Source organism: Betta splendens, chromosome 11 (genome assembly GCF_900634795.4).
Source record: "Betta splendens chromosome 11, fBetSpl5.4, whole genome shotgun sequence".
In the NCBI taxonomy this organism is placed as follows: domain Eukaryota; kingdom Metazoa; phylum Chordata; class Actinopteri; order Anabantiformes; family Osphronemidae; genus Betta; species Betta splendens.
The window spans coordinates 2337099-2399396 of record NC_040891.2 but is presented as its reverse complement, the minus strand read 5'-3'; the positions used below and the strand labels follow the sequence as shown (position 1 = coordinate 2399396).

Here is a 62298-nt window from a genome sequence, read left to right as displayed (position 1 = left end):
ACTGTTTAACAGTTACCTGTACACACTTTCTTTGAAGCTTCACCTTTTCTCGATTTGAAATTCTTCTGCAGCAAATTTCAGCTGTACTAAATCTTTCCTTCAACTTGAAACTTGAAATTCAACTCCTGCAAATATTCAGCTCTGTTAAAACAATTTCCACTTCTCTTCAGATAAATTTGATAAATTTTAAATAATGTTTTATATGCTTCGGCTGTTTTCACCTATGTTTTAAATGTTTCAGTTAGTTTCAACAATTCTTCATCAATACATTCAGCATGGAAGCATTCACTGTGCATTTTGCTCTGGAAATGCTTTATCTATTTTTTCATTTCAGTCATTGTTGAATGTCTGAATGAATTTGCACTCTGTTTAATATTTTTGGTTGAAGATTTTGCAAGAAGGCAGGGTTTGCCATCTAATTCACTGACAGGTTAAAGGCCAGTTTTAATTTATTATGACATATTGTTAAGTCACTCTTGTAGTATATTGCATATTGCAATTCTTTATAAATAGTTTATAATAGTTTTATGCATGTTTAAGAGTTGCATTTTCCAGTTATTATTTTTGTACTTTATTACTGTATTACTATATTTTTCTATAACATTTACATTTGCAAAATAAATCATCTGCAAGCTACAGCTATGTTTGTTCTCTGACTGAACACTGTGGTCAAAACAAATGATAAAAGGCAGAAGTCAGTACTATGGTTAAACTGCAAATGATTTTAGATATTATGGTTTGAATGTTTAGTGGAGAATAGGGGAGGTAGAGTGCCCAACTTTTTTCATAGGGCCCAGAACTGCCAGTGGTGCCCCTGGTGATGCCAATAGCAAGAAGTCTATCTAAGAGGATGGAGTGCGAAATCGTATTGAAGGTAATTTTGAGTAGAGCTGTTGCAGTACAATGATGATCACGGAAACCAGATTGGAATTTAGTATTGTGTATTAAATGGTCAACTGCTTTTTTAGAATTTGAGAGAAACAGGAGATGGAAGATGGGCCGTAGATTATCAAGGTCATTGGGATCTGCACCAGGCTTTTTGAGTATTAGTGAAACAGCAGCTGTTTTCAGATGGGAGGGGACAATTCCAGTTGAAAGAGAACCGTAAGTTATGTTGTGATTGATGAGAGGTGCAGGGGAGGAAGTAGTTGCTTTAACAACAGAAGTACAACTGAGTACAGAAGTTGCTCACACTAGTTGTGACATCATACATTTAAATGCATAATGTGATGTTGATCAGAGGAAATTAACCTGAATCAGTTTGGTGTCTCTCATGACTGTGAGTCGGTTGGTCTCCTCCTTTGTGTGTCTGTTCATTGGCTGTGAACAAGTTGAGTCAAGAGACTGAACAGAAATGACTTGACGATGTCAGTCTGTGTCTTATCGATTATTCCAGCTCCCAATGTTTCTGTCAGGACCTCAAGCTCACAGTGCTTAAGGCCACAGCATGACTGGAGTCCCCACGAGACAGCGAGCACCAATATTTGAACCACACGTGATCTCATCAACATTTATTATCCGGATCAGTTTGAAAAACAGGAGTTTTTCAACAACTACAGAGGATTATTTTTAACTAAAATCACAGTTGGCACGGGTCTTTAAAGGAAAAACACTAATTTTCAATGGGGGTTGATCAAAGCGACCTTGGGTAGTGTGTAAGAATGAATGGACATTCAGATTCCTCTTTTCTATGCAGAGAAATTATCATTTATTCCTCTCCAAGACACGATGGCGGATCGTTTGCTATGGGCTCACAGACTTGGAAGGGACAACCATCTTGTTTTGCCAGTCACTAACAGCAGATGAAGAAAAGAAGAGGATTTTGGCTAAATGAAGAATCTGTGGCTTTCTAAAAACTGTCTGCTTTGATTCAAAATAAGTTATAAATGTAAAGTAATTTGTGAATGTTTGTCTGTTAGATCCAACTGTGCTTGTTTCGGCGCACAGACATAATGCATCTGGCTCTAGGCAGTCTATTGCAGGGCAGCCTCGTACTCCTCTATACTATACTTTGCTGTACTCTTGCTCATGCAACTAACCATGAATACTTCAGACTGTGCATGCTGAAGTACTCGCTGTCTTCTTAATAATCTACAGTGGGACATTCAGCCATTGAATATTAGTGCTGTAAGCATATGCGAGATAAAACAATGGCGGACAGAGCAGTTGCGCTCCAGCAGGCTGGCTCCGCCCCTCTCAGTCTGACCATTGCTGGGGCAGGTACAGGGAGAACCAGGAAAAACTCGTTGTAGTCTGTGAGCCCATGGCAAATAATCCCCCAGGCTGTGTTTGAGGAGGAATGAATGATCATTTCTCTGCATAGAAAATATCTATCTCTATCTGATTCTCAAATATTGCCGGAGGTCACTTTGGTCAACCCCATTAAAAATCTGTGAAGTTTTCTTCTAACTCTCGAACAGTAAAGTGAACAAATCATTTTTCATTTTGTTAATTTTACAGATGTAGCCCTCATGTGGGAATTGTAAAAATGGCCGTGGTTCTTAAACACTATATACTGAAGACAACATTGTTTGCTTCAGCGCACAAATTATAATCACTAAAAGCCACCAGACATTCAAGCCATGTGAAAACCTAAACCTAAATACTGTATGCACCACATTAACGTGACTTGTATGTCCTGAATCTTCCCTGCCATTGTTGTTTAACAGTGTGACAGTCGCTTGGTAGCTGACAAATGAACAACATTTGACAGTGGAAGTAAAACCTATTCTGACAATTAGTGAGCCTTTTAAAGCAAGAAGTAACAATAGGTTCCCTAAAATTTTTATTATTATTATTATTATTATTATTATTAGTAGTAGTAGTAGTAGTAGTAGTAGTAGTGGTAGTAGTAGTAGTAGTAATAGTAGTATTTTTATAATATTTTATGATTGTGACAGAGAATACCACAAAATCAAAATGTTAATATAATGATATTATACACAGTAACAGTACACACATTTACAAAAATCAAAGACTACTAATTAATTCTGATTCTATGAATAAATAATGTATGTTGGGTGTAATGTATGTCCTGCCTTTTTCCTGCGATTGATGTTCAACAGCGTGACAGTCACTGGTAGCTGACAAATGAACAAAAGAATGATCCGTAAGGATCCGTATGAAGAAAACGGAAACGAACTGGAGTGCTTGCTGCTCGCCATAGAGCCTGAGGGGTCTGGCTGTCACGTGACAAAATAACAAATCCCTGAGGACGGAATAGTCAGATAGTCTAGTGAACTGCCTGAATGGAGTGAACTCATTTGACATCATTTACCATCATGGTTGCCATCATAATGAGCCGTTATGTTAAAAAAACCAACTGAGCATGGACAGTAATTTCTGTTGTTAGGCGATAAACATTTATGGGTAATAAAGTCTTTATTATAAGTCAGTACTCATATAATTTAGCACGTTCTACACTGGAGCAGCTTTATTGGGTTAGTAGAGCTGTCAGGCCTCTAAACCTACTATCCAAGCAGGAAATTAACTGTTTATATCCACCCCGCAAGCCAACAGAAGCTTAGACAGCTTGTCTGGAGCCAGTTTACCTTCAAACTCATTTCCTGCTAGTCTCGTTAATTGTTAAGATTATCTTACACAAATGGTTGAAACATCTCTCTAGACATGGCTGAGACTAGGTAAGAAACTATATCAGGGATAAAACTCATAGGTTACTGCATATGGGAGTAACAGAAGTGATTTCCATGTGTGACAGCAGCAGAACATAAATGTCACTGCCTCATCCATAGCTGTCTCTGGTTGAGTCCTAGTCCGTTCTAGATTACCACATCTACTAGGGTGGAGATGCACTGAAGGTTCAACCTCCCTGTACACCTAAGGATCCCAGCAGCTTCGTGACTTCCTACCTTTCTGCACATCCGCCACAAAGCATCACAACTCACTTCTCTCTGAGCATCACACTTATAATACACATGCAAATATTTGTGATTGCTATAAACCACTGCGTTGCTGACTGTAACATCACTTTAAGATTTAAGATTTACTTTAGTGTGAGAGATTCCACAGATCCTTTCTCCCTGCTGCCACCAGTGTCTACATCAAGCAATGTTAACTACCACTCACTTACTGATATTAGTGGTTATTTTGTAAATCTGTGCAATATTTATAAATAATCATGCCCATGACTCCAAACCCACACTACACACCCGTGTCACTTATATATTACTTGTTTATTACATGCATCCTGGTGCTCAAGTATCTTTATCTGTTTGTAATTTGCCAGCTTAGCTCTTTCTTTTGTCTTTGTTCATTTCTAATGTTCTCAGGTGATCATCAGGCAGGACCTCAAGTGGGAGCAGAACATCAGCTCCATCACCAAAAAGACTTAGCAGAGGATATACTTCCTGAGACAGCTAAAGAATTTCACCTTCCTGTAAAGATGTTGGTAAAATTCTACACTACCATCATTAAATCCATTCTCACATCCTCCATCACAGTCTGGTTTGCTGTGGCCACAACCAGAGACAAGGCTAAGCTGCAGCGTGTCATCCACTCAGTGGAGAAGGTGATCGGCTGCCAGCTCCAGTCTCTCCAGGAGCTGCACATCTCCAGGACCCAGAGACGGGCAGCCAGGATTGTAGCCGACCCCTCTCACCCAGGACATGAACACTTTCAGCCCCTCCCCTCTGGCAAGAGGCTCTGGTCCATCAGGACTAGGACCCCATACCACAAGAACCGCTTCTTCCCCACTGCAGTCAGTCTATTAAACTGTGCCCCAACCCAAGGACAGTTATTGCCATTTTACAGGTCACACCACCTCAGACCACATTCACACTCACTTTATCTCATTGTACATAGTCTGTATATATCTATATTTTACTTTAATCTGTCCTTCATTTGCAATATGTCATGTTTGTACGTATGTATGTTGTGATGCACCACCTGCCAACATCAAGACAAATTCCTAGCTCCATAAAGTGCTCTCTACAGGACCTGGCAATAAAGCAGATTTTAAATTCTGGGTCAATACCAGAAGGCTCAGATTTCAGTGTTTGAATCAGCAGGCTTAGACAGGTCCGGTAACAGGCAGGGTTCAGCAACAGAAACAAGGAATTTACAATAACAGTCGGGATCAGACGAGAATCGGTGGTCAGAAATACAGAACTGGGTCGGAGACGGGATAAGCTGAACAAGATACTGCTGGAACGTGAAGACATTGATTCAACGATCTGGCGGATTACTGTGGTAACAGGTGGTGGTTAAATATCCTGGTAAGTAATGGTAAATGCAAGACAGGTGCGTGTAATGATAACCGGAAGTAATGCTAGCGTTAACAGGATGAGACTGGAAACCGGGACTATGACAATAAAACAGGAAGTAAACACAAAAACCTGACAGTAACCCCCCCCCCCCAGGGCGTCTTCCACGGCGCCCATGGAAACCCCCAAACCAGGGCGGGCGGAGGGTGGCTTCAGGAGGAGGGACCGGATCCCGACCCCCCAGCCGTGGCCTGGATGAGCTGTGGCACTCCCACCGGAGAAGGAGCCTCGGGATGCACCGGGTGAAAGTCCCGGATGAGGGACTTGTCCAGGATGTCTCTGTAAGGGCACCCAGGAGCATTCATTGGGACCGTACCCCTCCCAGTCCATGAGATACTGGAACCCCCTGCCTCGGCGTCTGCAGTCCAAGAGCTCCTGGACTGTGTATGCCGGAGCACCGTCCACGACCCGGGGCGGTGGAGGTGGTTGATGGTGAGGAACCAAAGGACATGACCGAAACGGCTTGAGGCGACTTATGTGGAACGTCGGAGGAATTCTCAGGGTCCTGGGCAAAGACAGCCTCACCGACACAGGGTTAATAACCTTGGCTATGGTGTACGGGCCAATGAATTTTGGTGCCAACTTACGTGGCTGACCCTGCAACCGAATGTCCCTGGTTAAGAGCCAGACCTGGTCTCGGACTTCGTACCTTGGCCTCGGAGTTCTCTTACGGTCTGCCGACGCCTTGTAACGGGCCTGAGCCTGTAACATGGTCCTCCTGGCTCACAGCCACGTCTGCTGACATCTGCGGACCAAGGCGTGGGCTGAAGGGAGGTGGACCTTCTCCTCCAAAGCAGGGAACAGGGCAGGCTGAAAACCATACGCACAGAACTCTACTCAGACCAGTTTCTGAACCCAGGAGCCTGGGTTCTTGGAAGCCAGAAGGCGCAACCCCACTTCCAGCTGCTGATTGGCTCGCTCCGTCTGTCCGTTAGACTCCGGATGGTATCCAGACGAGAGACTGACCTCTGCTCCCACCAGTGAGCAGAGCTCCCTCCAAAATCGGGAGACGAATTGGGGACTCCGGTCGGACACAATGTCCTTGGGGAAACCATAAAGGCGGAAAACCTGCTCCAACAAAACTTGTGCCGTCTGCTTTGCGGTAGGTAATTTGGGCAGGGGAATGAAATGCACCCACTTAGAGAACGGGTCTACCACCATCATCACCACCGTCTTCCCCTGTGACAGGGGCAGACCGGTTACAAAGTCCAGCGCGATGTGTGACCATGGTCGACCCGGGACTGGAAGGGGATGTAGCAACTGTCGTGTCCGACAGCCTTTAAATTTTGTATTCCAATCTGACTGAGCTTTTTATAAATCCAATAGGTGTAAATTATCCTTTATTGAGATAATAAAATTTTAAATATATAAATTCCAGAGATTAAATGGTAAATTCCAAAATGAAGAAAAATGAACTAAATGCACAGTAGTAAGTTTCCAGAAAATTAGTAACTTCCCAAAGAGGTGAAGAGATAAAACTCCCAAAGTGTGGAAAATAAACTAAGTCCAAAGCAAGATCCTAAAATTATTCTAAGTCCCAGTAGCCAAGTCCCAACCGCAGGGTCCAGAGCAATAAGATCCAGGGTCGACAAAGCGTTTATTCCACAGAAAAGTGACAGAAGACAAGACAGACTGAGGATTTTTGGTCACAACATCACCCCATATACCTGTTGCTCACGGGGTGGGATTCAGCTCCCCGGACGTTAGATCATCATCTTGACCTTTTAGGGTGTTTTTGACCATTACTTTATTATATTTTTACCCAATCATAATCCCAAACAAAGTGAAGACACTTGTTGCTCTGCCCTTTTCTCCCCAGGCGGGGCAGCTCCCCTCCAAACCTTCATTTTCCCAAGGTCAGGTTACTCTAGGTAAGCCAGGTTACCTGCCTTATCTAGGTCAGTATAACACACTGTAGTTTTAATGGTCTTGGTGCTACTACACTTCTGTTGCATAACAGGGTCTCCTCCTTACACACGTGACCCAGTGAGTGCTATTATCCACACCTGCCACAGTGGGTACTGTTGGGTCCTGTTGAAGTACAGCAGGTGCCATATTATTTTGTAACATTGTCTCCTGGAATCTCAACAGTAATTACTTTATAAACTATATGAATTTTTACACAACATTTCCCCCCTTTGGTCCTAAAAGGACCATCCATCAGTAACATACATGCAATTCAACAACAAAACATAGGATTATATGTCGGTATGTTGATACGTGAGTTCTACAGTGAGGGCCTCCCTAAAGAATGTGTCACAACTATCAATAAAACAGTTATGAGGCACTTCTAAAAGTGATCCCAGGCACTTACCTGTACAAAATGGATCACCCAGGTGCCATCACTGACAGAACACCTATGGACAGGACAACATGACTCGGGAAACGTCCCCTCACTTTCAAAGTCACTCATGAGAGGTAAATTGCCACGTCATGTGGTCCGGATCCCTAAACACATTTCAATCTAGTCTAGTGAATAAATGTCTCACACACATGTTCAATGAAAATGAAATAAGCATGCATAATATATATATTTGTGTGGAGAAGTGTATCTATGAGCACAGATTATAAGTAAACATGCATAATATGTATATGTGCACAGGTTACTACCATCTAGTCTTCAACTATGCTATTTAATATAAGTGAAAAAAACAAAAAACAAAACAAGAATACTCATCTTTGGTTCATAAAGCTACACAGAACTTTAGGTTTAACTTTCTAAGGAGTTTTCCTTCAGTACCAGTTACCTTATTTTTTTTTTATAGAGAAGTTTCCGACATTGTTCCCTCTCAGAGCAGCTTTACACCTTATGTCTCAAGCCTACATGCTCAACACTTTAAGTGTAGTACTGGGTTCTAAATGCCCAGTACTTTTAAAATAATCAAAGAAACCTTCCTGACTTTTCAGTCTTTACAGACCTACTTAGTCTTTTCTCCTAATCATTCTGGTCAGAATGCTACTACATTTTGACAACATCACACAGGTAGTGTACACTTCCTGTCTCTACTAGTTGTGTTAATTTATAATAGTATGTTTATTATGTTTGTTTATGTTTATATATGTTATTCAGCATTATTGAATAATATTTGAATAATTTTAATTTGCACCTATTGGATTTGTCCAATTACTTATTTCAGAATTATTTTTATATGATCTCTTAGGCTCTACTGTTAACCATTTGTACCTTCCTTCTAAACAGCCTTATCATACAGAGTTTATTTTTAATACATCACACATTGGTTTGTGACCATCAATAGCAGTCCTTCTTAATATGCAGGTTATGGAGTTACTGTGTCCATAGTCCCCCGGAAGTCCATTATACAGGTGTTTTCTCCTTCTTGTAGCATCCTGTTATCTTCTAGGGTCTCTGTCACATATAATACAATAATACACATGATTATGTGGTTATACAAGTTCCAATATGATGTAGATACTAAGTGGTTACATATGTTCAAATATGAAGCAAACACTGATGGTAGTGTCAGTTTTCATGGATAAGGTTCTGATAACCTTGGGAGCAATCGTGCCCTCTCCATTTCCACATGTTCATCTCTGTCAGACTTGGGCAGGCGTCGGACCCACATGCACAGCATGTGATCCTAAATACGGCCGCAGTACATACAAAGTGTCTGGGAGCGTCGACGCCGCTTCTCCTCCTCCGTGAGCCGTGCGCGCCCGATCTGCATCGGCTCCTCTGGCGTCTGTCCGACTTCCGGGTTCCGTGGACTGGTCTGGCCGCCGAGCTCCTGATATCCCCTCCTGGGACTCGAAGCACGGTGTCGGCGGTCCTCCCTCAGTCTCTCCTCCCGTTGATGCTCCCGCTCGGTGCTCCCCAGCCTGCGGTCAATCTGAATAGCCAGGGCAATCAGCGCATTCAATTCGCTGGGTAGATCCCTCGCCGCTAAACAATCCTTGACCCGCCGGGAGAGTCCGCGGATGAATACGTCACCCAGCGCTGTGGCGTCCCAGCCGGCTTCCGCCGCCAGCGTTCGGAATTCGATTGCGTACTTCGCAGTCGATCTCCTGCCCTGACGGATGTTCACCAGGCGTTGAGCCGCCTCGCGTCCCGGGGTTACTTCCTGGAAAATCTGCTTAAGCGCTACGGCGAAAGCAGCGAATGTGCACACGCAGGGAGAGCCGTTCTGCCACTCCGCTGTTGCCCATGCTTCCGCGTCCCCCGTCAGATGCGAGATGGCGTATGCCACTCGAGACCGTTCCGATGGGAAAGCGGGTGAATTTAGTTCAAAATGAATCTCACATTGAGTGAGGAATGCATGACAGTCCCCTGACTCACTCGAAAACCGTGTCGGGGCGCCCAGTCTGGTCTCTGGGGCGACGGCCAAGGGAACCACTGCGGCTGAGGTTGCTGTCGCGGCAGCGGCGCTCTTAGACGGCCTCGCTTCTCCCGTTGGGACCTGAGTCAAGCGGTTCACCGCCTCTGTCAGTCCTGCTACCGCGGTCTCCTGCCGAATAGCCCACTCGGCTAGTCTCTGGAGTGCTGCGTTTGTCTTCTCCTCCTGTTCAGCAGATCGCTGCTCCTGAGCCATGAGCTGTGCTCGGAGATTCTCTGCGCTGGCGGAGTCCATTTCTGGCCAGATTGTTCTGTCAGACTTGGGCAGGCGTCGGACCCACATGCACAGCACAGAGGCAAGGTGATGATTAATACAGGTTTTATTTCGTAATGCAGAGTCAGACGTTCCAGGTCATACACAGGGCTTGGTAACGAGGTACAGAATGGAGCAGGCAATCTCGAGTCCAGTAAGCAGGCAAGGTTCGGTACACAGGATATCTCGGTGACGGTACAGGCAAGGGCTAAGCAAACTCACGGTCAGTTGCTCAGTCAAGGTTCTTTCTCTGGCGACGGTAACAGACAAGGTTCAGGCAGGATTCGGCGGTCAAGGTAAGCAGGATCAATACACGAGAGACTAGACATGAAACACTGGAAAGAAGTATGGAACTAAACAATCTGGCGGCTTGAGTCTGTGCGAGGTGGAGGGTATATACTGGTGGGTGATTACTAATTACGGACAGGTGTGGATAATGAGAACCGGTAAGTGAACAACTGACTGAAAACAGGAAGTTAACCAAAATAGAACAGGACATGACGTGAACTGTGACAATCACAAAGTATGTTGGGCCCATGGAAGTTTCCCTCTTGCATGTCACTTATTCCAGAAAGGAGCACGATTGTGTAATTGCAGCAGTGGTTGTATATACAGTTAATAGCTTGCCTGTATCGTTCCGCATCCATCCTGGCCCGGTTCCTTTCGTTCTCCATAGTGGCCAGTGATCTTTCGGCACGTTGAGCCCGCGCTCTAAGCTCCATGTTCTTATTCCGCTGTCGCGGCTCTGCTCCGTATTGCCATAAGAGCCCTTCTTCCCTCCTGCGATAGATTCCGAGTAGTAAGAAAAAAGGTGTGGCGTGACATTGAGGCAATCTCCTCCTCAAAGTCACGTGCCGTGGTATAGGTATTTCATGGGCGTGACAGGTATCTGCCCATTAGGTTACCATCTCCCTCAGAAATGTGATGACGTCGTAAGGGAAACAGCCATGTGTTGAGGTCCTGGTTGGCCAGCTCAGAAGATTCTGCTGGAGATGTTGGATTGGATGATGGCTCCTACTCATCATCATTTTCTGGATGATTCACTGCTGGGTCTGGAGGCAAGTTGATCTGCTGCCATGGGTCGTTGTTCTCCTCTGGATGCTGGGGTTCCTCTAATGTTGATGGATGCTGGTGGCAGTGGTGATGGTGGAGTCAGTGCTGGGGGTGGTGGAGGTATGGTCCTGCGGTGTGGTCGAAGGAGTAAGGTTCCAGAAAATCCCCGGACGTTAGATCATCATCTTGACCTTTTAGGGTGTTTTTCACTATTATTTTATTATATTTTTACCCAACCATAATCCCAAACAAAGTGAAGACACTTGTTGCTGTGCCCTTTTCTCCCCGGGCGGGGCAGCTCCCCTCCAAACCTTCCCAAACTGACCTTGGGAAAGTGATATCTATCACTTCTGTTGCATAACAAGGGTCTCCTCCTTACACACGTGACCCAGTGAGTGCTATTATCCACACCTGCCACAGTGGGTGCTGTTGGGTGCTGTTGTAGTACAGCAGGTGCCATATTATTTTGTAACATTGTCTCCTGGAATCTCAACAGTAATTACTTTGTAAACTTTATGAATTTTTACACAACACAACCCCGCTGGATGCTGGTAAGAGGCTTTACCCATGGCGCAGGTTGGACAGGCGGCCACGTACTCCCGCACGTCCCGTTTCATGGACTGCCACCAGAATCTCTCTCCTACCCCGAACGTTGTCCGTGGAGCACGTGGATGACCGCCAACTGGGGAGGCGTGGGCCCACTGAATAACTTCTCCCCGGAGGTCAGGCAGGACGAACAGATGATTAGGGGGACACGCCGGCGGAATCGGAAGTTCCCGTGCGGCCTCCCTGACGCGTCGTTTCACCGGCCAGGAAACCGCCCCCACCAGAAACTCCGCCGGCAAAATGGTCTCAGGTTCCGTGAATTCCTCCGGTGCCTCGTGGAGTCGGGACAGTGCATCGGGCTTGGTATTTTTGGAGCCTGGTCTATAGGATAAGTGAAAATTAAATTGACTGAAAAACAGAGCCCACGTGGCCTGGCGAGAATTCAGTCATCTGGCAGTTCTCAGGTACTCCAGGTTTTTATGGTCCGTATACACCAGAAACAGTTGCTCCGCTCCCTCCAACCAGTGTCTCCACTCCTCAAGCGCCATCTTGATGGCCAGCAGTTCCCAGTCCCCGATATTGCAATTCCTTTCCGCTGGCGACAATTTCCTAGAAATAAAGGCACAGGGGTGGAGCCTACCTCCGGTTGGGTCCCTCTTAGATAGGACTGCTCCTACTCCCGTGTTGGAGGCGTCCACCTCCACGACGAACTGTCCTCCTGGGTCCGGCAGGCTTAGAACGGGCGCTGGGGTGAAGCTCTCAATTGCTGGAAGACTGCGTCTGCATCAGCTGTCCACTGAAAGGGAGCCTTTACAGAAGTCAATGCGTGCAGTGGAGCCGCGATGTGTCAGGACTCGGGCAGGCGGCGGACCCACATGCACAGCACCGAGGCAGGATAGTGATTAAACACGGGTTTATTGCAATAAGCAGAGTAAGGTCCAGGTCCAGGTCATACACAAAAAATCTCGGATTTAAACACAGACGGGGAGCAAGCGATCTCAGGTCCAGTAGACAGGCAGGGTTCGTACACAGGTGATCACGGCAAAAGTACAGGCAGGGATAAGGCAAAACTCACGGTAGGTAGTTAGTCCAGGTTCGCTTACAGATGGCGGTACAACCGAGGGTCACGGACACGAAACACTAGAACGCGGAAACTCAGGAACTCAGGGAACTCGGGATATTCAGGACACACAAACGACGATCTGGCGGGGAATTGAGGACACAGGTGGTGGTTAAATACAACGGGACTCGATTACTGATGATGTGCAGGTGTGAATAATGACCGGGTGAAACAAGAACAGCTGTGACGTGACATAACCCGGAAGTGAAGCTAGAACACAAAACAGAGACCGGGAGATTACCAAAATAAAACCGGAAATGGAAACTAGAAAACCCAAGACATGATAATGTGGCCAAATGAACAGAGTCCTTTCAAAATAAAACCAAGAACGAAAACCTGACAGTACCCCTCCCTCTAGGGCGTCTTCCACGGCGCCCACGGAAGCCCCCCCCCCGAACCAGGGCGGGCGGAGGGTGGTCACAGGAGGAGGGACCGAATCCCTCCCCTTCCAGGCCGACAAGCAGGGTGGGTGGAGGGAGGACCGGAGGAGGGTCAGAACCAAAAACAACCCGCACAGAACACAGACAGGGCGGGCGGAGGGCGGACCGGGGTAGGGCAAAACGGGAACCCCCGTCACACTAAATTCACGCCCGAACACAGACTGACCAGAAAAACAAAGAACAAGTCTCATAATCAAAGAAAACCAACGTTAATGTCCACGAAACAAGAACAAAGTCCATGAGAGAAGTCCAGGGTGCATGGATAACAGAAACGACGTCTCGCTGCTCCCTCTTAAGGCGGGTGGAGACGCGGCGAGATCCTGCCCAGCCGCCGCTAAGGTAGGGAGGCACACCCAGTGCCCTTGGGCTGGGCCAGCGTCCACGGGGACCCCCCCGAACGGCGATGTCCTCCTGGCGGACGCTGATCCAGGAGGTTGAGGAGTCGGGGCGGACGACGCCGCAGGAGGCAGCGCCATCCAAGCAGCAGGCTGCGCCGAGGGCGAGGCCACCAGTCCGGCAGCAGAGCCAGAGACGAGGCAGGAACCAGAGGCGAAGACAGACGTGGAGACGTACTCCTTGGACCTCCGCGACGAGACACAGGAACCAGCGGCGTCCTCCTTGGACCACCGCAACGAGAGACAGGAACCAGCGGCGTCCTCCTTGGACCACCGCGACGAGAGACAGGAACCAGCGGCGTCCTCCTTGGACCACCGCGACGAGAGGAACTGGAACGGCCGCAACATGGCCGACAGGGACTGGGACAGGAACTGGAACGGCCGCAACATGGCCGACAGGGACTGGGACAGGAACTGGAACGGCCGCAACATGGCCGACAGGGACTGGGACAGGAACTGGAACGGCCGCAACATGGCCGACAGGGACTGGGACAGGAACTGGAACGGCCGCAACATGGCCGACAGGGACTGGGACAGGAACTGGAACGGCCGCAACATGGCCGACAGGGACTGGGACAGGAACTGGAACGACCTCTACTTGGCCGACAGGAACAGGAACGACCTCTACTTGGCCGACAGGAACAGGAACGACCCCTACTTGGCCGACAGGAACAGGAACGACCTCTACTTGGCCGACAGGAACAGGAACGACCTCTACTTGGCCGACAGGAACAGGAACGACCTCTACTTGGCCGACAGGAACAGGAACGACCTCTACTTGGAACAGGAACAGGAGTGGCGTCCTTACTAGAGCCGGCGGCGCTGCTCTCAGGCTCCCCACTGGAGCCGGCGGCGCTGCTCTCAGGCTCCCCACTGGAGCGGCGGCGCTGCTCTCAGGCTCCCCACTGGAGCCGGCGGCGCTGCTCTCAGGCTCCTCACTGGAGCCGGCGGCGCTGCTCTCAGGCTCCCCACTGGAGCCGGCAGCGACTGAGACGGCGTCTACTCCGGAGCCGGCTTGGCTGCTTGCCACCGCCGAGCTCGACGGAGCAGACGTCGGGCCTGATCGGGTGTGCCTAGCACCCGTTCGACAGGTGGTGTCCTCCGACTGGGACAAGACCTGCGCCTGACTGGACTGTACTGGGACAGGGCTCGACTGTACTGGGACAGGGCTCGACTGTACTGGGACAGGGCTCGACTGGACGGGAACCTGGACTGGGCTCGACTGGACGGGAACCTGGACTGGGCTCGACTGGACGGGAACCTGGACTGGGCTCGACTGGGCTGAAACCTGGACTGGGCTCGACTGGGCTGAAACTTGGACTGGGCTCGACTGGAGCAGGGCTAGAGCCCGGACTGGGCTCGACTGGACTGGGCTCGACTGGACTGGGATCTGGGCTGGGCTCGACTGGGCTGAAACCTGAGCTGGGCTCGACTGGGCTGAAACCTGGACTGGGCTCGACTGGGCTGAAACCTGGACTGGGCTCGACTGGGCTGAAACCTGGACTGGGCTCGACTGGACGGGGCTCGACTGGACTGGGCTCGACTGGACTGGGCTCGACTGGACTGGGGCTGGAACCTGAGCGTGGCGAGGCTGAACGGCGACTGGAGCCTGAGCGGAGCACGGCTGAACTGGGGACTGGGTAAAACACGGCTGAACTGGGGACTGGGCAAAACACGGCTGAACTGGGGACTGGGCAAAACACGGCTGAACTGGGGACTGGGCAAAACACGGCTGAACTGGGGACTGGGCAAAACACGGCTGAACTGGGGACTGGGCAAAACACGACTGAGCTGGGGGCTGGGCAAAACACGACTGAGCTGGAGACTGGGCAAAACACGACTGAACTGGAGACTGGGCAAAACACGACTGAACTGGAGACTGAACAGCGCGCGGCTGAACTGGAGACTGAACAGCGCGCGGCTGAACTGGAGACTGAACAGCGCGCGGCTGAACTGGAGACTGAACAGCGCGCGGCTGAACTGGAGACTGAACAGCGCGCGGCTGGGCTGGAGACTGAACAGCGCGCGGCTGGGCTGGAGACGGGGGACCGCATGAGTGCAGGAAATCCTCCCAGCGGAACAAACATGGAGCTGGGCAGGTCGGTGCAGACACGGCGGTGCGACGGGGCTGGGAGGAGGAAACCGAAACCATCGGCGGTGCGACCGGCGCTGGCGTGGTGCGGAGCGCGTCGCTTAGCTCATCGAACCTCGCGCACAGTCGCTCATAGAGGCGACGAACACTGGGGCGCTCTAACACGCTGTCATCGTCCTCCAGAGTCAATATCGCCACCTCCACGGCGCTGCGCTGGTTCTCCGGGTTAATCGCCCGTCGGTAATCATCCGCGAGGATCTTAAAATAAACACGTAGGTCGCTGGGTAGCTCGGCGCAGGTGAACTCCATACTCCCTCGGGTGAATAATACGCCGTAAAAAAAGGCAAGAAAAACAGTCACTGACCTGACCGGAGGCTGAGTGCTGGCTGGGTCCAAGTGTGGCCAGATCGTTCTGTCAGGACTCGGGCAGGCGGCGGACCCACATGCACAGCACCGAGGCAGGATAGTGATTAAACACGGGTTTATTGCAATAAGCAGAGTAAGGTCCAGGTCCAGGTCATACACAAAAAATCTCGGATTTAAACACAGACGGGGAGCAAGCGATCTCAGGTCCAGTAGACAGGCAGGGTTCGTACACAGGTGATCACGGCAAAAGTACAGGCAGGGATAAGGCAAAACTCACGGTAGGTAGTTAGTCCAGGTTCGCTTACAGATGGCGGTACAACCGAGGGTCACGGACACGAAACACTAGAACGCGGAAACTCAGGAACTCAGGGAACTCGGGATATTCAGGACACACAAACGACGATCTGGCGGGGGGGAATTGAGGACACAGGTGGTGGTTAAATACAACGGGACTCGATTACTGATGACGTGCAGGTGTGAATAATGACCGGGTGAAACAAGAACAGCTGTGACGTGACATAACCCGGAAGTGAAGCTAGAACACAAAACAGAGACCGGGAGATTACCAAAATAAAACCGGAAATGGAAACTAGAAAACCCAAGACATGATAATGTGGCCAAATGAACAGAGTCCTTTCAAAATAAAACCAAGAACGAAAACCTGACACGATGCTGCTGAACCGTCTTATGAATTTATGATAGAAGTTAGCAAACCCTAGAAACCGTTGGACATCCCTACGGCACTGGGGAACTGGCCATTCTTCTACCGCCCAGTCTTGGCTGGATCCATCTGGATCTGGAAATGCCACGGTCTTCACGTGGAACTCACATTTCTCGGCTTTTTACAAACAGTCTGTGTTCAAGCAATCGCTTGAGCACCTGATGGACATGTGAGATGTGCTTCTCCTTGGAGTGGGAAAAAATTAGTATATCGTCCAGACACACAAAAACGAAGCTGTTGATCATAGGACCTAATATCTCATTCACAAAAGATTGGAAGACGGCTGGTACATTAGTGAGGCCGAATGGCATAACCAAGTACTCGTAGTGTCCATTGGGTGTGTTGAAGGCCGTCTTTCACTCGTCGCTCTTGCGAATACGCACCAGGTGGTATGCATTGCAGAGATCTAACTTGGTGAAGCAGGTGGCTCCTGACAGCAACTCAAAAGCAGATGACAATAGTGGTAGTGGGTAAGAATCCCTAATGGTTATGTTATTCAGCCCACGATAATCTATGCATGGCCTTAGTGATCCATCTTTTTTACTCACAAAAAAGAACCCCGCTTCGGCGGGTGACGAGGAAGGCCGTATGATCCCTGATGCGAGTGCTGAATCCAGATATTCTTTCATGGCTGTTTGTTCTTTTGGTGAAAGATGGAAAAGCCTGCCCTTGGGTGGCGCCGTACCTGGCCTCAGGTTAATGGCGCAGTCATGTTTCCTGTGCGGTGGGAGAGATGTGGCTCTAACCTTGCTAAAAACCATACGGAGGTCGTGGTAGCAATCAGGGACGCCGGTAAGGTCCTCTCCTCCTTCCATACACGTCACGCTCTGTGGATCTTCTGCCTCGATGGTGGACTGGAAGCAGGTGTTCCGACACTCCGGGTCCCATTCATGCACCTCTCCGCTCCTCTAGTCCAACGTGGGATTGTGTCTCCTTAACCAGGTGTGTCCTAAAACAATGGGGTGATAACAAGACTCCACAATTAAAACTGTAATTTTCTCTGAGTGCCCATCGGCAAATGTCATAGGAACAGGTGCAGTGTTGTGCCTGACTCTCCACAATCTGCGGCCGTCCAGTGCCGCCGTCTCCACCAGTGATGCTAAAGGTGCAGTGTGGATGCCCATGCGCTCAGTCAGCCCCGCGTCCATCAGGCTGGTGTCCGCACCCGAGTCTATTAGCACCACCTGCTGGACCGAGCGGGTATCTGAAAATAATGTCACGGTTGGGAGAGACCTTGTGGAGGCACTGCCGAGGATGGTTCGGCCCCTCGCTATCCTTCGCGCTAGCGATGAGCCTGGTCTTTTAACGGACACCTTGCAGCAAAGTGTCCTGCCTGTCCACAGTACATGCATAAATGTTGGAAGCGACGTCTGCGTCTCTCCTCCTCAGTGAGACGTGCGCGACCGATCTGCATGGGCTCCTCTGTCATCTGAGGTTCTCCCGTGCTCCTCTGGATCGGCTGACCAACCGTCTCCCTCGGCGGTCTCCGTGGGCTCTGGACCTGGTATTGGCGTGACTCCCTCGCCCTCTCCTCGCCATGATGCTCTCGTTCGCTGTTCGTCAGCCGGCGATCAATACGGATGGCCAACGCAATCAGCTCATCCAGGGCGCTTGGTAGATCACTGCTTGCCAGAGAGTCTTTTATCCGGCGGGATAATCCGCAGATGAAGACATCCCCAAGGACTGTGCCGTCCCAACTGGCCTCCGTCGCCAGGGTCCGGAACTCTATGGCGTACTTGGCCGTAGTTCTTCTCCCCTGATGGATGTTCACCAGTCTTTGTGCTGCTTCTCATCCCGGAATGATCTCCTGAAAAATCTGTTTTAAATCCTCCGAAAAGGAGGTGAACGTGGCCACGCAGGAGAACCCATTCTGCAACTCTGCTGTCGCCCACACCTCCGCCTCACCGGTCAGCTGGATATGGCGTAGGCTACGCACGATCTCTCCGTGGGAAAGGCAGGTGAGTGCAGCTCAAAGTGAATCTCGCACTGGGTGATGAACGCGCGACAGTCTCCGGTCTCACCGGAAGCGTGTGGGTGCTCCCAGACGAGCATCGGGAGCCAGGGTGGTGACCACGGGAACAGCAGCAGTCGTGCTCGCCACGGCTGCGGCTATAGGAACCTGGATCAGCGTCTTCTCTCTTTTTTTTTTTTTTTTGTTCTGTCCAGCAGTTTAGCAAGCTGCATATCTTACGCAGAATGCCATATTGTGATGGACAGCTTTGCTTTAACAAGAGGAGTATATATATAATATATATATGGCCCCAGTCCACCACCCCCACACAAGCGGAGCAGGGCCTATGCCATCGGCCCGACCTCATCCCCTGGCACCACACCAGCCTGCAGCACAAGGCCAGAAATTGGTGGGGGTCAGCAGAAAAGAGACCACCCAGGCAGACGATCATCTTACCCCGGGCGGAAAACCGGACACCCCACACTCCAATCGCACCACACGCATACAAACTCACACAAACACAGACGCATACACCCACCCACATGTACAACACACATCATCACACACACACCATAAACTCTCTCACAACAAACTAGTCAATCATACGTGAACCAATGCACTCTCAGATACATTCTCGCTCCCACACCATTCGCTCGATCACATTTGTGGGGAGGGTAGGTCTCCGGCCTGCTGTCCATGTGGCCCCAGGCAGGGACCGCAGCTCCTCCCGAGCCCCGCCCAACCCCCCCAAGCCGGGAGAAGCAGAGGGCAGCAGACAAAGTACCCCAGAACCCTGCAACCCAGCTTGGGCGTGAGTGTGTGGAACTAAAGTGCACTGAAGGTGGGTGGGTGACACCTCCAGGAGCACGACCACTGGCTGACGGTGTGTCCCCTGGACAGTGCACCCCCTCACCCTAAATGTCTTTTTGCAGTTAAAACTGGGTGGTGATCTCTCCACCAGGGCCAGTGGGCGAGGCCACAACTGGCCTCAGCCCCAGGCCCCGGTGAAAGAGCCCACCCCCGGCCCTAAATGTATGTGTATGTGGCTAAGTATGAGGAACTTTGGGAGATAGCCAATTCTCAGAGGGGTCCAGCAGACAGGGCCATTAATGTGAAGGCTCCGTCTACTGCCCCCCCCCGGAAGAAGCCCCAAGATTCCTGGACGAGTATGTATGGCTAATGCAATTAAAACTGCAGAGCATCCCACTTGGGAGGGACGGAACCACTTCCCGGTAGCACCGGTCCCTCCATCAGCAGGATGCCCCTTGCAGACCTAAGTGGATGAATGTGGACAAATGTAGTTGGGAAGCAGAGCACCAGGGTCCGAGAGCCAGGTTCCCGACTTGCTCGCCTACCCATCCCACCGGTTGTGCATTGAGACAGGCACACGCCAACCCTCAAAATGGCCCTACTCTGGCACAGGACTGCCGGTCTCAGCAGTCACCACACCCCCGCCGCAGGGGACCCATGCGGCCAGCCCAGAGTCCACCAGTCCCATTGTCCTGGCTCCATGGGGAGGCAGGCACCCCCAACCACCAGTCACCCCCTCCACCACTGTGCCAGACATGACGCAGTACCCGAGCCCCACGCATCCTTACTTGGAAATGGAATCAATCAGGAGTATAGTTTTCATCATTGATTTGATGAAGCAGACAATGTGTCTAAGGTGGTATAATCTAACAAGCTGTTCAGGTATTGAGTAATGCTTAATTTTTTTTAGTTTTCCAGTTCATAAGGATGATTTTCTTTGCAACACAGAGGGCAGAAAGAAGTGTGTGTGATGAGTTTGTCTCTAGATCAAGCCCACGTAGATCTCCTAAAAGACAAAGTGCAGGGGCCGCTGGGATTGGACAGCTTTACTGGGTTGACAGGTGTTCACATACTCTTTGCCAAAATTGCTGCACAGGTGAACATGGCCAGAATGCATGTAGGAATCTATCTGCTTTGTTATCTGTACAGTGAGGGCAAATATTTGAGATTGTGAGACCCATTTGGAACATCCTTTGTCCTGTATAGTGAGTTCTATGAAGAATTTTGTATTGTATTAGTTGTAAATTTGTATTTTTTGTCATTCTGAATAAATTAGAACATATATTACTCCAGAACGTGTAATTAGTGGTGATATTGAGAGCTGCCCATTTAGAGATCAGAAGGCTCACTGTCTGATCTACATTGGAAATTAAGATATAGATTTTGGATACTGTCCTTTTCCCTGATATATCAATAAATCGCTCTTTTACTGGTGGTGGTTGCATGTGGATGGGAGTATTCTTACTTTTTGCATTAAGTATTGACTTTAGTTGTTGGTATTCTAAGAAATTGGCCCTAGTGATTTCATAGTGGGACACTACTTATTCAAAAGAGGTAAACTTGTCTCTTGTGAAAACGTGTTTTAGATGTGTTATCCCTTTGATATGCCAAGTTGGAAAGTGTATTGCCTTTTTGTTTTTTATGATGTCTGGATTGTTCCAGAGAGGTGTGTTTTGGCAAAGAGTAAGCGAAGATCCATTAATTTTAAGAAAATCCCACCAGGCTGTCAGAGATGCTTTTATGCTAATGCTCTGGTAACAACTATGATGTTTGATTTTGGTGCTGATAAAGGGCAGATCTGCAACTTTAATATTTCCACAAAATGTTTGTTCAATGTCTATCCAGGAGGAGTCTGCTTGCATGGGTTTTATCCATTTGTGGACATGGTTCAGTCTATTGGCAAGAAAATAGTGGTGGAAGTTAGGTAGCTCTAGGCCGTCGCAGCGTCTGGATTTTTTTAGAGTTTTTAAACACGCCTGGGCTGGCTGAGCAGGATCATTATTTTTATGGTGGCAATTCTTCCCGTAAGTGAAATGGGTAAGGATTGCAATCTTTTGAGGTTGGCTTCTATTTGTTTTAATAATGGATTGTAGTTTAGATCAATAAGCTCTGATAGCCTAGACGATAATTCAATGCCCAAGTATTTAATGTTCCCTGAATGGAGTGTGGTGGAAGAGATGTTAGTCACCTTAAGGTTAAGTGGTAGCACTATAGATTTGGTCCAGTTAATAGAGTATTCTGAAAGTCCTGAGAATTCATCTATGAGGCTGATAGTTGTAGGAAGAGACGTCTGTGGCTCCAGGAGAAACAGTAATACATCGTCAGCATATAAACCTATTTTATGATTTACTGATTTGGTCGATATTCCAGTAATTCCTTCATGCTGTCTTATAGCTGCGGCTAGAGATTCAATAAATATTGCAAATAGTGATGGGGAAAGTGGGCAGCCCTGTCTTGTCCCTCTATGCAGATTAAACCTTGGTGAGATCTAGTTGTTTGTTCTGACTGCAGCGTTTGCTAAGCTGTATAATATTTGGATCCAGTCTATGAATGTTTCCCCAATGCCGAATTTGTGCAGAGTGGCTAAAAGAAACTTCCTGTTTACTCTAGTTTATGAGGGGTGACATAATCAATTAAGTTGATTAATCTGTTCATATTGTTTGTTGACTGTCTACCTTTAATGAAGCCTGTTTTATCAGAGTAAATTATATATGGAGTGATTTTTTCTAATCTTCTAGCAAGTGCTTTACACACCATTTTTAGATCTACATTTATTAGTGAACTTTGTCTATAACTCGATGGGAGTGTAGGGTCTTTTCCTGGTTTTTGGAGCAGGCTTATGAAGGCAGAATTCATATGTGTGGGTAATGAATGCTGTTGTTTAATTTCAGCTACCATTTTGTAAAAGCTGGTTGCCAGCATGGACCAGAACTCCTTATAAAATTCAGTTGGGAATCCATCTGGTCCTGGAGCTTTTTTATTGGGCATCTCCTGCAGAGCTTCGTGTAGTTCTGCCAAAGATAACAATGAGTCTAGAGTTGTAGATTGTTCTTCCTTTAGCTTTGGCAGTTCTAGTTTATTCAAAAACGCCTCTATGGCTGAGGTGGATGGATCTATTTGGGACGTATATAACTCTTGGTAAAAGTTTTTAAGGGTATAATTTATTTCATGGGGATCGCGAGTAATATTCCCTTTCTTATTAGTTATTGAATGGATGAGTTGTTTCTCTTTATTATTTTTTAATTGGTTAGCTAGAAATTTACCACATTTGTTAGCATGGTCAAAGTTCTCTCAGCGTAATTGGTCTATCTGAAACTGAGTTTTGCAATCAATTATATTGTTTAATTTCAGCTTTAGATTCCTTAGGTCTTCTAGGATTCTATCATTGGTTGGAGAGGCAGCATATTTAATCTCTAGAGATTTTATTTTTTTCTCTAATTCTAATTCAAGTAACATGTCCTTTTTTTCTTGTGCAATGAATATGAAAAGTTTTGCCGCGCATAACTGCCTTCCCAGTCTCCCAAAGAACACAGGGTGAGATTTCCGGTGTATCGTTGATTTCTATAAAGGTTGTCCATTCTCTCCTGACATAGCTGATGAAGTCTTGATCATTGAGTAATGTTGTATTAAACCTCCAATTCCTGGTTGATGGTGTGACTGTCTTAATCAACGAAATGGACACTGATTGTGATGGAGTTAATATTGGCGTCAGAGACATCTTGTAAGACTGAGTTATTTACTAAAATATAATCTATACGGGAGTGAGAGTGGTGAACTGGCGAGAAAAAGGTATATTCCCTGGATGTAGGATGAAGAGAACGCCATGTGTCACAGAGACCGAAGTCATCCATGTACTGTTTTAAGGTCTGTACTGATTGCCAGTTCCTGTTGCTCACAGCTTTGCTTAGCCTGTCCAACTCTGGGTTGAATACTAAATTAAAGTCCCCTCCTACTATAAGTTTGGAACCAGAGTGAGCAGATAGTGATATGAAGAAGCTGTGAAAGAAAGAGGGGTCGTCAGCATTAGGGCCATACACATTAGCTATGCAATATTCAATGTTTCCTATCAAGATATTAATGATTATATATCTCCCTTCTGGATCTACAATGGTATCGTTATGCGTAAAGTTAATCTTTTTATTTATCAGGATGGCGACCCCTCTTTGTTTAGAATTGTAACCGGCTAAGTAAGCATGTGGGAACTCTGCTGATGCCAGAGTCTAATTTATAATTTTGGGAATATGAGTTTCCTGTAGTAAAACAATGTCTGCTTGTAGGGTTTTCAAATGGTTAAATATTTTAAATCGTTTCTCCTTCTTATTGATTCCACGTACATTTCAAGTGACAATCTTCAGTGGTGTCATATCTTACCTGACTGCTGTGGATCACTAGTCTTGTGTGTATGTAGTGTGACAGACTTTAGGTGTGTGGCGAACCTTAAGTACCTGTGTATTCTGAGTTATGTGTTATCTATGTATGTGCACGTGTTTCCCCTGTGCAGTGGATGTTTGTCTGTGGCTGCTGGAGGGCTACATAGCTGGCTGACTACGTGGAAGAAGAATAGAGAAAAGAAGGATGTTGGTGTGGAGTGAAAGTAGGTGAAGGAAAAAGAGTAAAGGGAAGGAAAATTAAAGTGAAAGGAAAGTAAGTGATTAAGCATGATGGGCGCTTTGCAAAGTGAGTGAGTGAGTGACATTAGATTGACAATAAACATTTACATGAAACATCTGCGAGAAAACAAGTTTAAATACTGGATGTAAAGTTATAACACATAGTTGCGTTGCATCTATTATTCTTTAACAAACTTTTTATATTAAACCATTGTTGTTACATACCACCTGCTAGTACAGCCACGGAGTTACTTCCGGTCCCGGTAGAGCTCTCCGTTGACGTACAGTTTGTCGACGCTGATGACAGCCCTGCAGCCTTCTGCCATGAACCTCTTACGGATGGGGAACAGTCAGCGGCGGCGGTCGAGGATCTCCTTGGGGAACTGATCGTTGACGCTGTAGGCGGTTCCCTTCAGCTGTCTGCCCCGGCTCTTAACCAGTTCCTTCTGCTTAGAGTCATGAAACTTGGCAACGACGGGTCGAGGGCGCTGGCCATCCGGTCGACTTCCTCCGAGTCTATGCGAACGGTGAAACGCCATCTTGTCCACAACTTCCGCTGGGATCTTCATCTGTTGTTTAAGGAAGTTTTTAACGGTGGTTTCCGCGTTTTCCTCCGCCTGTTCTGGAATCCCCGAGAACACCAGGTTGTCCCTCATGCAGTGGGCCTGCAGATCAATGATGCCTTCTTTTATTTTTTTATTTTCGGCCACTAGCTGAGCCACATCCTCCTTTAGGGACTGCACCGTTCCATTCAGGGCCTCGTTCTCGGTGGCGAGAGAAACCACCTGCTGCTGGCTAAATTCCAGGGAGTCGCGGAGGGCCATAAACTCTTTGTGGAGGAGTTCCACTAGCGCCAGACGCGCGTCAAAGCTTGATATTTTTTTCTCAATTGACTCCAGGATGTCCGTGATGTTTTTGTCCGCCGAGCTAGCTCCAGGTGACTCAGGTGAGTCAGACGGACGGAACCTCTTGTTTGGAGCAGTGTCCTTTTTCCCCATTAGTAGACGCTCAAAGCACTCGTCGATGTACTCGAAACTTTCTTCGTTTGCAGAATGGTAAGATGGTTGATTATTTTCCGTAAAATAAGGTAGTTTGTCGCGCTGTTGTTTACTACCGGTGTCGCGCCGCCTTGTTCAATTTCTCGTGCTGTTCTCGCAGAGTCTCGCGTTCTCTCACAGTATTGGCGTCTTCTCACCTGCCGCGCTCTGAGCCAGCCGACTCACCGCCCCCGCCAGTCCTGCCATCGCAGTGTCTTGCCGCAGGGTCTCAGAGAGTCTCAACGCTGCCTGGGTCCATGTACGGCCAGATCGTTCTGTCAGGCTTCGGCAGAGATCGGACCCACATGCACAGCGATGAGGCAGCAGACAGATGTTAAAATTCAAGGGTTTAATACAGAACTCGAGTCACAGACAGTCCAGGTAATACACAGGTAAACACAGGATTGAGGCACAGAGGGAGCAGGCGTAATCGGTTCCGATAACAGTCGTGGGTCAATACCAAAAGGCTCAGATTTTAGTGTTTGAATCAGCAGGCTTAGACAGGTCCGGTAACAGGCAGGGTTCAGCAACAGAAACAAGGAATTTACAATACCAGTCGGGATCAGACGAGAATCGGTGGTCTGAAATACAGAACTGGGTCGGAGACGGGATAAGCTAAACAAGATACTTCTGGAACGTGAAGACATTGATTCAACGATCTGGCGGATTACTGTGGTAACAGGTGGTGGTTAAATATCCTGGTAAGTAATGGTAAATGCAAGACAGATGCGTGTAATGATAACCGGAAGTAATACTAGTGTTAACAGGACGAGACTGGAAACCGGGACTATGACAATAAAACAGGAAGTGAACACAAAAACCTGACACCACTCATGATGAATGCGGCCTAGTTCTAGTTTGACCAGTGTCACCATTAAATTCCTTAGTCTGAGGAAACTCACTTAATGGCAGTAAAGCTATGTGAGCTGTACATCAATGGCACGGAAATGCCTCGAATGAATAAGGTGTTCTTATACCCCAACTCAATTTGTGTGCAAACTGGTTCCCAATTAAGTTCTCCCCACAAGGCAGGTATGTATGAGTGCACGAAAGTACTTACGTAACTGTACAGTATGTCTCACCATTCAGACAAATTGAGGATTATATTTTTTTTTCTTTAGGCTCTTAGAACTCTCCTGTGCTGACTGGTGGTATCCCAGTCAGCACAGGAGAAGGGAAAGGCTATTGTGACAAACTACCAGTTTGTCCCCCGCTGACAGAGCAGCGGCTCCGGACTGTGGGCACTGTGGTGGAAATTTCCCATAAAGAGGCAGATGAGAGAGCTGCCTTTTGTGACATTCATTATAAAAATAAGGGAAAATAAAAATAACAGGGAAAGCAAATCAAAAACATGGATGTTGATGGTGCACATCAACATACCAAAAACCAGCTGGGGAGATCAGTGCATTCACCAAGAAGGTGTGATGCAAAGAGCCCACGATCCTCAAGTTGCTTTTGCCTTTTAACCTCTCTGTCTGACTATGGTGGAATGTCTGTGTAGCCCATTCAAATTGAATGCACCATCTCATCCCTGTCACTGTGTGTGTGGAGATGTTTACATTCTCACACCTGCATTACTGACGTCTGACTATCAGAGAGGAAGGAGCGCTAAGTCTCAACAGACTCAACAGACCTTGGGTTTGGGAGCTAGAGTCCAGAGTCTATCAGGCAGAGACAACCATTGAACAGTCTAGGTGAAATGTCAAATACATAAGACAGATGTAAGACAAAACACAAGATATAATAATTGCAGAACATTAGTTAGACATAATATAAGAATAACCTCTGTATGAGCATGTGAAGAAAATAAGCCAACAATCATATTTGTATCAGATTATATTTTGTGATCAGATAACAAACAACAACGGAAAGGGTAAGAGAGGAGAAATAAAAAGATTGTCACAATAAAGTAATTACGCTATTGTGGTCTCAGCATCATCGTCTTCATCACCAGAGAAACTAAGATCATCGTTGTGGTGAAAATTTCCCATAAAGAGGCAGATGAGAGTTGTCTTTTGTGGACAGGAAAATAAAAATAATGGGGAAAGGAAATCCAAAACATGGATGTTAAGCGTGCACATCAACAAACGAAAAACCAGCTGGGGAGATCAGTGCACACACCACAAAGGTGTGACGCAAAGAGCCCACGATCCTCGAGTTGCTTCTGCCTTTTAACCCCTTTCTCTGGCTCTGGTGGAATGTCTCTCTGCAGCAATGGAATTGTTTGCGCCACCTTATCTCGCTGTGAGTGAGAATGTTTACGTTCTCACTTCTGCATCATCTTGTCTTGTTATCCAAAGGAAGGAACACCAAGCTTCCAAGACAAGATGCATTGGCTTTAACAGCCTTGGGTCTGGTGGGGAGTCAGATAGGCTGGAGCCAGAGTCCTGGTGTAAAAGACAAACATATATCATAAATTATTAGTCAGCTTAGGAACATCAGATGTTCAGACTTGATGTACGACAGGTCACAAGAGATTAGTTGTTTGTGTAAGAATGTTCAGTATTGCACCTAACCAGCACATGACGACTGTGTTGGATAAGAAATAGCACAAAGGCACAATTTTTCCCATTACACTCCCCCTTTTTGATTACACATTAATCAAACACTAAGAGAATAAAAATTGTCAAACATTGCATTTTGTAATAATGAAACGGCCCTCATCTGTAGATGAAGGATAAAAGCTCATTGTAATTTTCTTTTTCAAAAGTAGAGTGTAAAGTTATATTGAAACATCATATGATCAAGGCAACAATCAGAGTAACATAAAATGAAGTCTAACATAAGGTTACAATTGGTGTCTTGTAACAATCTGGTTCTTCCTGTTGAAAAGTAGCATTGGATTGTTTCCAACCTGTGTGTTGACGCATTGACAGTTCGTTGGGGTTCTTCAGGTTGTGATCAGCTGATCACAGACACTTGGGATTTGTTATCACCGCCAGGTTTTCCTCCCAATGTCGTCTTAGTCACTGTCACTCCCGTGATGTTAAGTGTACACGTCGTCCAGCGTCGGCAACTCAAGGCTGCTCGTGTGCGTGTTTTCTCAGGAACGTGTGTGTCGATGTATGGTCTGATAGTGTGATTCATCAGCGCAGCTTCAGGCGGCGCTTGGCTCACACCTTTAGCTGAACGGTCAACGCAGCCTCGCCTCGCGTGTGTGAGCACAGCGAGGGTCGTCCTTCTCAGATCTTTTCGTTAGTGGTTGTTTTCTCCGTGGAATGTTGATGGAGGGTCGTCTGTAGGGTCCGGGACCTTCCTGCAGTGGATAGAGGGGACCCAAGTCACTCTCTCTGTGACCTTCACAGCCGTGTGGGTCGTCAGAAGGACCTGGAAGGGGCCTCACCACCGTTTGGAGTTCCAGTGCTTCGTCCTGAACTCCTGAACTCCTTATCGATCGCCTAGTCCCCTGGTTGGATGGTGTAATGGTCCTGTCGACTGTTTAAACCTGTTGGGAAATCTAAATTGTGGGAAAAAGTGTTTGGGCGGACAAGCCAGACTCCATGGCTACAGGTGAAACCATTCGTCTGCCAGAGTCTGCGTTCCTGTGAGGTAGAAAAAGTTTAAAACACAGGGAGATAAGGAAGGAGAGGGTAGAGAGACGAAATGGGGATCAGGAGAAGGAACAAGGATCAGGAGAGGAAGTGGTTGCCAGGCAGCGACCTTCGCAGCAGCGTCTGCAGTTCTCACTGATGGTGTGAGTCGGACAGTTACAAACAGCATTAGCTGTAGGCAGCAGAACAACATCCTGCAAAGCAGAGACCTTATCATGATGTAAGATAGGTTTGCAATCAGACTTCAAAAGCTTCCTATGCTTCCACAGAGTACCAAATTGTGACACCAAAAGCATCTGTGGAGTCTGTGTAGATGGTAACAGACTCTCCTTCTGCTGGTTTACTAGCTTCAGTCAACGCAGTCAACTCTGCAGCCTGAGCAGAGTAGTGTCTTAGCAAAGCGCCAGACTTCAAGACGCCATGAAGAGTGCAGACTGCAAACCCAACCTGACACTGGCCTGAAGCAGGGTCTCTAGAGGCAGAGCCATCAACACAGTCTGAGGCTCACCATCGTCAGGGCCTGAAAGAAGAGTGGCTGGGTTAGGCACATCACACCTCTTAATAGTAATGTTCAGCAAGTAGAGTGGTGTTGCATCTAAGCCATTGAGCTGTAGAAAGATGTGATGTTTTCTGTTCCAAAAGGATCAAAGACAAAGCATGAGGAACCAACAAGGTGACCTCAGAGTAGCCAAAAATGTAACATGATGCCAGAACGACTTTTTCTGCTGCAGCCACTGCTCATAGACACCGTGGAAGATCAGCAGCAACTGGATCAAGCTTGAAAAATAGGCTACAGGACAAAAGAACAGATGTCGTACAACCTGATTTCTCATCCACTGTTTGAGTGAAAGGTCGCGTAGGGTAAGATCAGGAAGACCCAAAGTAGGAGCCGACTGAAGAGCAAGCATGAGGTCAGTGAACGTTGTTCAATCTCAGACGTCTGTGATAGAAAAGTGGATGATGAAGACGTCTGCATCAGAACCCTGAGTGGGGCCTCAGAGACAGTAAAGTTAAGATCCTAAAATAAGAACAAAGACCTAGAAAAGATATCAGCTCTTTTTACGTGCACGGTTTAGGCAGGTTTAAAAATGCTTCAACTTTGTTGGGTGAGATGGATTTGCCATCAGCTGTAATTACAATGACCCAGAAAATAACCTTAGTCTGAACAAAGTGTAATTTAGACAGGCTCTCTTTGTGGCCTGTAGCATCCAATGTTTCAGTAGCTTAGTGGTGTCTGCAGTAACGCCATCTATGGCTTCCTTTAAGAGGGTGTTGTTGTTTACATGGTCTGTGGTCATATTTAGGTGTGATGACCACTGGTTCACATCCTCTGATTAAACCTACATCATGTCTGTGTATGAGCCACAGGGAAGCAGGGCTTCCTGTAAGGCTGAGTGTTGGGTCAGAGCGTCCTCTGAAAAATAAAATAAAAGCATGTAATGTGTGTCATTAGAATGTGGAGGCACCAAGTTCACCGTTTGTTGCGCATGGCAGGTAGATTAAAAAAGGTTTTCTAAAAGCATGCAAAGTGGGTAAATACTGTACATCACATGGGGTCGGAAATCGTTCACCAGTCTCCACCCCGTTGTCATCTGTCCCCATCATGTTTTCACAGAGGGACGTGTGGAACTGTAGAATAAAAATAAAAAATCTTTTTGTTCATTAGTAAAAGAAATCGCAAGCGCAGACCTGTGTTCATCCCAAAAGAGGGAAGTTGAGGTCAGTTTGTGTGTGTGTGTGTGTGTGTGTGTGTGTGTGTGTGTGTGTGTGTGTGTGTGTGTGTGTGTGTGTGTGTGTGTGTGTGTGTGTGTGTGTGTGTGTGTGAAATCATAAGTCTTCAAACTTATCATCAGGACCAGAAGACACATGTGCTGTACAGGACAGGTCAGATGCATCTCTGGAGGTCGTATCGCATGGAAACAAGCTGTGATGCAGCCTGTGTGAGGGCCTCAGCAGCCAGTGATAAGGGCACAGCTTCATGTAAACTGAAATTAACACCAACAAATGAGGGATTATTTAGAATGTCTGTAGACGTAACCTGCACTCCGTCTGGAGTGGAAATCAATCAAATACCTAAACTACACATCAGATCTCTTCCTAAGAATTTAACTGGGCCTAAGTTTGAAAGCAAAAAGGAATGTTAAGGTGTCTTTGTCACGATTCATGTCAGTTCCTGTTTTAGACTGAAAGGACTTCCTGTTTCGCCTCAGCTGTTCTCATCCCGGTTCACCATGCACACCTGACAATAATTAGTAATCACAGTCAGTACTTAAGCACCACCTCAGCCAACAGTCAGACGCCAGATTGTTGAGTCCCTGCACCACTATCCAGCGTTCTAGTATTGTCTATCCCGTATTGTTGATCTTGCCTGTTTTGACCGTCGATTCCTGCCTGAACCTTCTCTGTACCTTTGCCTGGATTTTGGTGTTTACCTGACCGTCTGACCCGTGAGTTGTCTAGCCCTTACCTGTACCGTTGCTGAGTATTTCCGTGTACCGAACCGCTGCCTGTCTCCTGGACCCGATCTCGCCTGTTCCTCCTCTGTACCTTATGCTGCGAAATCCTGTGTATGACCCAACTGCTTGACGACGCTGATTCAATAAACCCTGTTTTACTCCACAATACTCTAGTGTACTGTGCATGTGGGTCCGACATCTACCCAAGTCTGACAGTCTTGCTGTCAGATGTTGCACAAGACAGTGAAACGGTAAGTTTTTCTTTAATAGTCTGGTACGTACAGTAATTATTATTACTTCTCTCTAATAGTCGTCTTCCCTTTAGTAGTCATTAAGTCTTTTTATCTGTTTCAGTCGCCCTATATTCTGGTTTTGTTTTCTTCTAGTCTGGCCAGACAAACCTATAGTGTACACAAATCTTTTTAGAAACATGGAGGATTTTATGATTAAATTTGTTGCAAATTGAAATTGTTTAAACCCATAAAGTCAAGCAGCTGTCATTTGGCTGTTATGATTTTCAAATCACTCTGTGGGATGTTTTAAGCAAAAAGCGATTCTTCATTGCATGTAGGTAAGCATGAACTTGGATTAACTGAGCGTGTATCAGCTGTAAGCGCGCGTGTGTGTGTGTGTGTGTGTGTGTGTGTGTGTGTGTGTGTGTGTGTGTGTGTGTGTGTGTGTGTGTGTGTGTGTGTGTGTGTGTGTGTGTGTGTGTGTGTGTGTGTGTGTGTGTGTGTGTGTGTGTGTGTCGTCTTGTCGTCTTCTACGTCATGTGAAAAGGAACCGTCATCTTCCTCCCTGCCCAAACATCAGTCAGAGCCAGAGTGGGTGAAGCCTGACGCAGCAGGGACTGTTGTTTTTCGATGACAGACATTTCCTGAATCCTCGGATAATAACACATACCCATCAAAGTGAAGGCTCTGACCCATGCCTCCCCTGGAGGCAGCCCCCAAAGTCCCGGTTGAGTGTGTATGACTAATGCAATTAAAACTGCAGAGCATCCCACTTATGAGGGACAGAACCACTTCCCGGTAGCCCTGGTCCCTCCATCAGCAGGACGCCTCTCGCAGACCTAAGTGGATGAGTGTGGAGATGTATTTAGGTCCTCAGAGCCAGGTTCCAGACTAGCTCTGCTACCCATCCCACCGCCCCCCACAACCCCCAGCCAGGAATAGATAGATGAGACCCGGGGACCGCAGTACTACTGCACAGGCACCACATGCAGCGCAGCCAGAACCATCCTCACCCCACTTATCCATTCTCTTGCGCAAGTATGCCCATGCCTGCCTTGTGTAGTGCTACACTCAAACCTACACACATACTCTGCGGTTGTGCATTGAGGGCCAGCCTCCGCCCAGGGCCCAATGAAGACCGCAGCCCGAGTAGCCCACCAGACCCCCCTGCGATCGTCTTCTTCCGAGTCGATGAGTACGATGAAACGCCATCTTGTCTATAACATCAGCTGGAAGCTTCATTTGTTGTTTAAGAAAGTCTTTTACGATGGTTTCCATGCTTTCCTCCAGCTGTTCTCGATTCCCTGAGAACACCAGGTTGTCTCTCATGTCGCGGACCTGCAGATCAATGATGCTTTCTTTTATTTTTTTTATTTTCAGTCACTAACAGAACCATATCCTCCGTCAGGGATTGCACCGTTCCCTTCAGGGCCTCGTTCTTGGTGGCGGCGCGTCGAAACTTTGTGATTTTTTTCTCTATGGACTCCAGGATGTCCATGATGTTTTTATCAGCCGAGCTAGCTCCAGGTGACTCAGGTGAGTCAGACAGATGGGATCTTTTGTTTGGAGCCGTGACTTTTTTTCTCATTACCAGACGCTCGAAGAACTCGTCGATGTACTCGAAACTTTCTTTGGCGTTATCCAGAATGGTAAGAGGGTTGACTGTTGTACGCAGGATGGATGAGGTAGTGATTTATATATATTTATTGGTGGATAGTTTATCGAGCTGTTAATTACTGCTGGCGTCGGGCCGCCTTGTTGAATTTTCTTGCGCTGTTCTCACAGAATCTCGCGTTCTCTCACAGCATCGCGTTACCTCACAGTCCGATTTTCTTTTTTTTTATGTTGATGAAACGTTGAAACAATGTTAATACTAAAAGTTATACAAAGGTTGACAAAATACATATAACATACATATAATATATTATAAGACAGATTTTATTTAGATTTAAATAATTATTCTTTTATTTAATCATGTTATTTTTTTAATAAAGTTTTGGTCATTATGCATCCCATTTTTAGCTGTTTTATGTAGTTCTCTTCACAGATTGTATGTGGTTCTGAGCAACTCTTTTGGAAAGAGATCATCCACAATGCCCCTTTTTATGGGTGTGTCGCCACACTTCTCTGCGGACGTGCATACATTTTTTATTTATTTTTTTGGTCCTCAACCTTTTTTGCACCACGCACTGGTTTTCAATATTTTCACGGACCGTTCTTTATGGTGGGGTGGAAATATAACCCTAACCCTAACCCTTTCGATTGGCATGAAGACTGGTATTTTCTATTTATAATAATAAACGTGCATCCACCATGTGTGCAGCATTATTAGCAGCATCCTCGTAACATCGCCTACAGTGTAGAATACTTGATCTCCAAGTGATGAAGGCAGCTTGAAGGCTTGATTGCCTCGTTAGAACCAGTCGCTGCACATTATGCAGAGCGGACTTGGAACAACCAGTTGTAGCAATCCACGTCTGGACTGAGGTAACCTGACCTACATGTGAACTTAACTCCCTCATTGAAGAGCCTCTACGTCCTTTCCAGTCCACAGAGATAAGGGACCATGAATCTTTCTCCAAAACAGGAGACTGGCTTCTATCACAACAGGCACCAATTGGCGCCAACATCTCAAATGTCCATATTAAAGAACCATGAGTCCACTTTGTTGATCTACCTGTAAATCTCACAGGATTCCACCTCTGCTTATCATGCCAAAAGGACAGGCTGTCATATTTATCACTAAGAAGCTGCCTCTCCCAGAACTGGGACCAACAGCCATAAAATGTGGAATGTGCTCATCAAGAGAACAAGATACTTCATTTGGACACAAGTTCTGGTTCAGATGCACCAGAACCTTTAACTTCCATGAAACTGATGCCATTATATTGTTGACAAAATGTTTTCATTTGATATTAGATTGGTTTCTGTGTGATGTTTAATGCCTGATCTACAGATTTGCCAGGAAATTCCTGAAGTTACAAAGGGTCTTCAACTTATCACCATGCTTTCCTTTGTGTGAAGACACAAAGTTGAAATACAGATACTCACCTTCTTTACTTCTTTTAATCTGTGCAACATACACATAGACTATGTCCACCTGCTACAATTAGGTATCCTCATTACTGTATTACATTTTTAAGTGTTACAATTGTTTAATTAGTAATGTCCAGATTAAGTCATTTATAATTTGATTTTGCTTGCATTCATTATTTGTGTATGTTTTAGTGTTTACTGGGTGTTATGTAAGACAAGACCAGTCATCATGAATAACGTTTCTTTTGTTACAGCGTTGTAAGGGACCACGTATAAGACCTTATTATTCTATGCATTTAATATTGCTGTTTAACTATTCTGACTTCTCTGCTTATTTGAGTGCCAAAGTGATCGTTACATGCGTACTGTGTTATGGTGTAATGGAACTTTGAGCTTGATGAAAAGAGAAAGCTTAGGTATCCCAGATTTAGGAGCAATCCAAATCAAATAGTTTGAAATCAGATTCCAGCCCGTTTCCCTTTTGGGATAGTTTAGTAGCGCTGACGCTTTGAAACACCTTGTCATCACCGAGCGCCTGTTGGCCAGGCCCTGGGCACGGCCCGAAGGAGCAACATGGGACCGTCCTCAGGTGGACCCACCATCCGCAGGAGAACCGCAGGGGGCCGGTGCATAGTGGATTGGGCAGCAATCGAAGGCGGGAACCAAGGTGACCCAATCCCTGGATAACCAATCTGGCTATTGGGACATAGAATGTTACGTCACTGGGGGGGAAGGAGCCTGAGCTTGTGCAGGAGGTCGAGCAGGACTGGCTAGAAATAGTCGGGCTCACCTCCACACACAGCCTGGGCTCTGGAACCCAACTCCTTGAGTAGGGCTGGACCCTCTTCTACTCTGGAGTTGCCTGCGGTGAGAGGCGGCGGGCTGGTGTGGGCTTGCTCATAGCTCCCCAGCTTAGCCGCCATGTGTTGGAGTTTTCCCCGGTGGACGAGAGGGTCGCTTCCCTGCGTCTTTGGGTGGGGGATAGGTCACTCACTGTTGTTTGTGCTTACGGGCCAAACGGTAGTGTGGAGTACCCAGGGAGTGTTGGAAAGCGCTCCAACTGGGGACCCCATCGTTTTTCTGGGAGATTTCAATGCCCACATGGGCAACAACAGTGATACCTGGAGAGGCGTGATTGGGAGGAACGGCCTCCCTGATCTGAACCCGAATGGTGTTATGTTATTGGACTTCTGTGCTAGACACAGTATGGCCATAACAAACACCATGTTCGAACATAAGGGTGTCCATCGGTGCACATGGCAACAGGACCGCCATATGTTTTGGACACTTGAGTGAAGAGAGAGGCTGAGCTGTCAACTGATCACCACCTGGTGGTGAGTAGGATCCTCTGGCAGGGAAGAAGGCTGGAACGACTTGGCAGGCCCAAACGTATCGTGAGGGTCTGTTGGGAACGTCTGGCTGAACCCTCTTTCAGACAGACCTTTAACTCACACCTCCGGGAGAGCTTCGACCAGATTCCGAGGGAGGTTGAAGACATAGAGTCCGAGTGGACCATGTTCTCCGGCTCCATTTTCAACGCGGCCGTTCGGAGCTGTGGACGCAGGGTCTCCGGTGCCTGTTGTGGTGGTAATCCCTGAACCTGGTGGTGAACGCTGGAGGTAAGGGACGACAACAAGCTGAAGAAAGGGGATGAGAATCAGTTCCTCCAAATCTAAGGCCATGGTTCTTGACCGGAAAAAGGTGGTTTGCTCTCTCCAGGTTGCAGGAGAGTTCCTGCCCCAAGTGGAAGAGTTCAAGTATCTTGGGGTCTTGTTCACGAGTTAGGGAAGGAAGGAGCATGAGATTGACAGACGGATCAATGCGGCGGCTGCTGTAATGCAGTCGTTGTATCGGTCCATCGTGGTGAAGAGGTAGCTGAGCCGAAAGGCATGACCTATGGTCATGAGCTTTGGGTCATCAAGCGAAGGGCTTGTCTAGAAGCTATGAACCCAATCTTGGAGACTTCTGGGCTCAGTTCAATCCCGGGTATGGGGTGTTTGTTTGTGGACTTGGATTCTGTTTGCTGGCCTGCCGAGACACCCGCTTCTGAGACTTTGTTTGCAGCGGAGGACTCGCTGCCTGGCGCAGCTCTTCCGTCTAGCCCTGCGGCTCTCCACTTGTCTGGTTCGTCGTTGGAAGCTGCGGCTCTTCAGCCTCCCAGCCCATTTCATTTGCCTGGTACGGCTTCACGTCTGGTTCCGGTTCTGGCTCCACGTCTGGACACGTCTCCTGTTCCTGCTCCACGTCTGGCCTCCAAGGAGGGTGCTTCTGTCGCCAACCCCCATTTGACCTTCAAGGTTCCTTGTGGTCCGGTGGAGGACGCGTTCGTTCCTGGTTGCGGTGGTTCCAAGGTGTGGATTCCGCCAGTCCCTGGTGGTGGTCTGGAGGAGGCCACGTTTCGTTGCGGTGGTCCAAGGAGGATGCCGCTGGTTCCCGTTCGTCGTCGCGGTGGTCCAAGGAGGACGCCGCTGGTTCCTGTTCGTCGTTGCGGTGGTCCAAGGAGGACGCCGCTCGCTCCTGTTCGTCGTTGCGGTGGTCCAAGGAGGACGCCGCTGGTTCTTGTTCGTCATCGCGGTGTTCCAAGGAGGACGCTGCTGGTTCCTGTTCAGTTCAGTTTGTAGGCCATAGTAGCCTGTCTCCCCGCTCAGGTTCCTGTTCAGGTCCAGTTTGACCCCTGCTTGTAACATGACTAGTTGTTGCTAATGCTAACACTTGTGCTAAATGGCCTATGCAGTTTGAATATTCATAACATGACTTATCTGGAAAATTCTTGTTAATAGAAAACACTGGTTTAACATTATACAAATAAATAAACACTCTGACATAACATTATTTTAAAAAAATGTACATTAATATTTAGAGCAATCACTGCATGACATAACTGGGAACAAACAAAGCATTGGGATCAAATATTATATATTGACCTAACTTATTTTTATTGCTTTTAGTAATGTTTTTTAGAAATGTTTTTTGATTATTCTTGATAAACCTGACAGTAATATGCTCTTATATCTCAAGTTGTTACAGGTATCTAGACTACAGAGTCTAGTGAGCTGGTGCTGGGGATTCCTGGGGTAAAGCATCTGAATTTCCATCTCTTTATGCATGGTTTGTACATCAAGGCAGAGTTTCCTGATGGACAAAACACTTGTATTTTGGATTTAGACCACCTGTGTAATAACTCATTTACCATTTAAGTAAAAATGTGTTTTTTGTGTGTGCAATACTCATTAAGAATCTTTTTGAACAGTGAAATTTTTAATTTATATTTACACATAGTTTTTTCATGGTTGGTTCACCTTTAATAGCTTACCATATTAGAAAGAGAAAAACATCCGATTTGACGACTATGATTTACTGAACAAAAGGGTTTTCCCCCTCATAAAAAGTTCACGTGAACGACATGTTCAGTGAAATGTGTAATAGTTAAAGCTAACTTTATTGTCAACCAGAAAATGCACCACTACTCCAAAGCTGGAACAAACTGTTATCTCCACACTCCAATGAGCAATGTATAGGTTACTGAGTTAATTGAGTCTGGGGGTTTGAGGAAAGAAGCTTTTGCAGGGGCTTGCAGATGAAACGCTTGATGGAAGTACTGTAGGGTAAACAGACCATGTCGTGGGTAGGTGGTAAAGTTGGTTATATTTGAGATTTGTTTCTGCAGCAGGACAGATGTAGTTGTAGACAGATGACCAGGGAGATGTGGTGATCCTTGTTCTCATCACTATTTTGAAGACTTTGAGCGGAAGCAGTGCACTACCAGATGGAGGCTGTGGCTGTCCTCACCATCACCTCATCTAAAAAGGTACTACAATCAGAATTGTAGATGAGTGAAATCTTTAGTATTATGTAGGTCACAACCCTGTTACAACCATGTAACAATACCAGACAAAAAATTAAACCAAACAGGGGGCCAGCCCTGCCTGTGCTAAAACAACAGATAAACATACTTGTTACAATTCAAATATAAAAACTAAGTAGTCTATACCAATTAAAATTAAAATCTTCTATTGCTTAGGAAATGATCTTACTGTTGGTGAATGTACATATCTATACTCCTGAGCTGAGCAGCAGATGTCTGTACCAACAGTCTGCAGTGATTTCTCTGTTTGACAACCTCTTTGCATGTGGGTTGGGATGGGATGCGCCCTCCTACAGTATAGAAAAAGACAATGTTACATTTACTGTAAATTGTATTATTGTTTAACAGAAGTAAATTGTATTATTGGTTTACAGAAGCTATAGGTAACTGACCAGATAAGCAGAGACGTGACTAATTAGCAACTAAGCGGGTAACACAATTACCATACATGTTAGAATTTGATAGAACAATGACATAACCCCAAATCACAAGTCAATCACCCCTGTGACACGGGATGGGGTAATAACAGACATGTTAAGCATGACTGCATTCCTCTGCAATTTTTTATTGTAGTGATTACCCAGTTGTAGCTCTAAAGTGCAAGTCCAAGTGTGATTACAGCAACCCAAAGCAGCACATTTCAAGGGGACTGTGGTATCGTGAGGTGGCTAATAACACAGCGTAGACAATGGCCTCTAGTTTATAACTTTACTAGAAATGACACGGCATCTCAATGTTCCATACAGGGCCTCCATCTGGGTTCTCGTTCTTCTGCCATTCGCCCCACAGACGCCCAGTTTCTATCACAGAGATTACCATCTCGCTCTAGTGATGAACTAATGGAAATGCTCCAACATATACACAATCACTATGATACAACTCCCTCCCCTCCAACTTTGGAAATAGTCCAATAACAAGGAAAAAGGTTACAATTTAACACAATAACCCTGTAGCGCAGGCAACAGCCCCACTATTCCCAAACAAAACAAAGTTAGAGACTCGATACGATAAAATATTCCAGCACACACAGTCACCAAATTAGTACACATTCACTGTCGCTTTTTTTTTTTTACACAGGATATGCATATTTATCTAATAAAGTCCCTCAGGCAAACAGGAGGGTGTCTCTCGCGAGTTGATCTCCTTATTTCTGCTGTTTTTGGTGTTTTTGGTGAATGAGTGAAGCCTGGAACATTTTCTGACCTAGAACACTCATGCTCCTCCACTTCAGTGTTGATCGACACCACAACATCCGTTTCATGATCTTGCCATTTACAGAGTAAGACAAAGGACCCAAAACATTTCCAACAACCGCAGGAATCCACTTGGGCCCGTAGGAGTAGTTTCTCACATACACTAGATCTCCCTGAACAAAACTTCTGACTGGCTAGGAATTATCATGACTTTCCTTCTGTTTTAGCTGTTTCTTTTGAACTTTTGCTTTAACATCTGGAAGTAACAAATCAAGAGTAGATCTGAGTTTCCTGGACATTATCATTTCTGCAGGGCTTATGTCTAATGAGGCCAGTCTTTTAGCACATAATTCTGCACCTGCGACAATATAACATCTCGTGCTGTCCAGCGTTTGATCCATTTAGCGTCCACTGGACCGTCATCCATCACATCCATCATGAAGACTAACTATTCGTCCTGGTCTTTCACCTTCTCCGGAACAGGCAGTCTGCCTAAGCCATCTGCAGTTGTATGTTGCTTACCAGGTTTATATTCAGTGTCATACTCATATGCACTCAAATGCACAGCCCATCTCTGTACTCTAGGAGAACCCATTTGCGGAATAGGCTTCTTTGGTTTAAGTAAGCTTATGAGTGGCTAATGATCTGTTTGGACGGTCAACACATGCCCATATAAGTATTTCTGAATGCCAAACATGACAGCTAGGCCTTCTTTATCAAGCTGTTAGTACCTCTTTTCTGCAGTTGACATTGTCCTTGAAACAAACCACAGTGGTCTCTCACTGTCATCTTCCATTTTGTGTGATAACACAGCTCCTACGCTGTAGTGACAGTGCTCATGTTATATAGGCCCATTTAGAGTTACATATGACGTTTCTGTGGTGTAATGTAATGATTGTGTATTTTTTTGATATTTTTTAATAATTTTTTAATAGAAATCTGCATTAAAATAAGGCTTTTATGAAAACATGGAATAAACAAATACTTAGAAACACACAAACCATTTATAATTGCTAAATTTGGCTAAAATATAATGCACAGAGTGATAATAAACTGGATAAAGCATTTTCATAGGAAAACACACAGTGAATGCTGCTATTCAGAATGTATTCCTGGAGAATTGCTAAAAGTATCTAAAACACTTAAGACAGCTGGAAATAGCTGAAGCAGTAAAGAACAGATGAATGTATTTAAAGAGAATGAGTTGTATAAACAGAGCTGAATGTTTGTTTGACACAATATACGTAAATATAACAAAAGCAGCTAAATCTTATAAATAAATAGGTTCAAGAGACAAAAGAATAGCTTAAAGGTATGGAAACATTTAATACCTCTAAAAGTAGCTGCAGAGGAAAAAGTTGGAGCTTTGGAGGAAACGTGTGCAAGGAATTGTTAAATAATATAATAGTCGTAACTAGTCATAATAAACCAGTTGAAAGCAGAAATACTGCTATTTTTAGCTAAGGATTTGGATTGACGCTTTAATTTTGAAAGTATATGGAAGAAGATCTGGGTAATTGCTAAATTGTATAATACACTCATTAACTAATCAAAATACACCGGTTGACAGTAGAAATATTGCTATACTTAGCCAAAGATTTAGATTGGTGGTCTTATTTTGAAAGGATATGGACGAAACGTGCAGGTAATATGACTAAACTTAAAAGTAGTCTCATTAAGTAGTCAAATTTAACTAGTCAAAACCAAACTTTAAAAGTTTTATTTTGAAAGTATTTGGAAAAAGGTGTGTGGACAGAGTTGCTACACTGAGCATCAGGAGCTTGACCTGTCAGTCAAAGCTGCAGCTGGGTGAGGATAGCTCTGGCTGTGCGGCGTGTGGCGCCTGGGCAGTAGTACTGCGGTCCCTGGGTCTCGACTGTCCCTTCCTGGCTGGGGGTTGTGGGGGGTGGTGGGATGGGTAGCAGAGCCAGTCGGGAACCTGGCTCTGCGGACCCTGGTGCTCTGCTTCCCAACTACATTTCTCCGCATTCATCCACTTAGGTCTGCAAGGGGCGTCCTGCTGATGGAGGGACCGGGGCTACTGGGAAGTGGTCTCGTCCCTTCCAAGTGGGATGCTCTGCAGTTTTAATTGCATTAGTCATACACACTTGTCCAGGAATCTGGGAGCTCCTTCCGGGGGGGCCAGTAGACAAAGCCTTCCCATTGATGGCTCTGTCTGCTGGACCCCTCGGAGAATTGGCTATCTCCCAAAGTTCCTCATACTTAGCCACATACACATACATTTAGGGCCGGGGGTGGGCTCCTTCACTGGGGCCTGGGGCCGAGGCCAGTTGTGGCCTCGCCCACTGGCCCTGGTGGAGAGATCACCACCCAGTTTTAACTGCAAAAAGACATTTAGGGCGAGGGGGGGCACTGTCCGGGGGACACACCGTCAGCCAGCGGTTGTGCTCCTGGAGGTGTCACCCACCTTCAGTGCACTTTAGTTCCACACACCCACGTCCAAGCTGGGTTGCAGGGTTCTGGGGTGCCTTTTTCTGCTGCCCTCTGCCTCCCCCGGGTTGGGGGGGTTGGGCGGGGCTCGGGAGGAGCTGCGGTCCCTGCCTGGGGCCACATGGACGGCAGGCCGGAGACCTACCCTCCCCACGAATGTGATCAAGCGAATGGTGTGGGTGCGAGAATGTATCTGAGAGTGCATTGGTTCACGTATGATTGACTAGTTTGTTGTGAGAGAGTCTATGGTGGGTGTGTGTGTTGATGTGATGGTGTGTGCTGCACATGTGGGTGGGTGTATGCGTCTGTGTTTGTGTGAGTTGGTATGCGTGTGGTGCGGTTGAAGTGTGGGAGGTCCGGTTTTCCGCCCGGGGTACGATGATCGTCTGCCTGGGTGGTCTCTTTTCTGCTGACCCCACCAATTGCTGGCCTTGTGCTGCAGGCCACTGTGGCGCCAGGGGATGAGAGCGGGCCGATGGGGTAGGCCCCGCTCCGCTCGTGTGGGGGTGGTGGACTGGGGGCGGGCCCACTCTGGGCGCGGGGGCATCTTCTGGCGGGCTCCCTACGGACCGTGGGTCCTCGGGCTCTACTCTTTCAGGCCGACCTTCCCGCCGGGGGGAGTGTTTGCCCCTGGTTCTCATGGGGCGGACAGCGTTGACCCCCGGTGGCCCGCTCTGGCCTCGGGTGCTGTCTCTATGGCTGCTGCAGCTCTGCCTGGGGGGCTCTGTGTGGGCGGCTTGGGTCGCAACACCTGCCCTCCTGGAACTGAAGGTGTGTGGGCTCCCTGGCTGCTAAGATTCCTTCCTCTGCTTGCTGGATGGGCGTGGTGGCCGAGCCCCTCACATCACCCTGGCTTCCACAAGTGGCATTGTTCATGCACCAACGTCTGCCTCACCCTTTGGGTGAATAATGTTAAGCTACAGCCTTACTAACCTTGTAGTGGGACACTTTCCAAATTCAACTGTAAGTATTATTGATACTTATCACTACCAATATCAATAATGTGTGAATATGGAATTTGTGGTGTTGTATGTCATGACTTTTATTAAGTAGTATGGGATATGTATAATAATGCACATATGTATGTATATTATATGTATATGTCTGTATTAGTATGTGCACATACCTTAGCACTATTATTGGTATAAGTATTAATCTCCAAGGTAAACCACAGTACAAAAGTTGTTTAGTTATGAATGTGTTAGCCTAAGGTACATCCCTGCCTCTTTTTTTTTTTTTTTTGCTCCAAATGTTTACTTAACAGATTTGCTTGGTTTCAGCAGTTGGTTGCACCCCAGGCTTGTTACAGAAAAACCATAATAGCTAACAAAAACTAATTTTACTTTCTAAATTCCAAGGCTTTAATAAGCAACTGGTGTAAGTTTTATGTCTGAGGAGTGAAAATTGTGGTCACAGTCATGATTTAAATATGCCTGTCCTTATGTGATCCTTCCCCGAAGTCAGTAGAACATTTCCATTGGAGTCTATGGGAAGAATTGTGGAACTCTCTGCACTTTGAGGCAGCTACAGACGAAAGTATGGGTCTGAGGGCCTAACCAGAAACATCATTAGAAAGAAGACAACTATGACTATGAACGAGTTGAAAAATTATTCTCATAGAACGAAAACTGTGGCACATCAAAGGGATGTTTTCACAAGAGACAAGTTTACCTCTTTTGAAGAGCTAGTGCCCCGATATGGAATCACTAATGCCAATTCCTTAAAATATCAACACCTAAAGTCAATGTTTAATGCAACAACTAAGAATAGTAGTCTAGTGGGCTACTCAGGCTGCGGTCTTCATTGGGCCCTGGGCGGGAGTTGGCCCTCAATGCACAGCTGCAGAGTATGTGTGTAGGTTTGAGTGGAGCACTACACGGCGCGAACATAAGCATGCTTGAGCGAGAGAATGGGTGGGTGTGCCAGAGGGGTGAGGATGGTTCTGGCTGCGCTGCTTGTGATGCCAGGGCAGTAGTACTGCGGTCCCTGGGTCTTGTCTATCTATTCCTGACTGAGGGTTGCGGGGGGTTGGGATGGGTAGCAGAGCTAGTCTGGAACCTGGCTCTGCGGACTGTAGCAATCCACGTCTGGACTGGGGGAACCTGACCTAAATGTGAACTTAACTCCCTCATTGAAGAGCCTCTACGTCCTCTCCAGTCCCCAGAGATAAGGGACCCTGAATCTTTCTCCACCACAGGAGACTGGTTTCTATCACAAAAGGCACCAATTGGTGCCAACATCTCAAATGTCCATATCAAAGAACCATGAGTCCACTTTGTTGATCTACCTGTAAATCTCTCAGGATTCTACCTCTGCTTATCATTCCAAAAGGACAGGCTGTCACATTTATCACCAAGAAGCTGTCTCTCCCAGAACTGGGACCAGCAGCCATAAAATGTGGAATGTGCTCATTAAGAGGACCAGAGGCTTCATTTGGACACAGGCTCTGGTTCAGATGCACCTGAACTTTCAACTTTCATGAAACTGATGCCATTGTATTCTGTGGACAACATGTTTTCATTTGGTATTAGATTGGTTTCTGTGCGATGTTTAATGACTGATCTACAGATTTGCCAGGAAATTCCTAAAGTCACAAAGGGACTCCAACTTATCACCATGCTTTCCGTTGTGTGTAGGCACAAAGTTGAAATAGAGAGACTCACCTTCTTTACTTCTTTTAATCTGTGCAACATACACATAGACTATGTCCACTAGCTACAATTCGGTATCCTCATTATTGTATTATATTTCTAAGTGTTACAATTTTTTAATTAGTAATGTCCAGATTAAGCCATTTATAATTAGATTTTGCTTGCATTTAATATTTGTGTATGTTTTAGTGTTTACTGGCTGTTGCATGAGACAAGACCAGTCATGATGAATAACATTTCATTTGTTACAGCATTTTAAGGGACCCTGTATAAGACCTTAATGTTCTATGCATTTAATATTACTGTTTAACCATTCTGACTTCTCTGCTCATTTGAGTGTCAAAGTGATCATTACATGTTTATTATGTTATGGTGTGATGGAACTTTGAGCTTGATGAAAAGAGGAAAGCTTAGGGGGGTATTTAAACCAGTGACACCCTAGTGGAATCGGATTTCCCTCTATCTTCAAACTTCTTTCACCTTTTCTTTTTGCGTCGCATTACTTTTCTTTAATTTTCCTTTGTTCTTAAATTTTGTAAACCTAAGTTAAACTTAGAAACACGAATGAACAACGAAATTTGTAACGTTAGAAAGTCAACAAGAAACTCCGCGAAACTGAAACTATAACAAACCGTCCTTAATTGACTCGCTATTTTTGATCGAACTAATTTAATTAGATTCCAGCCCGTTTCCTTTTTGGGCTAGTTTAAGTAGCGCTGACGCTTTGAAACACCTTGGAAAGTCCAGCCTGGCTGACTGTTACTTTGCTGAACCCGAGCCGTCATCATCACCGCGGGCGACGATTCCTGGCCCAGAGGCCGTGGCACCTGGACCAGAGAGGGCACGCCTGCTCAACCGAACCGGTAACGGGAGACGCTGCACAGCGGCTACAGCTCCAAACTAAGGCAAGACGAACATCTCTGATCCTCTGAGAAGTCTGCTGTTTCTCAAAGCGCTAACATTGAACATTCCAAATTCATTAGTTATCCTTAGATTTGAACTAGTTAGAGATAAATATTCTTTTCGCTTGATCAAAGCTATCACACACTCAGGTCTTGACCATTCTTTGTGTTTTCACTCATTGATTCATTCACTGTTCATCATCTCATTCTGATCGTTCTCTCATTTTCTGTTCTGTTTATTTGAGTATTTCCATATTATGTTATTCATATATCCAGTAGTGTTAGATTAATAAAACGTTAAAAGGAATCTGGTTTTGTGTGCATTGCTCTTCAGATTTAAGCAGAGGTCACTGAACCACGACAAGAATTCACGGCATAAGAGACTGATTTGGTTTTATCACAAGAAAGTTGTTATTGATATTCATAACTGATAACTCATTGAATTGACATCTGGCGTTGACTAGATTGATACAAGTGTGGTTTCAGCTTTAAAACAAACCTGGTGCCCCAACTTCGAGGTATATTAATGTTTCTGCATTAATATCAAACTATTAATAATTTGAATCCGCTACAGGACCCAACTACATCTCTACACTCATCCACTTAGGTTTGTGAAGGGCATCCTATTGATAAAGGGACTAAGGCTACTTTGAAGTACTTCCTCCAATCCGTCCCCCATAGGTGGGATGCTCTGCAGTTTTAATTGCATTAGTCATATGCACTCATCCAGGACTTTGGAGGCTGTCTCCAGGGGGGGCCAGTGAACGGAGCCTACACTTTGATGGCTTTGTCTGCTAGATCCCTCAGGTAAACAGCGGCCCCCCCAAAGTTCCTCATACCTAGCCACATACACATACTGTTGGGGAAAAATTGAATCCCCTTTGTAATTATACCGTAAATAAAAGAGATACAAACAGTTGAGACCTTTTAGGATTTTTACCTGCGCAGGAGTGAGCAGTTTACAGCAAAGGGCAACTTCCTCTCAGGAAAGAGTACAGCTTACTTATACAGTCGTAGCACTTCAAAGCAACCACCTTTTTTACTACAGTACGTGCGCGTCACCAGCGCGCAACAGGTGCGTCTCCGATTAAGGATTTTTAATCCTGCAGCAAGCTGAAAAAGATCAGGGCGGTAGTCTTGTTTTAACCACCAGGTGGCGCAAAGATGTGAGATCCGACTGTTCATTTCTATCTGTGTCTGCACATTAAGCACAAAAAATGATGTCATTGTATTGTATCATTAAATGTAGAGTAGTTCATTTTAAATGTTACAGATTATTATCCGTCTTTGCTCGCTAGTGTCGGCTAGTGTTTGTTGTCAATTGCCGAAGCTGCTGATGTTTTTACACAGTTCCCAGGCCAGCCGAGAGACAGAATCCCTCCTCCGGCCAATCCAATAGAATAATATAAGTATAAAAACATAAAATAGGAATCTATATTAATTCATCAATCTGTGTTATAAATTTATTTTATGTGTATATCTGTTTTCTGTTCATGATCAACGGTTTGTTAATCATTAGGAAAAAACACAAAACAAACTGGATTTTTGTTTTAATTTGCCCTCTCTTGATATAAGCTACAAACGGAATTCAATTGTTGTTGTTTTTTCCACAGAAGGCATGGAGTTGGATTTACAGATGATTTTTCGTGAAGAAGAGAACGAAAAACTAAGTCGTTGTCTTGTTATAGCAGCTTTTAAGTTTAACCAAACTCTTAAAATTTACACAGACCGCAATGACCTATAGTTTGCTCTGATTCTGAATGAAACGTAAAAGCCCGAATGACAGATGATGTGTCCAGATAGAGCTTAACCAGAAATGTATGCTTCTCAAATGTCGGCAACAAGAGAATTGGGGAAGTGGCGTCACCGTCTGAAGCAGACAGTGATGTGACATTCCAATGATGGTGCTGAGGAGCCACTTATTTATAGGCAGATGACTTGGATCAAGTTGTCAATACGAGCTAGTGTTTGTTGTCAATTGCTGACGTACCAAGGTCCTCTCCTCTGGAACAAGCTCCCTCTTCAGGTTCGAGAAGCTGACACAATCTCCATCTTTAAGATTAGGCTTAAAACCTTCCTTTTTGATAAAGCTTATAGTTAGAGATGGTTCAGGTCACTGGCAATGATTGTTAGTCACAGAAACCATCTCTTTATTAAGCTGCAATAGACAATTTATACACTGAGCTCCTCTGTTTCCTTCTACCTCTTCTGTCCAATAATCTCCCATCATTGTTCTATGTTGAACTAATCTTGTCTCTTTCTCTCCAGTAATTGTGCTTCTCTCTCTCTCTCTCTCTCTCCTCCACTCTGTCCTAACCTACAGGTATCATTGGACTCAAAGTTTGGTGTCTGTGATGGGCAGCTGCGGATCCAACCATCCTGCCTGTGTCCAGTCTCTGGTCTGTTATGGCAAAAATTGTCTCTTCCTTATTTCTATGTCTCTTCCTTATTTCTATGCAGTTATTATACGAGTTATGACTTATGTTCTGCAATTAATATCTTATGTTTTGTCTTACTGTATGCATTTGACATTTCACCTAGATTGTTCAATGGTTGTCTCTGCCTGATAGACTCTCAACTCTAGCTCCCAAACCCAAGGTCGGGGAGTTGTGTCTCTGTCTGTTGAGACTTGGTGCTCCTTTCTCACAGATAGTTGGACGTCAGCGATGCAGGTGTGAGAAAGTAAAAATCTTCACACACACTGCGACAGGGAGGAGATGGTGCATGTAATTTGATTGGGTTGGAAAGACATTCCACCCTAGTCGGACAGAGAAGCTAAAAGGCAGAAGCAACTTGAGGATCGTGGGCTCTTTGCATCACACCTTTGTGGTGTGTGCACTGATCTCCCCAGCTGGTTTTTGGTTTGTTGATGTGCACGATCAACATCCATGCTTTTTATTTGCTTTCCCCATTATTTTTATTTTCTTTATTATTTCAATAAATCGCACAAAAGGACAACTCTCTCTCATCTACTTCTTTATGGAAAATTTCCACCACAGGTCCAACTATCCTGCCTGTGCTCTGTTGTTGCTTGTTGTTGTTGCTGTGCTTTTCTCTCTCTCTATCCTCTCACCCCAACCGGTCGAAGCAGATGGCCGCCCACATCCAGCCTGGTTCTGCTGGAGGTTTCTTCCTCGTTAGAGAAGTTTTCCTTTCCACTGTTGCTGTCAAATTAAATGCTTGCTGTATGTGGGATTTGTTGGGTTTTGTTGTAGTTTTAAACCTTACTTTGTAAAGTGCCTTGAGATAACTTTGTTGTGATTTGGCGCTATATAAATAAATTGAATTGAATTGATGTCTCTGCTGTCTTTATACATTATGTTCTCGCGTTTAAGTGTCGGGTCCGTGTACGTTTTAACGGTTTGATTTCTCTGTCCAGAATAAAAGCTGGGAAGACGAGAAAACATGTCGTTTTAGAATGATTTAAACCCAGAGGACCTGTTAATGTGTCTGGATACGCTCCCAGTAAGTCCAGTAACTTCGTATTGTAACGAAAAACCACCACCATCTCGTTTAAAAAGGACAAACGTCATTTATTCAAAGCAGCGTGTTAAAAACGAATAACTGAGCTGAAAACGATATTTTTAAAATACTAGGCAAATAAAAGGATTTAAAGCCGTTCCTCTTTTTTGGGGAAAAACGAGTCGACTGTGGCATTGGAGCATTTTGCCAGAATGAGCTTCGCAAATAAAGGACACTTGGTTTCCAAACCGCAACCTAAATATCCCCTTAAACTCCACGTTTGGGGAATGATTTCTAGGTGGGGACCAGGACCGATGATTATTTTCGAGGGGATTATGGATAGACAGTTTTTCGAGGAGTCCATAATCAAATGCACAGTGGGTCCATATATTAGAAAGTATATTGAAACACGGCATCGGTTTTTCCAGGACAATGACCCCAAACATGTCGCTACAGGAGCCTGTCTGGAGGCGGAATGAATCAGCTGAGTGCGCACACCGACAGAGTCCCCTGATCTGATCAACTACTAATTAAACAACATCTTGCTTCTAAAACCAATGGTCTTTTTCTTATACTCCTGACATTAAAAACTTTCATTGCGTTAGGGACATTCACATAAAATCTGTAAGAGGATCTTATATAATATAAATAAATACATTGTATTAAATCTTTGTCTGTGGCGCGTCACAACATCAAGACTCAGCAGATCAACAACGCATTAACACTAGAACTACTGGGTTTTCTAAATATACCCATTCCAACTAGAAGGTGGTAGCTGAGACCCTGAATCATCTGTGAACAGCTGCTTTTGTTAGGTAAAGAGGGCCATCACTGACGCACTCTAGGTGGTGGGTTGCGTGGGCTCGCTGACCCTGCTCCTGTCTGCAAGGCTGCACAGTTCCTGTGAGTCTATGAGTGACATCCACTGTTACAATGTTCAACCGCTATGTGCTTGGATTTACAACGTGAAAGGATGAGTGTCATTGTTGCGGTCTCACCGAAGGAAGCAATAAGATATCATCATCAATAATACAATAAGACAGTTTTAGATCCTTCTCAAATGTGGCGAAGCTTTGTTTATTTACAAAAGAAACAAGTTCAAATATTGTTTGCACTGTAACGTCACCAAAAATTACAGAAAAGATGACAGTACATCCATCAAGTTTTAACAAATGTGCAATAAAAAATATAAACAGAAAACGCTTGAAAGCCTTTTTTATATTCCATTTATTTCGTTATTACACCTTTCACCTGTACCACATAAAGACATTGCAGAGCTACAGCCATGTTCCTACGAAGTTAACCAGCTGTTTATTTCGTTATTTCCTCTTTAATGTCCGTCTGGTGAATGAAAGTGGGCGTGGCCATCCACGTCCCAGAGCAGGGACACTGGGGGATGGGGAAACACGCATCAACACGCAGGACAAAGATCTGCGTTTCTCTGCTGCTACAGCCTCGGCTGCGTTGGGTTGTTAGTGTCCCTTTCACCTGTACCATATGAAATGTGTTCCTACTAAGTTGATCAGCCGCTTTCAGAATCAGAATCATTTTTATTCCCCAGGTTTGAACAGGGCAAAAATTATTTTTATTTACAAAAAACAAATTAAAACATTCACATGTGATTTGTCCGCTTTGATGTAAACAAAACTCTTGAAAGCATTTTACTTTACATTCCGTTTATTTCGTTATTCCCCCTTTCATATCTGTCTGATAAATAAAAGTGGGCGGGGCTATCAGTCCCGTAGCAAAGGTAAGCGGTGACTGTGGGGGTGGGCGCATCAACACACAGGACAAAGCCCTGTGTTCCTCTGCTACAGCCTCCTCTTTCAGCCTGTTGCATTGGCACGTTATTCCCCCACTTACTGGTGCCACATGATGACAAAATTGATCAGCCGCTTTTATGTAGACACAAAACTCTTCAAAGCATTTCACTTTACATTCCGTTTATTTCGCTATTCATATACATGTAATTGCAAATGCTGCACTGAGCTCTTTTACTTTGACGAGTTCCGTGTCTACATGAAAGCGGGCAGAACAACGTCCGTGTATGACTCACTGCCGAAAGCGGCTGGTGAACCTCTTGGTAACATGGCTGTAGCTCTGCTAAATAATACAGGCAGCCAGCCCTATTAATCATTTGTTATTTTCTTGTATGCAAAAAATATAAAAATGTTCAGTAATTACAACTTCTGCTTCCACCGAGATTCGAACCCGGGACAAAAATTGACAAATGAAGGCTGTTAAACATTACACAAACCATTACACCACGAAGACATTGATGCATAACTCGACATGGGCCTACATAACATGAGTATAGGACAGCGTCATAAAGGCCAGTGTGGGGGCTGATCGCCACCTATAGGCCAAAAAGGCGTAACACAGCTCCAACGCACTTAAAAACCAGGTGATACCGTGCTGCAAATGAAAGCTGATTGCCATAAAGGCTAACACCTTTAAGTGCTACGACTGTATACCCTGGGGCGGTGCATGGTCACACAGTTCATGGGGAATATTCTCTGCACAGAGCAATCATCCACCACATGAAGGACAAAGATGCTACAAACAGGTTTCCCCTACCGTAGGTCATCGGCTGTGTGTCTTCAGCAGACCCTCCAGCAAAGCGTCCTAAAAAACCCAGCCTGAGAAGGCCTGTTTTTTAACCACTACCTAAGATCTCTTCTCATGTCCAAATAAGGCGTGCATGAAGTCTAGATGGTTACTCAGAGGGAGAAAGATCCTACGTGGTTGCTCAAAAAAGACCTGGCAATTAGTTGTATTACCTGTTCAGTTCCCGGATCCTTCTGGACCGCCATCAACCTCCTAGCTCCTTCCCGAGGTCAGCGTGACATTCTGAATGTTTCCTTTGTTGTGACTCGGCTTCCACGCCACCAGGGGCAGCCTGGTTTCACCCTTTTGGTTTTGTGTCCTTGTTTCCTGTCTTGTGTTTCCTGTATTAGTTTGACTGGGTTTACCTGTCTTGTCTGGTATTTAAGGTCTCAGTTTGTGCACAGTCTTTGTTGGTGCATTACGTGTTACCGGTTACTTGTTAGGTGTTACTTGTTATCGTGCTCTGTCCAGGTTTGTGTGTTTGTTTGCTGATTGTGTTAGATACTGTTGTTTGCATGTTTTGTGTTTTAGGATGGCTATTTAGTTTCCTGCTCTGCAGTGATCTTTAGTTTACCTGTGAGTTATATGTGTTAGTTTGCATTTTTTGTTTCTGGCTTATCCTGCATACGCAGCGTCCTTAGTTCGTATTGTCCTCTGTCTGTATGTTTAATATATTAAATCATTTATTGCCAGTCCTGTCTGTGGGTCGTGCATTTGGGTCCTACCTCCAGTTCAGTTTGTAGGCCATTGTAGCCTGTCTCCCCGCTCAAGAAGGTCTGTTAGAATACAGTTCAGTCTAGTTTGACCCTCGCCCGTAACATCCTTAAGAACAGCCCGGATTAGCATCATTAGTCTACACCAGACTCTTTAACCCCAGTAACTAAGGACACACATGCACACATGTACTTTCCTTACTTCTCTCATGAAGACCTGACAATGACCAAATTTACTACAAACTTTCCCCCTTATTGGACAGATAAATGTCTATTAAAGTTAAAGCCAATTAAACTGCTACTTTGAGTCAGCTGGCTGCTAAGAGAACACTAGCAAACAAATCCTGAAAACAATTCCTTACCCTTCCTTTTTGTTTTTTTCATTAGCATGGTGACATCATTGATTAACTAAATAAATCAAATTACACGATGGATGGATGGACAGATAGCTTACACCACAATAAAGAGCTGTCATTGCAGGTGAATCAGATCCCTCTGCCAAAACACAGAAAATCATTTTCCATTTAGTACAAACACTTGCCATATGGCTGCAGGTCAATTCAGGTACATTGTGGCAAACAATACTACACACATATACGTGTTATAATTCTGAACACATGTACTTTCCTTACTTCTCTCATAAATACCTGGCAATGACCAAATTTACTACAATAGAAAACAGCAGGTGACACCAGTAAACATAAAGTTTCTGGATATAATCTGTGGTCTTGCCGTGGTTCTATAGGCTAAATCTGTACATCAGGGTTTGAGACAGACTTTGGCATGGCTGTCTGGCAAGAAATTTCATGTAACGATACCACGAGTTAGTGTGATACTGATCAGGAGGTCTCTCCTCATTCTCAATGAGGTTAGGAAGTGTTTTAGCATCTATCAACAGTCCAAGGGCAGTTAGTACAACTCCTAAGGCTGGACAGTGTCCCCTCATAGTATCTCCTTTGTGAGAATGTTCCCCTAAGTGAGAGAAGGTACCATTGGTTTCTTCACTGCCCTTGGGACGACCAGTGCTCTAAATGCTACTGACGCTCTTTGTAGGCAGACCTTTCCCCTCCCTCAGTTAGGTTTTTTTCTCATGGACAATACTATTCGGTTGCCTGGGGGTGAGATCATGATTTTGCGCCCTCTACTCATCCCCCCACCCCGATCGCGGTTACGCCCCCCTCCCAGCTTGCGATCGCGACTATGGACGGGTGGCGCAATTGTTTCGGTGCTCTAGGTGAGATCCTGATTTCTCCTTTCTCCTCCGCTTCGGGAGCGTTTACGCACGTTCTTTTCTGAAGGCTTGGAGCAGCGCCCCCCCAGCAGGTGCCCAGAGTGACACGCTGTATGGGCCTTACCACCGGGGGGAGGTCCAGTTCTTGCGTTTGGACTCTGATAAACACCCACTCACCAACCTGCAGTGGTCCCTCCTGTGTTATGGGAAAAAATGTTTCTTCCTTATTCTATGCAGTTATTACATGATTTATGACTTATGCAATTAATAGCTTGTGTTTTGTCTTATATCTGTTTTATGTATTTGACATTTCACCTAGATTGTTCAATGGTTGTCTCTGGACTCTAGCTCCCAAACCCAAAGCTTGGGTGTTGTGTCTCTCTGTCTGTTGAGACTTAGTGTTCCTTCCTCTCTGATAGCCACATGCCAGTGATGCAGGTGTGAGAATGTAAACCTCTCCACACATGGGGACAGGGATGAGATGCAGTCTGATTGGGCTATACAGACGTTCCACTGTAGTTGGACAGAGAGGTTAAAAGGCAGAAGCAACTTGAGGATTGTGGGCTCTTTGCATCACACCTTCGTAGTGTGTTCACTGATCTACCCAGCTGGTTTTTGGTTTGTTGATGTGCACAATCAACATCCATGTTTTTGATTTGCTTTCCCCATTATTTTTTATTTTTCTTTATTTTTATAATAAATCACACAAAAGTCAACTCTCTCATCTGTCTCTTTATGGAAAATTTCCACCACATGGATGATGCACATCTTGAGGAGCATTTTCAGAAGAGCATTTCTGGTGATCTTTTAATACCTTTGACATATAATCAATTATGTCTCCTACTTGTAACTCTGTTGGTATATTAGGGAACTGAGGAGTTTTATACTCTCTTCCATACATTATTTCTCTTAAGGTGACAAACCAGTCTTGTTAGGTGTGATTTCATACTAAGCTCATACTAAGCTTAACTAGATTGAGGCAATCCATATTGGTTTCTGCTTTGGCCTTTCTCAATTTACTTTTAATTGTGCCATTAGTTCTTTTCACCCCACACTTTGAGGTTGGCGGCCACAGTGTTTTTTTAAATCTATTTTTAATCATTTGGCAATAAAGGAGATAATCTGATTTACATACATACATTACATGTGTAGTAGTATAAGTAGTATACAGGTAGTATTTATATAGTATTAGTATTATCTGTATTATCTGTGTGATGTAAACGGTAGCTGGCATATGTCATGCGTCAGTTTCTCAAACTGACACGCCACTGCAGGCTGTGGACACGCAGCTACCTTGTAGAAGAGTTGTTGCTCACCTCAGGAGCAAAGGTATGTACATTTAACAGCAGCATGATAATTTGTTGGCCAATAGGCAGTTTTATTTGACAGAGATTTTGGATTTCACATTTCAGTAGTTGTGGTATTCATATTCTGATCTATATTGTTGTCTATATATTTACTCTATATGCAGGTGGTCAATTTATTATGATATTTGTCTGTTGACGGGTAATTTGTAATTCTAGTGTTATGGTGCAGATTATGTGGAAAATGTGATGGAGACCATCTTCAATAAAGTCCTGCTGGACTCAGGTTGTTCTATGGAGGACCTTGTGAACATCCCTGTCCCACCGGCCCTCTGAGCAGAATTTGAGCAACCTGACAGAAAGGGGGTCATTAATGCCATGCCAAGATTTAACAAACCAGCACTATAAAAGCTAAGTTGAAAACGTGTTTGCTCCAAACACCATTACAACTGATCTAACTACCTCTATATATTGTTTACATTTGTAAAGGTTGTGAGATACATAGGAAATACTGGACATTTCATTAATCTGCTATTCTATTCTCTATATTTTCTATAGTGGTGTCAAGGAAAACAGCTGCATCCACCATCTGTACAGCAGCTGCACTGCTTCCAACGTCTTCCAAAGCATGATGAAAACAAAAAAGATCCTCACATCTTCCCAACCAACTGTCCATGACTGTACCTGTTCCACTCCAAAAACTATGCTTTCAACATATCTATGAATCCTACCCCTTCATTTTGTGGTCTGCACACTGAACTGTGAAGGTTACTTATCCAGCATTATAGTGCTGGTGCATTGGTTGACAGTAAAGTTGGCTTTGACTATTTCTTTTTCACTGAACTATTTTTTATGAGGGAAAACAGACAAATGTTTTATAATATTTCAACTTTTATTGAGGTATTGCCACAAAAACAATCATTTAGGTATTTCACAGGTGGTCTAAGTCCAACATAGCTGCCTTGTCCCTCAGGAAACACTGCCCTGATCCAGACCACGGAAGATGGGAAGACAACTTGGACATTTCATGCTAGAAGTCCCCAGTACCAGCTAACAAGACTTCTCTAGACTAGATACCTGCAACGACTTGAGATACACACAGACATAGTAATGTCATTTATGAGAGACTACAATTCTATTAGTTATATATTAGCACTTGATATATCATACACCTTACTAAAAGCAATTAAAATATATTAGGTAAATATGTATTTAGAAACAAAACTATGTTTGTAAACCAGAGTTCCCAGGTACGTTATGATTAATCTGTAGTAAAATAGTAAAATGTTCTAAAATTGTTTATGAATTTCTGATATACTGATTTATTCCATGCATGTGTTATTGTCTGATATACTTTATATTAAATGTGTTCTGTAATGATTGCTGTCACACTGTCAGGAAACACACGGAGGACCCAAATGCACAGCGCAGACACAACGTGAGATATCAGAGGATTTATTAAGGCTCTTGGTCGGACAGGCAGAGGTGATCTTTTAATACCTTTGACATATAATCAATTATGTCTCCTACTTGTAACTCTGTTGGTATATTAGGGAACTGAGGAGTTTTATACTCTCTTCCATACATTATTTCTCTTAAGGTGACAAACCAGTCTTGTTAGGTGTGATTTCATACTAAGCTCATACTAAGCTTAACTAGATTGAGGCAATCCATATTGGTTTCTGCTTTGGCCTTTCTCAATTTACTGACGCTCTTTGTAGGCAGACCTTTCCCCTCCCTCAGTTAGGTTTTTTTCTCATGGACAATACTATTCGGTTGCCTGGGGGTGAGATCATGATTTTGCGCCCTCTACTCATCCCCCCACCCCGATCGCGGTTACGCCCCCCTCCCAGCTTGCGATCGCGACTATGGACGGGTGGCGCAATTGTTTCGGTGCTCTAGGTGAGATCCTGATTTCTCCTTTCTCCTCCGCTTCGGGAGCGTTTACGCACGTTCTTTTCTGAAGGCTTGGAGCAGCGCCCCCCCAGCAGGTGCCCAGAGTGACACGCTGTATGGGCCTTACCACCGGGGGGAGGTCCAGTTCTCGCGTTTGGACTCTGATAAACACCCACTCACCAACCTGCAGTGGTCCCTCCTGTGTTATGGGAAAAAATGTTTCTTCCTTATTCTATGCAGTTATTACATGATTTATGACTTATGCAATTAATAGCTTGTGTTTTGTCTTATATCTGTTTTATGTATTTGACATTTCACCTAGATTGTTCAATGGTTGTCTCTGGACTCTAGCTCCCAAACCCAAAGCTTGGGTGTTGTGTCTCTCTGTCTGTTGAGACTTAGTGTTCCTTCCTCTCTGATAGCCAGATGCCAGTGATGCAGGTGTGAGAATGTAAACCTCTCCACACATGGCGACAGGGATGAGAGGTCGGTACACGAGTGGCAAGAATGATAGCAGCGGCACAGACAGGGATCAGGCAATCAGTGGTCAATCTCAGGCAAACGTCAAAATACCAGGCAGAGTCCAAAATCAGAAGCAAGGGAGCAGGCAAGGCAAGGTGAGCAACAAAACTAGAGCTGGTACACAAGACGGACTTACTGGGTATTGATGCTGCAGAGTTGACACAGGTAAGTGAACAAGCAACCTTGAACTAACAATCTGGCAAAGCGGCTGGTGTGTGAGGTGGAGACTAAATACCGGAGTGATTACTAATACGTGACAGGTGGGCATGGTGACTCGGGAGTGACAGGAAACAGCTGACATGAACAAAACCGGAAGTCCTACATAAATAAAACAGGAAACAGTACAGGTCGTGACACACACCATGCCTCTGTAGGCATTCACTGTTTCCACATTGGCACTTAATTACAGACAAATAGGGCAAAATATAAGCTGCAGCTGAAGATCCCATTACGGAAAAATTATTTTCACACAGCAGCAGAACGAGAAAAAAAAAAACATGTTAAAAATGAGTTTAAATTAGTTTATTAGGCTATGCTCCCAAACAAGCTGTAGTCGTGTTATGAATATTCTGTTGTATTAATTCAGGCTGCTTATTGGCAACCATTAGTATTAGCATTAGCAGCCGCTAATCTAGTTGCATATTATATAAATTAATAAATTAAATTCAATGTGAAATTGCCAGTTAGACGTACCTTGCGCCAGTCAAAGTGTAACCACTTCAACAGCCTCACATTCGACTTCAGAGTCAGATTTTGGATCAAACGTATGGTTGAACTCCACTACGAGGATGAGTTAGCCAATTTTGCTGTTGGATTCCGTGACCGTGACGTTTGATTCCCGCGGTGGATCACGGCTATGCGCTTTCTCAAAGGGGTGTGGCGATCAGTTCTGCTGCAGCTCTGCCTGGGCGGCTCTGTGTGGGCGGCTTAGCTCGCAACACCAGCCCTCCTGGAACTGCTCCCTGGCTACTGGCCATGCCAGTAGTGCTCCCTGGCTACTGGGTTTCTTCCCTCCACTCGAAGTCAGTTGTGTTTTTCTAATGCTTATTGTCCTTCTGCTCTACAGACGTGGACAAAATTGTTGGTACCCTTCGATCAATGAAAGAAAAACCCACAATGGTCACAGAAATAACTTTAATCTGACAAAAGTAATAATAAATAAAAATTCTATAAATGTTAACCAATGAAAGTCCGACATTGTTGTTCAACCATGCTTCAACAGAATTATTTAAAAAATAAACTCATGAAACAGGCAAGGACAAAAATGATGGTACCCCTAGAAAACACTGAAAATAAATTTGACTAAAGGGACATGTTAATTCAAGGTGTGTCCACTAATTAGCATCACAGGTGTGTACAACCTTGTAATCAGTCAGTGGGCCTATATATATGGCTCCAGGTAGTCACTGTGTTGTTTGGTGATATGGTGTGTACCACACTCAACATGGACCAGAGGAAGCAAAGGAAAGAGTTGTTTCAAGAGATCAGAAAGAAAATTATTGACAAGCATGTTAAAGGTAAAGGCTATAAGACCATCTCCAAGCAACTACATGTTCCTGTGACTACAGTTGCACATATTATTCAGAAGTTTAAGATCCATGGGACTATAGCCAACCTCCCTGGACGTGGTCGCAGGAGGAAAATTTATGACAAATCTAAGAGACGGATAATTCGAATGGTAACAAAAGAGCCTAGAAAGACTTCTAAAGAGATTCAAGGTGAACTTCATGCTCAAGGAACATCAGTGTCAGATCGCACCATTCGTCGTTGTTTGAGCCAAAGTGGACTACATGGGAGACGACCAAGGAGGACACCATTGTTGAAAACTAATCATAAAAAAGCAAGACTGGAATATGCAAACTACATGTTGACAAGCCACGAAGCTTCTGGGAGAATTTCCTATGGACAGATGAGACAAAAATCGAACTTTTTGCCAAGGCACATCAGCTGTATGTTCACAGACGATAAAATGTAGCATATAAAGAAAAGAACACTGTCCCTACTGTGAAACATGGAGGAGGCTCCGTTATGTTTTGGGGCTGCTTTGCTGCGTCTGGCACAGGGTGTCTTGAATCTGTGCAGGGTACAATGAAATCTCAAGACTATCAAGGGATTCTAGAGAGAAATGTACTGGCCAGTGTCAGAAAGCTTGGTCTCAGTCGCAGGTCATGGGTCTTGCAACAGGACAATGACCCAAAACACACTGCTAAAAACACCCAAGAATGGCTAAGAGGAAAAAATTGGACTATTCTTAAGTGGCCTTCTATGAGCCCTGACCTCAATCCTATTGAGCATCCTTGGAAGGCGCTGAAACATGCAGTGTGGAAAAGGCACCCTTCAAACCGGACACAACTTGAGCAGGTTGCTCATGAGGAGTGGGCCAAAATACCTGCTGAGAGGTGCAGAAGTCTCATTGACAGTTACAGAAAGCGTTTCATTGCAGTGATTGCCTCAAAAGGTTGTGCAACAAAATATTAAGTTAGGGGTACCATCATTTTTGAAAATGCCTGTTTCATGAGTTTATTTTTTAAAATAATTCTGTTGAAGCATGGTTGAACAACAATGTCTGACTTTCATTGGTTAACATTTATAGAATTTTTATTTATTATTACTTTTGTCAGATTAAAGTTATTTCTGTGACCATTGTGAGTTTTTCTTTCATTGATCAAAGGGTACCAACAATTCTCTGAATTCTTATGTGACTTACATGTAGTTTTACTCAGCAGGTAAATGAACCCACTCATCGTTTTAACCATACCCTCGATCTTGTCCTGACATATGGGTTTGAAATTGATAATTTAATAGTTCTTCCCCAAAACCCTCTGTTATCTGACCATTTCTTATTAACTTTTAAATTTACAATAATTTACCTTACAATAGCTAGAAAGAAATGTTACTATAGCAGATGTTTATCTGACAATGCTGTTGTCAGATTCAAGCAGATGATTCCATCATCTTTTGCCTCAATGTCTTGTAGCTACACAGAGAACAGTCACCTTAATCCTTATGAACAGGTTGACTGTCTTCTAGATGATGCTGCAGCTTCTCTACGTACAATGTTAGACACAGTGGCTCCTCTGAAGAAGATGCAGTGAATCAGAGGAGGTTAGCTCCGTGGTATAACTCAGAGATCCACAGCCTAAAGGACCAGACAACTAGTAAGGCAGTGGCGTTCCAACAGAATAAATGTAAACTGCATTGCATGGAAGGACAGTCTAATAGAATATAAAAAAGCACTTTGTGCTGCTAGAAAATATTCATATTCATTGAGGAAAACAAAAACAACCCCAGGTTTCTTTTCAGCACTGTAGCCAGGCTGACTAAGAGTCATAGCTGTGTTGAGTCTACTATCCCCTTAAATCTCAGCAGCATTGACTTTATGAACTACTTTACGAATAAAATTATCACTATTAGTAATACATTTATCATCGACTTCCTCCAAATAACTGAAATCACCCTCTAGATCCATCAATTTTAGTAAATTGACCAAGTCCTCTGTCTTACCTAGACAGCTTCTTCCCCATAACTCATATGGACTTTAATAATTAACTCTTCCAAGTCAATAATTAACTCTTCCAAGTCGTCCACTTGTCTTTTAGACCCAATCCCAACCAGATTACTCAAAGAAGTTCTACCTTTAATTAGCTCTTCCTTATTAAATTAAATCAACCTATCTTTACATATAGGCTATGTACATTGGTAGCAGTTCAAAGTGACTAGCGCTTTGACTGCAGTACTGAGTAGTCCAGTGGTTAAGCATGAGTTCAATCCCTTGTTATTGCTCTTACAATGAAATTTTTTTCACTGCAAAGTTATAATCATTCTGTCTAGTTTAAGACAGACCTGCGACGCAGAAGCAAAACATTTTTGTTTTCATTCTCTTTTTTATGTCTTTAAATTGCAGGCATCTCCTAAGATCTCTCTAACATCTGGGGCCCATTTCAAGAAGGAGGTTTTGTTGAAACTCTGAGTTTGTTAACCCCGAAATGAGGCAAACTCAGAGTTTTCGGTTTCAGAAAGCGAGGTTACTTTAACGCGGGGTATGTTTAAACCCGTTTCAAGAAGCGAGGTAATCGAAACTCAGAGTCCGTTACTATGGCAACTTACTCTGTGTACCTAACCTGGTTGGGAGCAGGTTTTCAGAAAACCCAGAGTTTCCTTTGGTCCCCGCCCCTTTTTAAAGTGAACAGTGTTTAAATACCTTGTTTGATCTTTTGGTGCATACATAGATTTCACCTGTTTCCTTCGCCCAGAGACCAAAATCCTGTAGAAACGGGCATGTCCGTACACGATCCTGTTGATGAGGACGCTGTATTAATTCACACAGCATTGAATTTACGCCGCGAGAGGATTTTGACACCACAAGTTAATTTTCTGTCATATTGCCGTGCATATTTATTTGAGCGGTACCGTTTTTCTCAAAACTCCATAACACATTAATAATCTTAATTAACCATACTGTACATCAAACACATCACCCATCGTGGCCGTGCTTTTACATTCGCACAGATTCTTTGTGTTGCGTTACTTTTTTTTTGCTAACGGTAGTTTTCTTTATAACATTGGAGATGCTGAGCACATTAGTGAAGCCACTGTAGAATAGTTCGACCTCAAATGCTTTCCTTGACACAAACTCCTTAAAGCCATTAAAGAGGAGTTTCACAGGACTGCAGATACTGTATGTGGTATTTAATTTGTTTCAATGAGGCTAATCTGAAAAATAATGATGAGTTAATAACATCTTGCTGTGACCTGAAATAAACTGATAAAGTGCAGGTACACTGATTACTCTTTCTAATGGTCGAATATATTGTGAGTCAACCCTAAGTAACAGGCTGCACTGTGGTAAGTACATGTATGCCCTATAGACTTATTTCAATGCATGCACTACACACTCACAGGAGCACTTCTATGCAGCACTAATGTAATGTGAACTTTCTTCTAGGAGAGATTGATGGCTTTCTGCTGGAGATAGGGGTTAATGCCAGCCCACACTACTGACCCCTCACCCAGAACCTGAAACAGGCCCCCAGCAGCGCTTTAATGTGGCCCTGCAGAACAAGTGCCCGGGTGGAAATGACCATAGGCCTGTTGAAAGCACGTCCTCAGTGTCTACGTCACCTCAGGGAAACACCTGAGAGGCCTGTGACATTATTGTGGCATGTGTTGTTCTCCACATTATTGCAATTATTAGAGGG

At 45.1% G+C, this 62298-nt stretch overlaps 1 long non-coding RNA gene across 1 annotated transcript; it reads right to left on the bottom strand.

Moving 5' to 3' along the window:
• Positions 1-25420: 25420 nt before the first annotated feature.
• LOC129604803 (uncharacterized) lies at positions 25421-30196 on the bottom strand. Its single transcript, XR_008696028.1, has 3 exons — positions 28371-30196; positions 27882-28283; positions 25421-27414 (listed from the first exon to the last, which is right to left on the bottom strand). It is a non-coding gene; the product is annotated as an uncharacterized LOC129604803 (long non-coding RNA).
• Between the last annotated feature and the right edge of the window lie 32102 nt (positions 30197-62298).